General features: G+C 41.5%; 1 protein-coding gene across 1 annotated transcript; it reads left to right on the top strand.

The window, feature by feature from the left end:
- Positions 1–2,052: 2,052 nt before the first annotated feature.
- TDRD15 (tudor domain containing 15) lies at positions 2,053–14,880 on the top strand. The gene is made up of 4 exons (XM_082217069.1): positions 2,053–2,158; positions 4,558–4,629; positions 5,776–12,008; positions 13,180–14,880. The coding sequence occupies exons 2-4, from the start codon at positions 4,623–4,625 to the stop codon at positions 13,189–13,191; spliced, it is 6,252 nt and encodes a 2,083-aa protein (XP_082073195.1). The 5' UTR covers positions 2,053–2,158; positions 4,558–4,622; the 3' UTR covers positions 13,192–14,880.
- Positions 14,881–60,948: the final 46,068 nt, after the last annotated feature.

The raw sequence follows: 60,948 nt of genomic DNA, 5'->3' as shown, positions 1-60,948 counted from the left end.
GGTCATGTGGCCAGCATGACTAAGCCGCTTCTGGCGAACCAGAGCAGCGCACGGAAACGCCGTTTACCTTCTCGCCAGAGCGGTACCTATTTATCTACTTGCACTTTGACGTGCTTTCGAACTGCTAGGTTGGCAGGAGCAGGGTCCGAGCAACGGGAGCTCACCCCATCGCGGGGATTCAAACTGCCAACCTTCTGATCAGCAAGCCCTAGGCTCTGTGGTTTAACCCACAGCACCACCCACGTCCCATTTTAGCATAATAAGACATTTTTATCATAGCCATTCCGGATGAGGCTAAACTGATGCAGGATTGGGAAAAAAAAAAACATTTTAAAAATAGCAAATTTAGTACATGAAAGAAAAACAGTGCAAGTAAAACACAAACAGAGCCCGTTTATTTTACAAACAAGAGGCTCACTTTGTGCACAGTGCTTCTCACTTACACAAAAAGGCAGTGGGGGAAAAAAAAGAAGCAAACAGCAAGGCTCTCCAGGGAACAAACACAATCCTAAAGCCTGGCTGGCTAGGTGTGGCCATCAGCTCAGAGAATGCTCAAAACCAATATGATTCTGATACAGGCTAACACTGGGCTAGCATATGGGGCTGTTCTTGAAGCAGTACATGCCTCCTCCCCAGTGCTTTTTTTCTGGGGGTACGTGGGGGTATGCATACCCCTAAACCTTTTGTGAATCTAAGTTTGGCCTCATTGAAGGGTAGTATTTCAATATGAGTAGGAAAACTCCTAAACTTTTTTTTAAAAAGGAAAAAAGCACTGCTCCTCCCTATCTGCTATAGTGGTTGTGCTGGATAGGCTTCAAAACGTGGTATGGAGTGTAGTAGGGCTAAATTTCAGGCAGTACAACCAGTCTCACGGTTTTCCAGTTTAGATACATGGGAAGGAACTCTTTGCCATAGCTATACTTTTCAGTTGGATGGTACGGTAGGCCGTCAGTTGGATGGTATGGTATTTTTATTGGGGAAATGTTGGAGGCTATAGTAGGAGGCTATCCTTATTTCCATTGGGTAAATGTTAGAGTCTGTAGTAGGATGCCCATATATTCATTGGGGAATTGTTGGAGGCTATATTAAGACATCCCTATTTTCATTGGATAAAGGTTGGAAGTTATAGTAGGACGGCCCTATTTTCATTGGGGAAATGTTGGAGGCTATAGTAGGATGTCTCTATTTTCAGTGGGGAAATGTTGGAGGCTATAGTAGGACATCCTTTTTTTCAAAGGATAAAGGTTAGAAGGTATAGCAGAGCGTCCCTATTTTCACTGGATAAAAGTTGGAAGGTATGGTAGGGCGTCCCTATTTTTAATGGGGGGAAATTGGAGGGTATCATAGGACGTCCATTTTTTCATTGGAGAAACGTCGGAATATAGGACGCTCTCCGACCCCCTAGCCATCTGAAGGCAATCATGCATTTTAAAAAATGTTTCACGTTTTACTATGTTTCAACATATGTCGGGGGCCGCCCAGACTGACCCACCAGTCAGACGGGTGGGAATATAAATCGTAAAAAAACCCCAACACCCCATGACGGAAGGGGACGTCCCTATTTCCATGGGAGAAAACGTGGAAACGCCTCCCACTTCAGCAGGAGGTGAAAACATTGAAGCCGCCCCCCAAACAAAGGCGCCAACCCTGGGGGCGCCCACCTTAACCCCCCCCCCCAAAGCCAACCGTTCCGGAAAGAGCAGAGCCAACGGCTCCCTCGGGCCTAACCGTTGACGGCGCGCCTCTTAACCTTCCTTCGGAGTCAAGGCGGCGGCGGCGGCGGCGCTTGGTCCCTCAGGCCCGCTTCCTCCGGCGCCGTTTAACGACTCCCCGCCTCGCGCCCGGCTGCCTCCTCGCGAGGCGCACGCGGCCCTCGGGCGGCCTGGCGCGCTTTCCCCCCCTCAGGCCTCCTCGCGGGGGGGGGGGCCTTCCTTCCCACTCAGTGTAAGGCGCCTTTGGTTCCTTCTCCCGAGGGGGGCCGCGTTTCCCCCTCGAAAAAACGCCGCCGAGACGCTTCCTCCTCCCTCAGGGCCGCTTTTCGCCTGGGCTGCTGCTGCTGCTGCCCTCGCCTCGAAGCTGGAGTTTGGAAAGGCCGCCGCTTCTTCGTGCCTCGCCTCAAAGGGGGGAAGACCACTCCCCTCCTCGGATTCAGGCCCAGGTAAATGGGATTGTGGGGTTGCACCCCGAAACCTGTGGGGAGGGGAGGGGGAGGGGGAGAAATTGCGAAATTAAAAAAGGGTTTCGTCCCGTTTCCCATCCTGCTTTCGAAGAGCTTCGGGGAGTCCAGGCTTGAAATTAGCTTTTTCTCGCTCCCCCCGCCCCCCTTAACAAAAATACACGGTATTTTCATGCTTCCTCGTCTTTTATTATGTCCCTTTTGACTTTCCAAGAAAGTCGGTATTTTAGCTACCCGGAAGTGAAAGAAGCTTTTCTGCAGCCCCCCGAATATGTTCTGCAGCCGTGCCAATAAAAACCATCGTGTGTGTGCGCGCACACACACTATATATATATATATATATATATATATATATATATGCATACTGAGGGGTCTTTGGGAACCCCAATAAAATATTTGAGAAGGCCAGGCCTCCCCACAGTTGATGGGCATTTTAAAGAAGGTTGGAAAACGTTTATGGACTATATGGGAAATAATTGTGTATAGCTGAAAACGCAGGCAGCATTAAGATAAATTCAGCAGTGTAAATAGATTTTGGTGGATGCAATAATCATGGAATACTGAATGGTATAGCTTTTGTAAAATATGCAGGGATTTATGACATGTAAAATGAACCATGGAAAGAGAAAAAAGGGAAGTCATTGATATCTTAAGGATATAAAATTAGTATTTTAAATGGTGACAGAAAATTTAATAAAAAAGTAAATACACACACACACACATAAACAAAGTTGATGGGCATTGCCAATCAAATGGTGCGTGTTGCACACCACATCATGTGACTGATTATGCAGAGTGGGGATTACCCCCCCCCCATATTTTATTCCAAGTTGACACAACTGTATCTATCTATCTATGAAATACCAGAGTGGTAGCCCCGTTTGTCTGTTGCAGCAAAATAACCTCCACGCGGCACCTTAAAGAGTAAACAAATAAGCTTTCTCTGGTCTACCCAGTACATGTGTGCATATATGCGGTTTAGTATTCATAAGCAGGGTAGATGGGTTTAAAATGTGGCCATTTGTATCCTGATTTAGGCTTGGCTTATCTCAATCCGATTTCCCAGTGGTGCTGCTTTGCACATTTCCTGGAAGCAGTCATGCGAATGTGATCCCAGAATCACAACATAGTAGAGTTGGAAGGGAACAGAAGGTTCATCTTGTCCAACAATGCAGGAATCTTTTGCCTAACATGGGACTTGAACCCGCGACCCTGAGGTTAAGAGTCTCAGGCTTTGCCGCATGTTAGTATGATTGTTGTTTACATTTCCTCATTTTTACAAGGAAGCTTTGTATCTCTACAAGGAAGCTTTGTATCTCTATGTTTTGCTTGCTATCCTTTTATCTATAGATGGAATGTATTTAAAAGAGCCTTTCTTAGGACCAGCATATTTACCGTTTGTGAGGCTAATAGTCCAGTCCTGTACAGGTCTACTCAGAAGTAAGCAGAATTAAATTCAAGTGGGACTTTGGCAAGTGAGTGGAGGACACACTGGACAGTTCTCCTCTTCCTTCCTGTGTTGTTCATTTCTGCTTCACCTTCGCCCAGCTGCACCCTCACAAAAACAAAATATTAAACAAAATTGCTATGCCCATTATTGTCCAGGTTGGTCAGATTTAAAAAAGAAAAGAGGATAGTATTCCTGCATCTTTAATAATTGTTCAGTAGGGGGATTTTGAGCAAAAGATTCCTATATTGCAGGGGGTTGGACTAGATGATTCTCATGATCCCTACCAACTACAATTCTATGATTCTGTTAAATATATGGAAGCACTGCCCTCTTTTTCAAAAACCTGGCCACTTTACAAGAGGTTGAAACAAGGTTTGATAGTTCCTGGGCAGACTATAGCACAGGCCTAGGCAAACTCGACCCTCCATTGCTGGTCCTGTTAGCTGGGGATGATGGGAGTTGTAGTAGCAAAACATCTGGAAGGCCGAGTTTGCCTATGCCTGCTATAGCAGTTTTATAAAGTGAAAATGAAAAACCTGCTTTCAGTGCAAGTATTCATATCTGAGACGTATTAAAATGTTCTTCAGGTACACAGAAAAACCTTTTACTTGATGTATCTGGTAAAAGCATTGATTCAGTTTAGAGATGCACCGTAGGGATATCTAGATTATTTAATATTTGCCTAGATGTTGTTTAGTCATTATTTAAAATAAACTTTGTGTTTGAATTTAAAACAATAGAAACAATGCAGTTTCTATTTTTAATTCTTTTTCTCCACCCTGATAAATGAGTGCAAGGGAAGAGAGGGAAAAGACGGTTTGGTCAAGTGTTAATGGGATGCAAAAAATAAAAATCGATTAAAGCACAAAAACACACACACTTAAGATTTTAAACTACATGACTTTTCCATGTTTTCTTCAATGCTTTACAGATTTTTTTGACTCCTCCTCCCCCAGCTGTTTCTGGACAGATGAAAAGCTGTGAATATTTTGAGATATGGCAGGTGAGATAAGATTTTTGAAAAATGTTTTGGAGAGAAGATGAAGCAAGCACAGCAGTTTACTGGTCTTTCTGCACTTTGCATACATCTTTTCCCTTTAGTTTGTTTACATATTAGTCTACTTTTGGGTGGTGTTTAAAAACCCTGCTGTTATACAGCACTGTCTCATGGTTTGCATGTCGCTGAGATCTTCCTTTTTAATGCTAACTGTAAAATATAGAGATGATTTTGCAAAACATTGTGAACATCTCTCATTTCTTATTACTTCTTGTTAATTTCATAAATTGCATCTTTCATCTCAGTCCATTCTTTCCCCTAAATTGCTTAACTTTTTACTCTCCTTCCAGTTTTCTCTAGTTTCCTTACCTGTATTATTGCCAACTGTACTAGAACTGAAGAATGCATTTCCCCACTATGTGATAAAAGAAATCATTTGATTATTTAGATGACTCAGAATATTGGACTGTTAGTTATGTGTAGAAATAGGCACTGTCTGACTGATCTTTTGAGGCTCAGTAATTTAGGCTTAGGGTATCACTTAAACTTACCGTATAGATTTGGTTATATTTATATATTAGAAAGATTTAGGTAAAGGTAAAGGGACCCCTAACAATTAGGTCCAGTCACGGACGGCTCTGGGGTTGCGGCGCTCATCTTGCTTTATTGGCCGAGGGAGCTGGCGTACAGCTTCTGGGTCATTTGGCCAGCATGACTAAGCTGCTTCTAGCAAACCAGAACAGCGCACGGAAACACAGTTTACCTTCACGCCGGAGCTGTACCTATTTATCTACTTGCACTTTGGCATGCTTTCGAACTACTAGGTTGGCAGGAGCAGGGACTGAGCAATGGAGCTCACCCTGATGCGGGGATTCGAACCGCTGATCTTCTGATCGGCAAGCCCTAGGCTCTGTGTACATAAAAATAAACGGTTACATAATTTCCAGTAATATATAAAGAGAAGCATGGTATTCAAATATGATATTTCTTTTGATGTAGTAGAAGATAAATATAATATACTTGAGACTTTGAGTTGGTGTGCCCTATTGGCAGGGAAATCTGAAAACTGGAATGGCATCAAACCTGATGACAGAACTGTCAGTTAAAGTCATATATTACCTGATTATGTCAAACTTTATTTTGGTTTTCCAGGTAGGAAAGTTTCATCTTTGTCAACAAAATTTCTAGATGTAGACCTGAAGATTACTGATGTAAACTACCATCCAAAAGAAGTTCTTGTGAAATTTCAAGGCAGATATAACACAGATTGTGAGTTTGATTACCATATATTGCAAAATGAAATACAGCAGGTATCCAAAGTGAAAGACAGTGTTGGTATTGGCGAATTTTGTTTAGTAGAAGACTCTGCTTGTGGAGAATGGTACAGAGGAAGAGTAGTACAAAAGAAGAACTACATCTATGAAGTATTTCTTATGGATAGTGGGAAAATCCTGGCAGTTGATGAGACACATATTGCTTCTGCTATTGATGAGTTGTTTCAACTTCCTCCCAAGATGGTTTGTGGAATTTTTGGAAATATACTTCCAATTGAAGAAAAATGGACTCCAAAAGCTCTGAATTACTTTTCGTCATTAATAGATTTGCAGATTAAAGGCCAAATACAAGCTATTCTACCACACCAAACATTTCTGCTTGACGTGCCAAAAATCACTAGTGATGTGGTTGAATTAAAATTAGGCAAACTTGTTGATGGAGATACATTCTGTCTTATTGTAGAAATGTTAACTGAATTGCCACAAGAGCTGCTTTGTAAACAGATGCCAGATTTACTGCAACAAAAATATACAAGGCCGGATTCTGTATTATGTAATGATCGAATTCAATCAGAAGTTCAACCAATTATGAATAACCTTCAGCCGCTTTTATCTATTGGTGGGATAGAGAAAGTAAAAATATCAGTGGCAGTCAGTCCAAGTAAATTTTATTGTCAACTGCTGCAATACCAGGTGGAGATGGATGAGTTGACAGCAAACATGTCTTCCTGTTACGAAACTAGTACAGAAAATGTTCCATCTTGTGAGAATCTAGGAGTCCTCTGTGCAGCAAGACGGAGAAATGGCCAGTGGCATAGAGGAGTGATACAACAGCTGCTTTCTGATAACAAAGTGAATATTTGGTTTATGGATTTTGGCAGCTATGAAGCTGTGCCTTCCAGTTGTGTTTTAAAGCTTCAACCAGAATTCATGTCAGTACCTAGGTTTTCAGTTCCTTGTGCACTTTCCTGTCTTAGTTCTCAGGATGAAACTGTAAGAAACGATCAACTAAAAGAATTCAAGGAGGCCTTGCTAAGACAAAGTGTTGTTCATGCCCACATTGATTTATTCAATGCTGATGAACATTTGTATTACGTTACACTTCTTAAACAAGAGTCTGCAATGCATTATGAACATCTACCACAGGGGAGTGAAGTGATTCCAAAACTTGACCCATCCTTTAAGACCAAAAAATCCTGTACAGGTGAGGATATAAAAATCTCTGATACAGATCCTGTTTATGCCGACTCTGTTCATAGGAATACTGTACAATCAGGAGATGATTCAGATTCAAAAGGCACTCATTTAATGTGTTCTCCTTTAAGAATTCCTTGCAAGAGAGCAGAAATGCAAATCGGTTCTGTCTGTGTTGCTTTTGTAGTATATGTCTTGAATCCGTCAAATTTTTGGGTTCAAACTATTGATTGTCGAGATGAGTTTGAAGCCTTGATGAAGAAAATTGCAGCTGTGTATGATACAAGTGAAACTGTTGACAAGATTCTAGAAAATCCAGAACCTGGAAAACTATGCTGTGCCCGGTATAGCAAGGATATGCATTACTACAGAGCTGTTATCAGGGAAGTGATGGACAAGAGTATTGATGTTTATTTTTTAGATTTTGGCAATACTGAAACTGTACCACTCTTCAATGTGAGAGTTTTGCTTCCAGAGTTTCTAGAATTACCAGCTTTGGCCGTTTGTTGTTCACTTGCTAATGCATTTCCAATCGAGGACATATGGATTAAAAAAGAAACTGACTTCTTTAAAAGCATTGTGTTCGACAAACCGCTCACACTGCATGTAATTGCACAAAAAAACAATAAGTATATTGTCAGTGTGCAGTATATGAATGACTCAGAACAAACTGATGTTGTTTTGTCCATGGTTCAGGCTGGATATGCGGAATATTGGGAAGTAAAGCAAGATCCCTTCCAGAACGTTGTGGGAGATTCTAAAATGCAATGCTCAAAACAAAAGATACATAAAAAGAGTTGGCAGAAAAAGAATAAATTGCGGAGTCCTCTGACAAAAGAGCATGCTGTTACCTTCCCGCGGTGGGAAAACACTCTTTCAGATAAATTGGGAAACACATCTGGGAAAGGTGATACCCCGAAGCCTTATAAGGAGTATCGGTTTAAACCAGGAACTGTATTTGATGTCGTATGTTGTCATAGTACTTCACCAGGTAACTTTTTCTGTCAGATGCGATCTAAACTGCCAGAGCTATTTAACTTGATGCAACAAATTCAGTATTATTACAACACTCAAAAAAGCCCATATGAACTTGGACAACATGCCTGTGTTGTGAAACATTCTAAGGATGGGAAGTGGTACAGAGCTGCTGTACAGCAACATGTGTCTGAGACAGAAGTTGATGTAGTATTTGTAGACTATGGTAACCAGGAAAGAGTTTTGTCAAAAGACCTCCAAGGTATTCTTCCAGAATATCTGGTCTTGGAATGCCAAACATTCAGATGTTGTCTTAATACGGTCACTGAATCCTTAATGTTTGACCCGTACAACTGGACTGCAGAGGCATGTAGAGATTTTGAGCGCTTTGTTTCCTCTTCTAATGATCTGCTGACCTGTACGATTTCTGCCCTAATTCTTCGGAGCCCCAACTATTTATATAATATTGTTGACTTACAGACTCCATTCACTACTTCGCAGCAGTTTCTCTTAGAATGTGGTCATGCCCAGTCTCGCTCTTTTGAATTCGCAAGGTCCCTTGTGCCGCCATTTTCTCTGTACACATTTTATTATTCATCTTTTAACATGAAAATTGGAAATGAAGAAGGGGTGTGTATAACACATATACACAGCCCTACAAAATTCTATTGCCAACTAAATAGAAATGCAGGTGCTATAGACAAACTGTTTGAAACGATTGCAGAGGTTAGTCAAATGACAGGCTATACAGACCAGCTAAACACTTGCAATTTATACTTAGCAAAATATTTTGAAGATGGCCTCTTCTACAGAGCTTTAGCATCTCCTATGGGCTCATCAGATTACTTGCAAGTATACTTTGTAGACTTTGGGAATAAACAATCAGTAGCAAAAAGAGAAATGATTCCTATTCCAAATCATGCTTCAGAATTATTATTTACTCCTATGCAAGCTATCGAGTGTTACCTTTCAGATCTAAAAGATGTTGAAATTACAACTGAAATAAATACATGGTTTGAGAAGAATTACTTGGGGAAAGAAATGAAGGCGGTAATCGTATCTAAGGAATCTGATGGGCAGCTTGGTGTGGAGTTGTATGATGGAGATCTACAGATAAATAGGAAGATTAAAGAATTATTGAAGCACACACAAAAATATGGTGTTGACCCAAAAATTATAAACACACCTGCAGAAAAGACTGTTGGAGACAAAAATGTGTTGCATAAAGTCAAGTCAGAAGCAGTTAAAAGAAAAATTAAAAGTGAAGTAGTTGGTTGGAAGAGAGAAGCAGAAAATGAAGCAAATCCTGGCAATCAGAGTGCTGGAAAAGAAATTGCAATTGATCTGCAGAAACAGAGTACAAGGTCTGTAAAGCTCCCAGCAGCCTCAGATAATACAGAATTGGCCTTGCAAAGCAATCCGAGACAGAGATGCAGAGATACATATTGTGAATCTTGGACTGAGTGTGATAGCCCTCCTCCCGGTTTGAAGAAGATGCCTCCAGATAAAGAGTTGCAGATCTTGAAACAAAAATATTTTGGAGAAGAAAGGTGTAGTGGTACCAGGGAAAAGTACACAAAGCTTCCACAGCATCATATCCAGGCAAATTCCAAAATGTTAGTTTATATTTCTTTTATAACTAGCATGTCAAGTTTCTATATTCATCGTGCTGAGGATGAGAATGAAATTGTGCAGCTTGCTGAGAAGCTGAATGGAGAATCACTGGTTCTAGAGCCAGAAACACATGCTGAACTCGAGGAAGGCGACATGGTTTTAGCAGAGTATGAAGCCGATTGCTGCACATATAGAGCTGTCATTAGAGGTATTAAATCAGAAAAATCTTTTGAAGTAGAGTTCATTGACTATGGTAACTCATCAACTGTGAATGCATCAAAAATATACAAGATGGAAAAGGTTTTCTTAAATTTTCCAAGATTCAGCATACACTGTTTTCTTAGCAAAGCAAGATACGCATTTCCAGATAAAAGTTGCAGTAGTGATATGGCTGCCTGCATTGCCAGTAAAGTAAATAATCAACTATTAGCGTTAGAGTTTTTACAACAGCATGGTGAACAGTGGGAGGTTGATGTATTCTGCCATGAAATGTCAATGATCAATGAGTTAGGTTTACAGAATATGAGTCTGCTAAATCTTAATGAAGTCGTAAAACATCTTCCAATAACAGATGTAGATACTGATGGTAATGACCAAAGTAACAAATCAGAAAGCCAAAACGTGTCTGAAGTATTAATAAAAGCTGGACATCCTTGGGAGAGCCACCCTAAGATTCCCTGTCAAAAAATAAAGCCTGGACAGCTAGAATTGGCTGAAATAGGTCACATTTCAAGAGATGGACGTTTCTATATAAAATTGAAGAAGGATGCACAAATATTTTTTGATTTAAACGTGATGATTACCCAAGAAGCTGAGAAGAACTCCTTGCTTGCAGTGGAAAATATTCAAGAAGGGTTAGAATGTTTGACAAAATCAAAAGAGACCTTGAAATGGTATCGATCTGAAGTTATTAAAAAGTATGTGAATGAGGGTCACATGTTAGTTTTTTTCATGGACTTGGGAGAATATGAAATGGTGTCATTTCATGACACACAGATACTTAGTGACAAGTTCAGGAGTATTCCCCGGAATGCAATGCCTTGTAAATGGGCTTGGGCTGAAAACCTAGTGGACATGTCTCTTGAGAGCGTGTTGAAGATTATAAAATGCCATGAGATCAAGATCTTGTTTCTGAGATACCTAGAATCTACTTTTATGTGGGAAGTGGATATTTTAATAGATGGGATTCTGCTTTTGGAATACTGGAATCAAAGATCTTGCCAAAGGGTGCTGGAGAAATGTAACTTACCAGAAAATATAAAAATGGGCAAAACAATGCCTAAATTGTCATTCAGACCAAATTCTGTTTCCTGGGCACCATTCCAGAATGATCAGTATTATACTGGGTTTGTGACGTCTGTCACTGATCCTTCAAACTTCTGTATCCAGTTAGAAGACTCATTTAAGTCTCTAAACGCTTTGTTCAAGTTACTCTCTGACCTTCCAGAAAACCTGCCTACAATTCCACAGGAGCTTGTCGTTCCTGGTACCAGTTGCTTGATAAAGATTGGATCTAATGAAAAGTGGAACAGAGTTGAAGTTTCTGAAGTCTCCAAACTCTCTAATCTCTTAATAGTTACTTTTATTGATGATGGGTTATCAGTTCCCATCCCCATTTCTGATAGTCACAAGCTGAAAGTTATCCCGGAAGAGCTTGCTAAATTACCTCGATTAACTTATCCTTGCTCTTTGTTTGGAGTGTCACCTGCTGATGGGGAACACTGGAGTGATGAGGCAAAGCTTAAAATTCAAGAATTTCTTAGTAGACAAGGTCTCGCATTTAAGCTGAAACAGTGCCACAGTGGGCAGAAGCTAGAGGCTGTTGTGTTATGTGATAAGAACAATGCAGCAGATATATTGGTTGCTTCCAGATGTGCTGTGTATTCAAAAACTCCAAATTCTTTTGGTTCAATTAATAGTGCAGAGCTTCATCCATTGAATTCACAGATATGTGATTCATCACAAATATGTGGTCAGAAGAATTTGGATGCACAGATTGCTCTGCTGTCATTTGAGGGGGGAAAGCCACAAAATTCAAGTTTGCAACTCAGTTGTGCTTGTGTTAATGTTTTGAGAGGGAACAGCTCAAAAGGACTGTGTTCAAAGAGAAAAGAGTGGCACAAAGCTTGCTTACACATTAATGGAAGAATGACTGAAACTCGGCTTAAGTATGACAAGAGATTTTGTGAGAGAGAAAGGCGACTCTATAGTACAGGCATACTGTCAGAATCAATCCACGAAATGCATGATCTTATGGGACTGAGCACCAAGATTGATGGGATGCAAATTTATGAAGAGAGCCAATCACATGAATGCTTCACTAGAAAGGTCAGTTTCAAATATCTTTTAAAACTACCCTTGTTCTTTCCTATGTATTTAATAAGAAAAATATTAAACCCAGATGTAAATGCAATGAAGCCTGGGATCCAAAGAATCATGTACTTAATTTTCCATGCTCAAGTAGGGGGCACTGTGAGCTTCCATGAACACTGAGATCAGTTGCCCTATGTTGTTGTTGTAGTAGTAGTAGTAGCAGCAGCAATAATAATAATGTTTATTATTTATACCTTTGCTATCTGGCTGGGTTTCACTAGCCACTCTGGGCGGCTTCCAGCACATAGAAAAATAAGATAAAATGTCAAACATTAAAAACTTCCCAATACAGAGCTGCCTTCAGATGTCTTCTAGTCTTCTAAAAGTTGTGTAGTTCTTTATCTCGACATCTGATGGGAGAGCATTCCACAGGGAGGGCACCACTGCTAAGAAGCCCTCTGCCTGGTTCCCTGTAACATTTCAGTGAGGGAACCACCAAAAGACCCTCAAAGGTGGACCTCAGTGTCCAGGCTGAACAATGAGGGTGGAGACACTCCTTCACATATATTGGACTGATGCCGTTTAATCCAATGTGGCTTTCACCAAACCTCTTTAAGGTGTTTGTGTGTAAATTTAAAGCAGAACATGGATTTAGGAGGGGACATGAATCCTTCCTCCACAGTTGCTTTTCTTCAAATTTCCTTTTAAAGCTGTTTCCCCCCCTATAGGGCTTACTTGCAATCTACTAGGTCCACTAGAAGGAAAAATGTTTTTTTTAGGGAAGGAAATAGGGGCATGTTTGTTCCGGAAAAGTCTTAGTCATTGTCATATTCATAATAAATCCTTCTCTTTCACACTCGCAAATTCCTCTTCGTAGGAATTTAAAAGTGATCTAGTCTTGACACTTAAGTTTGGTTTGGCCCCAATATTCTATCCACATGAATGTGACTCTGTACAGTTCCAGTTTGGCAACAGTGGAAACTTCATGTATTTCTGGAAGTGATTATGCGAAGTCCCCACATATGTAAGGCATGTCTTTGAAGTCATGCCCAAAGAATTTCAGGTCAGTTGTTTTTGAAAATGTTTCATTTGCTGTCTACATAGAGCATCACTTTACATTAAACCTAGGCAGTTTATTGTGTTTGTTTTGTCCCTAATCATGTATTGAAAATTACTTGCTTTCCAGGTTAAAATCTGATAAGAAGAATTTCAACAGTTGGAAACAAGTAATGGATCTGGATGCCAGTCAGCGCATCAACTTTCACGAGAGAAATTTTAAAAGGAATTATTTAAAAGGAATTACACTTCCGTAATCACAAAAATAACAACAGTCCATGAACCCGAAACGTTTGTAACAGGTCTACAAGGTTGACCTTAAGCTTGCAGCTTTTTGTTAATTTTCTCTTGATTTAATATTTGCTCTTGTAATGATCAAAAGGGAGTGGTATCCTTGCACAATGGTCCTCTTACATAGTGTAACGTTTCACCACCATTTTATTATTGAAATTTATACTAATACATAACAGTCATTTGTAAGTTTTGTCTGGTTTTCAAAAATAACCAGCGTCAACCAACCAGATTCTGAGACATTGCAATAAATGTTCTACATGGTTTGATTGATGTACTCAAGTTGGAATTGCTCATGTATTGGTTTTCATAAGGGAAAGTAGTGTGAGAAGCAACAGCTTTTTGTTCTGACATTTGCTGAGTTTTGTGGGTGTTTTCTTTAAACACATTGTTATGGGAACTGCGCCTACCAAGGACTGCCAGTCTAATGTTTACCAACCAAAAAAGCTTGATCTGACCTAAACTTCATAGGAAGTTGGTCTTTTGATTTCAGTGGAACTTATTTGCAAGTAAGTGCATTTGCTGAATGCAAATATAGTTGCGAACTACCACACGTTTTGGCATTTTCAGTGTTTCTTTTTACAATCCGCTGCTTAACTCACACATTAATTAGGACCCAACACACACACACACATGTTTACATGCAAAACAGTGTGAGCAAACTCTGCAATACATTTTATTGTATGTGTGTCATGTTGTAATAGGAAAAGCTGTAATACATGAATATTTAGTTATTAGGTCACAATGAAAAGTAGTGCTGAATATTGATTTGTGTTTTAGCTGTCTTTCCTATTTTAATTTTCTTTGTGTATGTTATCTGATTAGTCATAATGCTGATGCTTACATCACACAGGTATAAATGTATGTGTATCAGGTGTCCAGGGAGCCTCATACGTGTACCAGGGCACGCTGAATCTCACTTTTCTACTGCTGAAAGTCATGCTGCACTGGATCCCAATTGTGAAGGTTCCCCAACTTAGTGGAGTTCCACTGAGAAGTGGAAGTTCTGCCTGTAGCTCAGTTTATTCTGAGACACATGTACACCTCTCCAGTCTGCTAATATACTTGATCTGCAGCATGTCTTATAATCTGCTGGTTAATTTCCACAAATGGATGGTATATTTTAACCAATGAATCTGTCTTGTTTGTGCCTATGTGATTTGTTTAAAACAATTGGCTTTAAAAGTGTTCCCACATTAGTCTTTTGACGGGACAAACAGGAGATTGGTTGCTTCTGCATCTTCATCTATAGGAACTAGAATTGTGTGTTGATGTACTATTGTATACGTCAGAATTTTCAAAGTAATCCAGTTGCTAGATTTTATTCAGCTACCAATTTAGCTTGTATGCTAGGAAATATGCATGTAGCATAAAAAATATTCACATTCTTATTGAACCTACTAAAAAAAAGCAGGCCTTTAAAATTTGTATTTTAAGTTTTGCAGGATATATGTAAACTCTGTACATACTTTGTTTACTGAAATGAGAGTGCTCTTTTATTTAAACTGATGGTAACAACAATAAATCTGTGGTAAAGGTTTAGGTTGTCTATTGCTTTCTAGTACAACACTGTCCTAGCACTTGCTGAAAGCTTACTTAGTAGAAACAAATATAAAATTAAGTCCTGCTGCAATCAAATAAATGCTACTTTTACATAAGGTATCAGCGGTGTTTTCATGCCAAGCAAAGCAATCATAATATACAGTAAATTATATAGCTGCTGCTGCTGTTTGGAATCATTTGGTGCTGTTTCAGTATTAAAAGCAGGAAGCAGTTGGCATTGGGGTTTTTTCCAGGGTTTGTTGTGAAGACATTGCTGGTATTTAAGTACTGCTGTACCTTTTTCTGGGGGAGTATAAGGACCAGCAACCAGTGTAAATCTGCAGTAAACAAGAAACACTGCAAGGTACGCTTAGATTTTAAATACACATTTTCTCTTTATTAATGAGAAGCCTAGAATGACTCTCACAATTGAATGTCAAGTACAACAGTATATCATTATACGAAATTGACTGCAAAAAAAAGCATCCCCAAAAGGAGGAAATTGCTTTACAAAAAGATGTTGAAAAGCCAAGTCAGGAGGGTCGTATTTCTCCCAAACGCTTGGGAAATGTTGAAGACCACAGCATTAGAAGTTCAACCCGAGTGTATACCAGAGATTGTGAAAGGTACCGCCAGGGCCAAGAGGATGCCAGCAAACAAAGAGTCAAAGAAGCTGTTGGTTTTCGCCTTGGGTGGCTTTAAAAGAAGGTAAGATAAATTCATGGTGGATAAGTTTATCATTGGCTATTGAACCTGAGGATGTAGTCTTTCTACAGTCAGAAATGACTCTGAATACCAGTTGCTGGAAACCTCAGCGGTGGAGAGTGGGCTTACCAGAGGCATCTGATTGGCCTTTATCGACTAACTGACCACCTAATGGGTTCTGAGCATCCTTAGATTTTGAGCATAAAGCCTGATACCTCCCCAAACATAGCCATCCACTAGGCTGCAGCGGCAGCCTGCTATTCTTCCTTTGACACACTATATCCCTCTAGCTCTTGGCAGGAAGACGAGTCCCTTTTGAGTATGCCCTCTTGTTTGAAATGATAAAACATTCTTAGAATAACCTTTGCCACATAAGGGACGTGTTTTCTCTGCAAGCAGTAAGCAATGGTCTAAATATTTTCTTTAAAAATCCACAGCAATGCAGTGGGGTTAGCTAAAGTTTTTCTTAGAGTCATTTTGGCCCAAGAAACTTCTTGGAGGACGTTCCATATCTGCATCCTCTTCTCAACATCTGCTGCTGAATGAAATTCCAGAGGACCTCTTGATGTGGCAGTCGCAGGATGTGTGCCCCACCCCTAGCAGCGGTGGAAATCAGTCTAAACACATTTTGGGGTGGAAATGGGCTGCAGCTTTCTAGGAGTACGACAAGGAAGCAGGGTTGGCATGGCAGCTGGGCAGGGATCTGGTTTCCTATTCTGACAACTTGCCCATTGGAATGCATGTCCTAACTTGCCAACTCCCTTGGGAGCAGGCCAGTGTTGGACACCAGTTTTGCACAGGCAGTGCTTTGGGGAGGTGAAGCTTTGCTTTGGAAACTCCTGTTTCTACATTGTAGAAACCAGTCCAGTTGTTGCCCATAGAAGCGCACTCCACTACCCGACTTGCTTAACTCCACTCACTGTTGAGTTGTTCTTTCACAAGAGCTTCCTCCCAGCTTGCTTTTCTAGAAATTGAGACTTTAAATGGGAAGCAAGGTAGCGGCAGCCATAGAGGAACTAATTCGAACTGCCCGGTGCTAATGTAACCTTTTCTTCTACTTGGCAAGTAATTTTTTTAACTCCTGTGATATTTCCCTCTCTACTATCGAGGGCACAGCAAGAGCTTTTGCATTTGAGGGTATAGTGTGACTGATTCAACTTATTCCCCACAGCAGCAGCCTTTATCGTTCGGGCTGGAGGGAGCATATCTGAAGGAAGACACGAAGGATGTTCACTCTTTGACAGAACGTTTTGGTCCTAAAACAGCACAAAAAAATCTCTTGCTTAGTGCTAAATTTGTTTTAGCGATCACAGTGATTGATAGGGTAATGCTTTTCAGTAGGTTATTCCTCTAACATCATTATTTATCAACCCAATTAATGTTAATAATATTAGTTATGTCATAGAATGATACATATAATGAGAATATCATGTGATCATAACCAAAGCCCTGCTCAGGTATTCTTCCTACTACATGATTTCCATTGTATTTGTGATGTGTGTGTGTGGGGGGGGGGGAGTTATAGCCCTTGTAAAATATATGCTTAATGTGCATTAAACATTGTATGTATAAAATATTATATGGAGGTGTGCATTTGTAGAATGTTTGCAGAGAACTAGCAAGCACAGAAGGTACTTGTGCAGCTGTAGCTGCAAAATGAGGGTGGAGTCTTTGCTTTAGTGTTTATGACAAATCTCTGGGAATCTGAGTCTCTCTCGGAAGCTGACAGCATACTGAGGAAGCAACTTGCTGATCTGAATCTCTGTCTAGGACCAGAGAAACAAATGAGAACTAAGAGAAAGCTGGACTACATTGCTAATTGTTTAAGAGCAATGCAATTTGTTGATTTGTATTTACAATGACTTTTTTTGGTAACAAGCTTAAAGACAGTTGGCTGTAAAAATTGCTAGTTGTTTAAGAGCAATGTGTTGTTTTCTATTTACAATGGATTTATTTTGTAACAAGTTTAAAGACAGTTTGCCGTAAAACTTTGGAACACTTCTCTTGATGTGCAAAGCTTATTGATTCATAACTCGGCACAAGGTCCAGGTCAGGGAATTCGGCTCACATCACTCTAATAGTCCTTGCTCCCCACTCCACTATTTTTTGTGCCTGCAGCCCTCAGCATTGGGGTTGAGCTTATGCAGCAGGGAACCTGATCATTTAGACTCCCCGTACAATTAGGACCCAGCATTCCAACTTGCATAAGCAGAGCAGGCTCAGGCAGTAACTGTCCCTGGAAAATAGGGACACTTGGAGTGTCTGGGGTTCAAGAGATGGGTATGATTCCTATAGCTCAGTCAGCAGATAGACTCATGTCATGCAAAGCGAGATATGTCAAGCCTTTATTTGTTATAATTGTGATGATCATGGCGCACAGCTGATGAAAACCCCAAATTAACAATCTCAGAAAATTAGAATATTAAATGAAATCAGCAAAACAGGGATTGCAAATAGAGCAATATTGGACCTCTGAGAAGTAGACGCATGCATATGTACTCAGTACTTGGTTTGGGCCCCTTTTGCATCAATTATTGCCTCAATGCGGCGTGGCATGGATGCTATCAGCCCGTGGCACTGCTGAGGTGTTATGGAAGACCAGGATGCTTCATTGGCAGCCTTCAGCTCTTCTGTATTGCTCGGTCTCATGTCTCTTATCTTTCTCTTGGCAATGCCCCATAGATTCTCTATGGGGTTCAGGTCAGGTGAGTTTGCTGGCCAATCAAGCACAGTAATCCCATGGGCATTGAACCAGGTTTTGGTACTTTTGGCAGTGTGGGCAGGTGCCAAAGTCCTGCTGGAAAATGAAGTCAGCATCACCATAAAGCTCGTCTGCGGAAGGAAGCATGAAGTGCTCCAAAATCTGGTAGACGGCTGCGTTGACCCTGGACTTAATGAAGCACAGTGGACCAACACCAGCTGATGACATGGCTCCCCAAATCAACACAGACTGTGGAAACTTCACACTGGACTTCAAGCATCTGGCATTGTGTGCCTCCCCATTCTTCCTCCAGACTCTGGGTCCTTGGTTTCCAAATGAGATGCAAAAGCTGCTCTCATCAGAAAAGAGATTTGTGGTTTTCATCAGCTATACGCCATGATCACCACAATTATAACAAATAAAGGCTTGACATATCTCACTTTGCATGTCATGAGTCTATCTTATATATTAGTTTCACTTTTTAAGTTGAATTACTGAAATAAATGAACTTTTCCACGATATTCTAATTTTCCGAGTTTCACCTGTATATCAAGAGAAGGAGCCTGTTGGTTCTGGCCGCTCTTACCTCCTGCCTCCCCCTTCGAGGCAGCAGAGGTCCCTGCTTCTCAATGTAAGCTCCTTGTCATGCTCCTACGAGTCTTCAGATGCACCTTGGCATGTTAAAATGACAACTGTGGCATCAAAGATCATGGTTGGCTATAGCTGTGGTAGGCTAATGTGTCGGATTTTCAAGCCTCAGTCAGAGGTAACTGGCCACTCTCCAGGCACTCGGCTTGAGATCCTGTTGACCTCCCCGTCTGCGTCTCCCGGCAGGATACAGGCAAGGTCACTATCGGCGATCCTCCTCGCGTGAGAAGAACACACCACTCTCCCCTCCTCCCTGCCTCCCCAGGGAGGGGGAAAGCGACAGACAGAAATCTATTTACATGTCTTTATTTCTGTCATTGCAGCAGTACAGAGAAACGCGTCTGCACTCTCCAGTCTCCAACAGTAGAGAGACAAACTCCACCCCTGTACTTCCAGTACAGGTCAGATGACACTCTGAGCTAACATCCGGTGCTCAGTACAGTGAATAGACTGCCCCTTTGTTTCCCCGGTACAGTCCCAAACATCAACATCCTGTTTTGCATTCCAGCCAGCTGCAGCTCGCTTTTGCATTGCTGCTTTTTCCTGACATAATGTTGACCTAGTCCTACAGAACTGCCTCTGTGATGTAATGGGTAGAGTTGGACTTGGACCTGAGAGACCAGAGTTCCCCCTCAGGTGTAAAATACATTGGGTGACCTTGGGCCACTCACTGACTCTCAGCCTAACCTACCTCACAGGGTGGTTGTGAGGGTGAAATGTGGGAGAACCATGTACACCACCACAAGGTTCTTGGTGGGGAAAGTGGTATATTAACGCAATAAAATAAATGAAAATATTTACACTGTCATTCAGCACCCAAGACTAGATTTTGCCCGGTGAATTTGCCCAATTCCCACACGAAATGTCCTGATGCTCGTGTCTTGATGCCTAGGCTGAACTGTAGACATCCTCTGTGTTTCATACTTTTCTGAATGTTGCAGTGAAGTTCTTTTGACAGTTTAAAAGTATCAAACTTTCCTTTAAAACGTTCGCAGAGGCATTCAGCGGCTGGGAGATACTGTTCCTGGCAACCCTGGAATTATTAGGTGTCAAAGTATGTGGCTGATTTACATTTTAAGATACCCTTTAATTTTATGTCGATAGTATTGCTTTCTGACTATGTCTGGAATCCTTTGGAAGTTTGAGCAGGATAGAAAATAAATAAATAAATAAATAAATAAATGCCTATTTTAAGAGAAAATGAGGTTTTATTACAGAAGAAATGAGAACAGTGGATGTGAAAAAGCCACATCGCCATTCGGAAGCTGGTGAAATGTATACATGGCCACTAGGTGGAGACTTTGTATTAGTTTTCATAAACTGAGTGAACTAGGTGGGGAAAAGGCAAGCTTAAAAATATTTGACAGTCCCTGTAAGAGAGAATTATGCAGAATATTTAATTTCTTTGTGTTACTTGTATATGTGTGCTGCTTTATACAAAAGTGAGCACTAAACGTAGGACAACTTGTTTTTGGTTTTTTTTTTTTAAAAAAAATGCCACCAAATTTTCCTAACTAGGTGGTTACAGTAAATACAGTAAATGAGAAGTTTTTACATTTCTGTTGCATGAAGATCTATGCCTCTTCCCTCAATATATTTCTCCTGTATGGGGATATTGTGTAGTCTCAGCAGAGAAACGCCAGCTTTGTTTTCAGTCAAATGATAACTCACTCCTGAGATTCTACCTAGCTGTGGATAGATCAGGATTGCCTTCACAGGGTTAATTCATTCATTGTGGCAAATCCAGGAGACAATGTACAGTGTAATCCTATGATTTTTTAATTTTATTTTTAATTTATGGTATGTTTTGTTGTTGCAGCCTTAGTCTGTCCTGTACGGACAGGCAAAGCGCAGTTGAAACTTTTTAGTACTGCCATCCCTTTAATTACATATTTTTTCTTGCCCTTATTTGTTATACAGATAGTAGATTTATTCTTGTTCAGTCATCATGGCTGCAGCATTCCTAAATTGTCTTTAGTCAGTTGCGGAGGCAAGTATGTGTGCTAATTACTGATTTTCTCTTTGCCACTAGAACAATTATTTTTAATAATAACAACAATAATAATAAGCTCAAGTTCACAACTGGGAGAAGATTGATCTGCTTGTTGAGTTCACAATGACACTCAAGCCTGCCTATTCAGGTTTTCTGTGTGTTTCCCCATTGGTAGCTCCTAGGCAAATAAGCATTTTCTCTATATAAGGTTATATGTTCTGCAGAGAAAGTCTATGACCTACTCTTCCCTCTTAGTTTTATGCTGTTGATGTTACTCTTTTACTCCTTTCCTGATTAAGTTGGCAGACTCGATGCGTGAGCTCAGATCCCTGCAACGTTATACATGCCAATGATGTTATGTTGAGTGTGCTGTAGATGACTTATTTTGTAAAGTGTTACACAGCAGTGAATATGTAGCATGTAAAATTAGGGCAGCAATCTTAGGACTCATCCACAACCAATATTTTGATTGTATTGTGTACCTGATAAATCAGATCTTATCAGATGCATGGAAAATCAGAAGAGAGATTTTACTGAACCAGACTTCAGTTCAGCAGGTAAAATCGGGTTTTTGCAATGTACAGCCACGGAACAACAGAAAAAGTTCTTGAACCCAGGGGAATTAATAGGTACACAGTACAATCAAAATACAGGTGAAGTGAAAGTTGGGTGAGCCCTTACTCTTGATAGGGGTGTCTTATTTCTGAGTGAGCAAATATAGGATTTCACTGCCCAAAATGCTGGAAATGCCTGATTTGGTTTTCTCTTTCATTTTTATCACTCTGCAAACTATGCTGTTTTCTAAAGATGCCTTTGGCGTCCTTTCCTGTCGCATAAACTATCTGTAATTTGAGAATTCATTATCTCCTCCCTCTGTGGAAGCATTTCATTACAAACGGCAGTTTATTTTGGGCCCTCTTCCTCTCCCGCCACCTAAACAAATATGGAGATGTTGCTTCTGTTAGCTTGGCTAGGTTATTCTAATGGAACTGCCCGCTCATTCATAAAATGACAATTTCCAGAGTTTCTTGGAAACCAGCACAGTTAAATCAGTTTTAGTACAGATGCGCCTTTTGATCCCTTTTTTAGAACTGCCCACCTGATGTTGCTTCTGTGTGCCAAATAAATGACCTTCAGCATTAATCTTCATGAAAATTACAATGTTTTCAGCTGTATTTAGCTGTCAGGGTAAGCCTGATGTGGCCACAATCCTCTAACAAGGCTACTGATACCAATATAAAGAAGGGGATATAATGGATGATGCAGAGTAGTTTGTTTATATCATCATCATCATCATCATCATCATTATTTTAAGTAACTAGAAATGTTTCCAAGAACCTCTCCTTGATCAATCAATCTAGCTGAGAAATCATTAATCAACTTGTAGAATTTACTGTTTTGAAGTAAATTAATCTACAGTTTATAAGATTATGCTTAAATCGTGCTCCAGTTTCTGTGGCATATAATGATCTCATCTTCTCTAAAATTTTGGTCTGTTCTAGAACAGGGGTGGCAACAGGTGATTTATGGCCTGCCAGCCCCTGAAATGACCAAGAGATAGGACATCCTGCTTGCTCTTTACAGAGTGATCTTAAAAAAGGAGATAGAGTGCTTTATCTCCTGATCAGGAGGAGCCCTAAAGAGCAGACAGAGGGGTTTTAGCTCCCATCTTAGCACTAGGCACCATAGTGCTGAAGTTGGAGATAAAATCCTCTGCCTACTTTCTAAGAGTGAAAGGCAACATTTCTTCCTCCCACCACCACTCCAGTGATAGAGTGTGCCCATAATGATCTGTTTTGGGGTGTTGCAGGACCCCCTCCAATCATTCAGTTCGTACAAACACGACACACTCACACACGGCATACATGATGTTTCTGTTATAAATTCGTAGTAAATCAACCATACATCGGATTTACACTGGTCCACTTTTATTTTACTCCATGAAGGAAGGACTACAAAATGGGGAAGGTTTGATACAGGGCAGCCATAATCCCTTGAGCATACCAGCACATATACAGGAGCCCTGCCCAGTTGCTATGCCAACCCTGATGGTCCTAGACAGAAGACCATCAAGGTCACAAAGAACTTGCATATAGAAGTGGATTCAGCACAGACTGGAACAAAGGACAATGATCAGCTCTTCCCTCTGGGGGCAGGAAACTGCCAGCTCCCCTTTGCCTCCTGGAAGTGACTCATGGGGAGGGGGAAAGGAGGAACCAGCCAGGTGACAAGATACTCAGGTTACCTCCACAACTCCTCCCTCAACCCCTCCTTTTTGTGATGTGTCAATGATGTAGCCATGATGTAGTTGTGATGTAGTTCTAGGGGTGTAGTTTGGGGGATTAGTAACTAATAAAAGTTGGGGTCTTCTTTTGTTCTGTGCTTCCATTTTGCTTCATCTTGTTGCGGGTGGTAGTCCTGTCGCGACAGTATTCAATAAAGGCCAAGCCTACAGGCTGCTGTTTTGCTCCAAGTTATCCTGGTTGGTGTCTTTGCTTTTGCCCAAGGTAGCCCTCGGATTTTTCCGTTAACAGGGGTATGCAGTGTTCCAGCTACTGCACCCCAGCACAGGAGTGGAGAGAGCTGGAAATGCTAGTTGCACTTGTTTGCATATGTCTCTCTGTGTTGGGAGTATATATATGAGTGTAGGCCTGCATGTTTGTGAGAGCGAGAAAGTGCTGCTTGTGCTGTATGTGCACACCCTCAAACATCTCTTGAGATGTAGCTGCGAGAATATTGCTAGCGAAGAATTGGAAGAAACAAGATTTACCAACTATCGAAGAATGGCAGAGGAAGATGATGGACTATATGGAACTTGCCGAACTGACTGGGAGACTCCGAGACCAGAGAGAAGAGACGGTGGAAGAAGACTGGAAGAAGTTTAAGGAATATTTGAAAAAAATATGTTAATATTTAAATCTTAGAATAGCCTAGGAAGTGGATATAGGCTGTGGGGTTAGAAGTAGAAGATAGTGTATTTTAAAATAGTATTATTTGTAAGTGATAAAATGTGAAGTTATTTTAAGTGTGATAAAAAAATGGTTAGAAACTATGATATATGTAAACTGCTAAAGATGAAGTAAATTGAAAATCAGATAGGTGGAACTTGGGGAAGCCCACTTCACAATGTTTAGAAAAATAATGATATGACAAGAATTAGTTTGTATTGTTTGTTTTTCTGTTTGTGTTCTTTGTGTTATAAAATGAATAAAATTTTTTTTGGGAAAAATCTCTTGAGATGAAAACAGGGACATTCTAGTCTACATCAGTGTCCCTACCACCACCACGTCATCTGTGTATGCACACTGCCAATGGAATCATAGCTGTCAACTTACAGATTTGAAAATAAGGGATCAGCAGCCAAAATAAGGGATTTTCAGAGCACAGGTATGTTCAACTTCTGAGCCCCTCCGAGCCAAAGGCAGAAAGCCCAGCCAGCAGCCAAACAAAGCCTCAAGCGGTGGTTCCCACAGCGCAGCAACCCGGCAAAGGGGATGCAGCAAGGAAAACCACCGTCACCTCTCTGCTGGGAAGTGCTGAGCAAAGGCGAGTCCCCAGGCAATGCGGCCGATTTGATTGGCACAAGGCATGCAAACTCCACCCCCCAGTCGTTCTTAGACTCCTTATTGGGTGAGCAACGCAGCCAAGCAACACAGTTGGAGCCTCCCTCCTCCCTGGCCGGGAGGGAGGGAGAGCAGCTGCTTCCTTTGAAACCCTGGAAATTTAAGGGACATCATCAATAAAGGACAGCAGCGGGACACGGCACTAGGATAAGGGACTTTCCCACCAAATAAGGGACGGTTGACAGCTATGAATGGAATACGGGAAAAGGGTGGGGCTGGCTGAGCTGACCCAATGGCTGTTACCAAGAGGGGTATGTAACAATAACATACCAGCAAATGTCTTGGTTATATATGATAAAACCACAAGGCTTCCATCAGCCCACTTCGGACATCAGAGGAGGCATCTGCAGCAACATAGTCTGAGTGGTCAGTGGCTACGGTCTTACTTCTGTCTTGATTGCCACACCCTCAATTGACTAAATTCCAATTTCAGGCTAATCCCCTTGAGTTTAGTTGGACCATTCTAGAATGGCTTGTGTAAATCTGGTCTGGAAGCAACGATATCTTATATGGAAACATTTAACATACCCAAGAAGAAAGTTTCCCCCTCAACAGACTTAGAGGGCATTGTAACTTTATGTAATGGTTGGACAATGACGTTAAGCCAGAAGACATTAGGTGCACAATAATAATAAGTAATCCCACTATTATTGAAAACCCAATCTGAGATGTTAAAATTGGAATCATGCATCCAGTTGTTATTTCTATGTGATGAATGTCTGGTTTGCCCTAAGCTGCTGAACTATTAATTCTGAGTGCTTCCACCATTGTTCTTATGCCTGTAGATACTGCTGCAAAGAAGATTAGAAGCTTTATTGCTTAAACAGAAAACTCTGAAATGGTACAATAGGTGAAAGATAAGTCTGTGTACAACAAAAGGCAAATTTGCATGGACTTATTTTAACCGAACATTTGACCTACAGCTTAAACAATTAAAAAAACCACCAAAAAACCCAAACCAGAACACCACTGAAAACAGTAATCTAAAAGTTAATATATTGAAAACTACTTTCCCCCCTTGAATCTTAACTCTCAATTATATTTTTAATTAAAAGTTGATACTTTTAAGACTGTGTTTGGCACTTGTCCACACTACTGGAAAGTAATAACCTTTTCCCATCAAAAAAATCTGAAGATCTCAGTATGTTTTTACTCTGTGGTTATCACCACTTTCTTCCACAAACTATATAAACCTGTCCCATCTCTTCAAGTACTTTCAACACATCCATCTCTATTTTCACCCAAGCTTTATTTTATATAGAGTTGCTGTTGAATTTCACCTACAGCTGGAATCTGTAGGCCTTTCTAGGACAACCCAACCCCCACCCCCCAAAAATGTTGAGAAGTTGAAAGCTATCACATATCAAAAATATTACTATCATGCATGTATGATAGGGGATATTCCTCTGCATGGGTTATTCTATGTGTGTCATCTTTGTATACATCCATAGTAAAGTATTCATGGACCAGTTTAGGAATTGGCTCCAGAAACATCGCCAACTGTATCACTAGATCTCTAAAGGGTGTTGCTGAGCTTTGTTTTCCTGAAGTAAAGAAGAAATCCAGTACAATATGGAACATCAAAGAAATCCACTCCTGAGGAAACACTGTACATGGCACATGTATCTAGAGTACCAATGAAGCAGGTGCTTTTCCCTAAGTCCAGGGGCCACCAACCATTTGCAAAGCAGAGAAATTGTCATGGCCACCACTGGCAACCTACAGGCATTTTTGTGTATGCATAGACCCCTTGGAACCAAACACCCGTGTAAGATGCAGTTGTGCTGTACGTATTCATAGATCAGTTGGTAGAGCATGCAACTCTTAATCTCAGGGTTGTGTGTTTGAGCCCCACATTGGGCAAAATATTCCTGCATTGCAGGGGGTTGGGCTAAATGACCCTTGTGTTCGTTTCCAACTCCACAGTTCTATGATAATATCCTATTTTCCTCCCACCACTGAACTGTGTACTTCTTGATAGACTTGAAGGCAGTGGAGTAATGCAATTTTGAGGGGGGCATGCCACCATAAGCCTGCCAAAGCAGTCAATGTAAGGCTTGACTTAAGATTTATCTTAATTGTACATGACTTTTTCCAGCTGCTTTCTCCCAGTTTTCCTGTTAGATCTTTAAGGAGGCAGTGAAAGATCATAGAACCTCGATGAGTAAAGCATAGGGAAATTCTTCAAACAACCTCCTAGGGTGTGGAGTAGCCCAGGGATAGCCAATATGATGTCCTCCAGCTATTTTGAACTCTCACCAGTCCCAGCCAGCATGGTAATAGTAGCTTTAATCCACCAGGATCTGGTAGATCCATAGGCTCAGGGCCATATCTTATGAAACAATAATTCTGGTAGATAATTCTGGGTGATTAATTACTCTTCTGTTTTTTCCTGTTTTCAGTGCCTCTGTACTCATTTGCATTGAGGTCCAAATATAGAATTAAAAAATTCTGCTCCCCTCACGCCTCCCAAATTCTCATTAACCTCAGCAGGTCACTTGATTCCGTGGCATTTGGCTCTCCAAGAAGGCATGCACTTTTGTACCGCTTGTCAGTGGATTTCTATAAAATGGCAGAGCTTTGTGTCAGAACTGTCTTGTTCTTGAACAGCAGATGCCCAGAGACAATTACATTTCCACGCTGACAGCTTGATATCTCAGATTCTTTCTCTCTTCGTCCCCGGAAGGAAATGAGAAGATTTCACAAAGTTGAAATCAGTTTCCAGGAAAGCTGTGTTGTGTGAGCTTCATATTAAATCGGCCCAATGTCACAATGTGCAGGCTTGTGGCTCCTTCGTTGATAGTCAAGGGGAATAGCTACAGGACTGACTGCACAGTGACCTCAGGCTAAGAGCTGCAGAACAATGCCTCAGGGAAGCTCCAAAGATTTATCATAATACTCTTTGTTTATAGGAACTTTCAGGTATAACGGAGACTGACAGATACCCTACCACAAAGGTGATGGAGTTAAAAAAAAGAAGAGGATGGCGATCTAGAGAGACAGGAAGTCCAGTATGTACACTCACACGGTATACAAAAATCTCTTTTAACTGGATAATGTTTACTGCTCCCTAGAGCTATTTCTCTTGATAGGCTGGCAAAAAAGATTAACATGCTGTGTTGACTCTTCACAGCCTCTTGCGTTTGTTATTTCATTCGTCTAGTCAGATACTGCGGAGGTGCCATGCTGCTTGGTTCATGTTTGTGCATCTGTTGCTACTGCCAACAAAGCTCATATTATAATGTGATAAAGATGGCAGGGAGTATATGGGATATTGTCTTCCTGTAGGAAGTTGTTGTCATTGAGTGAGTTCCTAGGAAGCATCTCTGAGGTTGTGCCATAAACTTTGGACCCTCCTTCCAACGCTCCAGATTTTGCTTTGGATGACACCCAGACGCTGCTAGATGACCCTCAAACCTTTTTTCACTTATCTTACCTGTTCCACTTCCCTGTTCTACCCCAAACTTCATTTTAATTAAATAAGTCTGAGTCTCCTAACTTAGACTCTAAACGATATAAGGTAAAGGACCCCCATGCAGTCAAAGGCGACTGGGGTTACGGCACTCATCTCAATTTTCAGGACAAGGGAGCTGGCGTTTGTCCACAGACAGCTTTCCGGGTCATGTGTTCAGCATGACTAAACCACTTCTGGTGCAATGGGACACCATGACAGAAGCCAGAGCACATGGAAACGCTGTTTACCTTCCCACTGCAGTTGTACCTATTTATCTACTTACACTGGCATTCTTTCGAACTGCTAGGTTGGCAGGAGCTGGGACAGAGCAACGGGAGTTCACCCCGTTGCGGGGATTCGAACTACCGACCTTCTGATCGGCAAGCCTAAGAGGCTCAGTGGCTTAGATAAGCCTTATAATGACAGAAACTGTGATTTAGGAAGATTGTTTCACTTTACCAGCTAAGCAAAAAAAGAAAAACAGAGCTTCATTCTTAAAATATCCAGATTGCCTTTGCATCAGCCCTGCCTCCCCTCCCCACCCCTCAAATGGTAAAATACATATCGAATAAACATATATAAACCAATAGCAATGCCGAGAGCTGCTTACCTTTGTATCCCCACATTTCTTCCAGACTTTCTGCTTTCAGCTTCCTAAGAACGGCAGAATTTGCCTCTTAGTGTGAGGTGTGTTATGTTGCTTGGTGTGGAAATAGGTTTGAGATGAGCATGGAAATGGGTGATGACTCCTGATGTCACAAAGGCAGTACTATATCTTTACGCTGATCCTTGAGGAACATATATTCCCAAAGCATAGTTTGTTACACTACCTTCCTACTGAAACATTTCAGGAGGAGAAGGTAGAGGACAGACACTTGCAAATGTAGGAAAGTTATTGTGTGCATCACATGTTAGAAATATTTCTACACTGATCTTCAATAACGATTCCTAGAGCAGTTTTCATATGAAGAAATTACAAATGTTCCTGTTACTCTGGTTATCCGAGAAGCTGTTAATCTGCACATTTTAACCCCATGTTGTACACTAGAGTTCACTGCCAGATAGAAGACATGCTAAAATAGGGATTTCAGCAGTTAGTTCATTTTCAAAAGGTCACAATGATCTACTTTGTGATATTCTTCAAAGAGCGAACCCTCCAATACTTCTTCATGAGCAGTAGACCTTGCAGTGAGAAAACAACAACAACAGGAGACTGGACTTGGTGTCTGTACTGTAGATTTTAAGACCTTCCACACTTGTGTGTGGTCAGGAGTAGCTGCCTATCTGAAAAAAAGGTGGTAGTTCTGGTATAGAATCTGTTGGGTATATGTCCAGGTTTCATGAAAATGACCAATAAACTGATCATTTTATGATTAATTCACAGTTGAAGAAGTTAATTTTTGCAGATGAGGTTTGAAAAAATTGCAACTAGATGCTTATGTTATCTTTGAATGTGTCCTTTGTGGTTATATTACGTATGCAATTTGCAAAATTATGAATTTTCCTAGAAACGATTATTCTTCATTTTATTTTTATTTTTAACTCCCCCCCTTTAGTTTCTTGAATCATCAGATTTTATTCAATTGGGCTGTAATCCAAAATTACTTTTTTCTATTTTTGCAATTTGAAAAATTATGAATTTACCTAGAAACGATTACTTTTCATTTCATTTTTATTTTTTACTCCCTCTTCAGTTTATTGAATTATCAGATTTCCTTCAGCTGGGCTGTAATCCAAAATTACTTTTTTTCTATTTTAGCTTGGTTTAAAAGGTGTAGGGATGAAAATAAAAGGACATGGATCAATCTAGAGTAGAATGAAAAGTCTAGCATTTGCTTCTCCCATGAGCAGAATAGTTTTGATTGTTGTGAGTCAAGAAAGGAGATTCTGACTAAACAAGAGGAAGAACTTTCTGACAGTAAGAGCTGTTTGACAGTGGAACATTCTCCCTCAGGAGGTTGTGGACTCTCCTTCTTTGGAAGTTTTTAAGAGAGATTGGATAGCCATCTGTCATGGATGCTTTAGCTGAGACTTCTGCATTGCAGAGGGTTGGGCTATATGAACTTTGGGGTCCTTTCCAAATCTACAATTCTATGATTCTATGAAGTGGGACTGCGGAGTAAAATACTTAGAAGAGAAACAAGATGATGTGCAAGGGTTCAAAAAAGAAAAGAAAAGCCAACAGGCAATCCTAAAAATCAGCCATCCTGAAAATAACTATAGAATAACAGGACAGGAGAATGACACTGATACAATACTTTCCCAGGGCAAAGAATAACTATAAGCGTCACACAAATTGGTGGTTACTGGAAGTCTAGACAGAAAATGGTGGTCAGTTGTAAATATCTCAATTGTTGCAAGGAGACGAACTTACGTATCTACTATGGCAGATGTTGACAGAAATATATATACACACACACACACACACACACAAGCAATAAACACAGCTAACAAGCATAGGGGGTGTTAATGTTCAGGAGTCAGCAAACCGTTATGTCGGTTATTTTAAGTGGCTGTTGCCCTGGCTGTCTGGCTGGTTTAGAAAAGAGAAAAGAATGTTTCCCACTAAAGAAGTAGAAGTCTGACGGGTATTCTTCGTTGTAAAAAATAAAATAAACATACATGCACTTGACAGATTGTATCCTTTGGAGGAAAACACCGAAGATAATATAATACAGTGCAAAGTTCACCCTGCAACTTCTGAAAAATGAATGAGGGGTTTAAGCATTGCAGTGAAAGGTGGGTGGGGGGAAACATAGGTGAATGTTTTGTGTGAGGCAACAAACAAAAGAACTGAATGGTGAAAGGAATGTGATGTACTTCTGTAGTCACCCAGATGGAGCATTTGCTACCTTGGTCCTAAGCCATTCAAGCTTGTTTATTGAGTACTTGGTTACTTATAAAGCGTTATTAGTACAAGTATGGGTGTTTTTTGCCTCTGATACATTTTCAACCAAAAAGTTAAGAAATGTGCCTCAAGTTTTTAATTTAATTGACTCAGTTTTTAAGCACATTATTAGTAACATAAATTTTAAAATCCAACTTTTAGCTTCTTCAGCAATGTCAGCTTTATGTTCCGATTCCTATATTCCTGTCTTCTCTGTATGCCAATAAAGGTTGATTGATTGATTGATTCTTAGGCAAGGACTATCAGACATGCGACACCACAGTAAAAAGTATCTCACCATTCAAAATATGATTAAAGCAAGCTAATAGCGTGATCAGTAGAAATTAAAAAAATGGACGGAGAGTATTAATTTAGAGTTTTAAGAAGTGATCTTTCAGTACACCAATAACAGTAGCATAAAGGTTAATGGGTGATAGGAAACTTGTTGACAGCAGTGAATGTTTAAGCATTTTAATTTGAAGAGAACAATAATATTATTCAATAAAATGACTAGAAAAACCCAAAATTAAGAATATGGTTAAGATTACTGAATGATATGAGAGGAGTTAGTAGAAATAAATTTGGAAGTAGCATTTCTGTAACTGGAATTTGGTATCCAATTTAAAATACAAGTGTGTGTATATATATATATATATATGCTTTCGTAGATTTTCACGGGTACAGGAATGCAGGTTTTGGTGTCTTCGGGTGTCTTCCCGTGTAAGAGTCGGGGTGTCTGTGCGATGTTTCGACGAGGTCTCACTCGTCATCTTCAGGCTGGTGCTTTCGGCTTCTTGTTACTGGAACAGAGCAGAATCTGGTGTTTGAGTTCCTATAAATACTGTTGAGGGGTGTGGTGTATAGCCTCCAACGTTCTGGGCAGAGAGGAAGTTCCTAGATTAGTGTGCCTCTTCTTCTTTTGTTCCTTAATTACTTGAGGGATATCTTGAGTGATTTCATGAGTGATATTCTGAATACCACTGGGTGGGTCATTAAGTGTAGATTAGTTGCTAAAGCTTTTGTGTCTTGACCTCTTGAGCTTGTGAAGAGTTTTTCTGAGAAGATGGCTGTGCTGCATTTAGTTGTGCTCTGGCTTGGCTTCGTGTATAGGGGCGAGCTGTGGTTTTGTGCCTTGTGCCAGCCAGATCTGTGTAGGGATTGCAGGGGGGTGCAGCATCCGGAGGTGCCACTATAGTTTGGCTACTGGATGGAGTCTGTAATATGTCTGTGGAGAGGGTCTGGGTTTGGGTCTGGTGTGGTTGATTGGTGACGGCGTTCTGTGTGCCTCTGGTTCTGGTGTCGGTTTTTGTGGGGAGGGCTAATTTCCAGATGTCTGGCAGGCGGGACGTGTCGTCACTCTTGTTCATGTTGTGAGGGTGTTTCTCTATCTCGATGGCTTCCATGATTATTCTCTTGTGGTGATGTTCCATGTTAAAGAGCAATTTGGAATCTGCAAAATTAATTTCGTGTCCTGTTTCTTTCATGTGTTGGAAAAGAGAGGAAGTTTTTTCTTCTTTTTTGACGGCATTCTTGTGTTCTGCGATACGTGCATTTATTCGTCTGTTTGTTTGTCCAATGTACGTGGCTGGGCAGACTTTGCAGGGTATTTCATAGACCCCTTGGTTTTCCAGCTGGATTTTGTCTTTTGGGTTTCTGAGGATATTGGCTATTTTTTGGTTGGTGCAGAAGGCTGTTTTGATATTGTGTTTATGGAGGATTTTGCTGATTTTGTCTGTAGTGCCCTTGATATAAGGAAGGAGGGCCATGCCATTGTTTTCTTCTGTGTCTTGGTTTTTGGGGGTGTTTCTTTTTGGATTAGCTTCGTAACCCTGTTTTTCTGGTATCCATTGGCGATTAACACATTTGAGAGATTCTGTAACTCAGTTGTCAAGTGGTCTTTGTCAGCCAGGCGTTTGGTTCTGGAGATGAGAGTCTTGGCTACGGAGTTTATTTGTGCAGGGTGGTGGTGTGATTGTGCATGTAAGTAGCGGTTGGTGTGTGTTTTTTTCCGGTAGATAGTGTGTCCTAGGGAGCCATCAGGTTTTTTGTAGATTAGGACGTCAAGAAAGGGGAGTTGGTTGTTGTCTTCTATTTCCATAGTGAATTGTATTTTGGGGTGTAGGCTGTTGAGATGTGTGAGGAAGCTATCTAGTTTTTCTTTCCCGTGTGGCCAAATTACAAAGGTGTCGTCAACATATCTGAGCCAAAGTTTGGGTTTGTGTTCTGACTTGTCTAAAGCATTGGTTTCAAAGTGTTCCATGTACAAATTTGCGATGACCGGTGAGAGGGGTGATCCCATAGGTGCTCCTTCTATCTGTTTGTATCTTTGTCCATTGTGGATGAAGTACGTGTTGGTTAGGCAGTGGTTGGTCAGGTCCAGGATGTATTTGGGGGGGTTGTATTTGTTTTGAATGGCTGTCAAGGCTTCATTAATGGGCACTTGAGTGAAGAGAGATATAACATCGAAGCTCACAAGTAGGTCATCGGGATGTAGGTATTGTTTCTTTATTGTTTCTATGAACTGGAAGGAGTTAGTAACGTGTGAAGCAATGGATTCTGCATAGGGCTGAAGTTGCTTAGCGAGAAATTTAGCGAGATTTTGTAGAGGTGAGCCTATGGAGCTGACTATTGGTCTGAGTGGTGTTCCTTCTTTGTGTATCTTGGGGAGACCGTAGAGTTTGGGGCATCTGGATGATTTTTCTCTGGGGATGATTCTTAGCTGGATTTCTTCACTGATAGGAGAGGCTTTTATTTTGGATTTGGTGGTTTTTTCCAGATAGGTGGTGGGATCTGTTTTTATAGGTTGGTAGGTAGGGTCTTGGAGTAGATTTGATAGTTTTGCTTGGTAGTCCGATGTGTTCATCACAACCACCTATCTGGAAAAAACCACCAAATCCAAAATAAAAGCCTCTCCTATCAGTGAAGAAATCCAGCTAAGAATCATCCCCAGAGAAAAATCATCCAGATGCCCCAAACTCTACGGTCTCCCCAAGATACACAAAGAAGGAACACCACTCAGACCAATAGTCAGCTCCATAGGCTCACCTCTACAAAATCTCGCTAAATTTCTCGCTAAGCAACTTCAGCCCTATGCAGAATCCATCGCTTCACACGTTACTAACTCCTTCCAGTTCATAGAAACAATAAAGAAGCAATACCTACATCCCGATGACCTACTTGTGAGCTTCGATGTTGCACAGACACCCCGACTCTTACACGGGAAGACACCCGAAGACACCAAAACCTGCATTCCTGTACCCGTGAAAATCTACGAAAGCAAATATCTCACCTCTACGGGGAGGAAACCTTCCAGCTGACAAGAACCTACAAGAAACTAGAAATCCGAAGAGCCACCATCTTATGTGATCTCCTGTTCCTACGCAACTGCCGAGACAACAACTTAACTCCCACATGCTTCCAACTTAAATTCCACTCTAAAACCCCAGCTACCGAAAGGATCCTGAAACGAACTGAACTATCCCTAATCAGAAACGAAATACATAAGAAAAGATACCTACTAAACCAAACCAACAAAGATCTGCTCACTCTTCACCTCAAATTATGTAACAAAATCCACCCTGCACTCTGGGACAAATGCAAACAACTAGCCGTCTGGAGAGCTGAAACTGAGACCTCACATAAGACAGACAGACACACCAACAAACTCTACAAACTAGAGAAACGCCAGAAGCCCAGCCACCCTCCACAACAACCCATGAAACAAACAGTACATAACATATCAGACAGGATCCTCACCCCAACTGAAACCAAAGTACTCTCCAAAGGTTTCAACTTTGCAGTCGCCCCGAGACGCATCCCCACGGAAAACATCATATGCGGAGTCGAAGCTAGCCTGACCAAAATCGACCCAGATGAAGCCAATAAAATCAGACTTGAAGTCACCAACATCCTCTGCTCCAGCAAACCACCCAAAAGCAATTTACACAAAGAAGAACAGAAAGCACTCACCAACCTGAGGAAAGACAACAACATAATCATTCTCCCAGCAGACAAAGGCAACGCCACTGTTGTGATGAACACATCGGACTACCAAGCAAAACTATCAAATCTACTCCAAGACCCTACCTACCAACCTATAAAAACAGATCCCACCACCTATCTGGAAAAAACCACCAAATCCAAAATAAAAGCCTCTCCTATCAGTGAAGAAATCCAGCTAAGAATCATCCCCAGAGAAAAATCATCCAGATGCCCCAAACTCTACGGTCTCCCCAAGATACACAAAGAAGGAACACCACTCAGACCAATAGTCAGCTCCATAGGCTCACCTCTACAAAATCTCGCTAAATTTCTCGCTAAGCAACTTCAGCCCTATGCAGAATCCATCGCTTCACACGTTACTAACTCCTTCCAGTTCATAGAAACAATAAAGAAACAATACCTACATCCCGATGACCTACTTGTGAGCTTCGATGTTATATCTCTCTTCACTCAAGTGCCCATTAATGAAGCCTTGACAGCCATTCAAAACAAATACAACCCCCCCAAATACATCCTGGACCTGACCAACCACTGCCTAACCAACACGTACTTCATCCACAATGGACAAAGATACAAACAGATAGAAGGAGCACCTATGGGATCACCCCTCTCACCGGTCATCGCAAATTTGTACATGGAACACTTTGAAACCAATGCTTTAGACAAGTCAGAACACAAACCCAAACTTTGGCTCAGATATGTTGACGACACCTTTGTAATTTGGCCACACGGGAAAGAAAAACTAGATAGCTTCCTCACACATCTCAACAGCCTACACCCCAAAATACAATTCACTATGGAAATAGAAGACAACAACCAACTCCCCTTTCTTGACGTCCTAATCTACAAAAAACCTGATGGCTCCCTAGGACACACTATCTACCGGAAAAAAACACACACCAACCGCTACTTACATGCACAATCACACCACCACCCTGCACAAATAAACTCCGTAGCCAAGACTCTCATCTCCAGAACCAAACGCCTGGCTGACAAAGACCACTTGACAACTGAGTTACAGAATCTCTCAAATGTGTTAATCGCCAATGGATACCAGAAAAACAGGGTTACGAAGCTAATCCAAAAAGAAACACCCCCAAAAACCAAGACACAGAAGAAAACAATGGCATGGCCCTCCTTCCTTATATCAAGGGCACTACAGACAAAATCAGCAAAATCCTCCATAAACACAATATCAAAACAGCCTTCTGCACCAACCAAAAAATAGCCAATATCCTCAGAAACCCAAAAGACAAAATCCAGCTGGAAAACCAAGGGGTCTATGAAATACCCTGCAAAGTCTGCCCAGCCACGTACATTGGACAAACAAACAGACGAATAAATGCACGTATCGCAGAACACAAGAATGCCGTCAAAAAAGAAGAAAAAACTTCCTCTCTTTTCCAACACATGAAAGAAACAGGACACGAAATTAATTTTGCAGATTCCAAATTGCTCTTTAACATGGAACATCACCACAAGAGAATAATCATGGAAGCCATCGAGATAGAGAAACACCCTCACAACATGAACAAGCGTGACGACACGTCCCGCCTGCCAGACATCTGGAAATTAGCCCTCCCCACAAAAACCGACACCAGAACCAGAGGCACACAGAACGCCGTCACCAATCAACCACACCAGACCCAAACCCAGACCCTCTCCACAGACATATTACAGACTCCATCCAGTAGCCAAACTATAGTGGCACCTCCGGATGCTGCACCCCCCTGCAATCCCTACACAGATCTGGCTGGCACAAGGCACAAAACCACAGCTCGCCCCTATACACGAAGCCAAGCCAGAGCACAACTAAATGCAGCACAGCCATCTTCTCAGAAAAACTCTTCACAAGCTCAAGAGGTCAAGACACAAAAGCTTTAGCAACTAATCTACACTTAATGACCCACCCAGTGGTATTCAGAATATCACTCATGAAATCACTCAAGATATCCCTCAAGTAATTAAGGAACAAAAGAAGAAGAGGCACACTAATCTAGGAACTTCCTCTCTGCCCAGAACGTTGGAGGCTATACACCACACCCCTCAACAGTATTTATAGGAACTCAAACACCAGATTCTGCTCTGTTCCAGTAACAAGAAGCCGAAAGCACCAGCCTGAAGATGACGAGTGAGACCTCGTCGAAACGTCGCACAGACACCCCGACTCTTACACGGGAAGACACCCGAAGACACCAAAACCTGCATATATATATATATATATATATATATATATATATATATATATATATATATATATTGTGTTTTATGTTGGCCAGAACCACAGCAAATAGAAGGGGTTCCTCATAGCAATGAATCAGCTAGGTGTTTCCCCCTTCATTATATTGGAATAATTGGAATAATTAGATTGACAGTGCAATCCTATACCTGTCTGCTTGAGTTCAGTTGAACTTTATTTCCAGTTAAGTCTGTATAGGATTGCAAAGTAGATTACCAAAGCTGCACATTTCAGCTAAACGGGTACAGATTTTGCAAGAGTTAGAACTCTTGTTTTTGTGTTCTTCAAAATTCCTCAGGTGTTTTGCTCAAGAAGGAGCCTCAAAACCACCCCCGGTTTTTCTTTAGGTGGAATTAATTCGTTGGTACCTGTTGAACATATCTTGCTGCTGCCTCCATAGAAAAGCTTGCAGAGGGACCCAAGATGTTCTGATACTGTCTGTCTATTCAACCCCGAATCTTCAAAGCTGATTGGCAGGCAGCAGCATAATTCCTCAGTCAGCTTTCAGGGAGGTCTGACAAGGTGTGCCAGTGGGAAGAAGCTTTTTTTTTTTCAGGTGGGGGCAAAGGACTTTTACAATTTTGGAACATGGTGTCTTATAGTTACTTTGAGGTAAGTTGAAATCCAGGACAGAAATAGTTTCTCTCCAAAAGGGGAATGTGATGGCCTGGGATTCAGACTCGGAGGTTGAACCTGAGGAATTCCAGCCTGCACAGGAGTCCCCGCCTCCAGAACCTGATGAGCTGGGGCTGGGGCCTGAGCCTGAAGGGTCCTCACCTGTGCTGGATCCTCAGGTGTGGGCATCAGCTGAGTCTGCTCTGGCTCCTGAGGTGATGGAGGACCCATTGCCTGCAGGTGCTCCACTCTCAACCCCGTAAGGGGAAGCTGAGGTTGCCTCCGGGTCCGGTAACCGGGGTCCGGTAATTCTTATCCTTGGAATGCCTACTTTAATAACTCGGCCAAACCAACTGAATATCTAATTTAGGGCTGCCATGCATCCGTAATTTCCTGGACATATCTTGGATTCACCCATCAGAAATAGCGTCTGGGTGGAATTTTCAAAAATTGGTGAAAACCCGGGCGTATGGCAACCCATGTCAGAAGTGGTGATTTTGGGGTGAACCCCCTAAAAAATAACTTGAAAACTTCATTTTTCACTGGCAACCAATGGCAACCCTATCTGTCAGATGGCTGTTGCGGTTGCTCGAGAGTAACCTGGCAGGACTCCAAACCTGTGTTTTACAGGTTTTATTTTGGTGCAAACTATTTACAGTGAAGAGCGCCAAAGCTGATGTCTGGCTCAATCGCTAGCAGAATCCGGGAGTGGTCTATTTTTGGACCTCCCCCAACATAAGAGTTTCGTTACCCCAACGTTATTCTTCCCTCTTTGTGCCTTAGGTTACTGCGCAGGATGGGCAAAGGCAAGGGCGTGTTTCCCTCCTGTCCGCCTTGCCCAGGAGCGGTGTTAAGGCTCCCACAAGCACCATCTGGTCCTTGCAGCTCTTCCCCACTAGAGGTGGGGCCTTCCTCCTCCCCGGAAGAGGAACGGCTTCGCAAGATTTTCAGAGGCTCCCTGTAACACAACTGCCCTTCTGTTCCTCGCCTTTGAGCCGATGGCATTTCCCAGACACTATCTTTTTTATTATTATTCAAAATTATAGCAAGACATATTATCCAAAAACATATCATCCTTGTTCCCCCCATTTTTCCTCCCTCCCCCCTCCCACACAAAACCCACCCACCCCCACCCCCCAACTTCCCTCAGTTCCAGTCTTTGGTTTTTCTAAGAATGCTGTTTTCTGCATGTTACAAAGTTGTATAGATCCTCAAACTATTTAGCTGATTATTATCAATAAAAGGTTTGTGAATGTTTATTCACAGGGAGTCCAGTTCGCTTTGTTGCATCTTCAGATACTTTGTAAAGGGTTCCCATTCATCCTTAAAGTCACAGTTATCCTTGTCCCTTAGCTTATATGTCAGTTTTGCCAGTTCTGCATAGTCCATCAATTTTTCTTTAGTTGGGGTTTCTTCAGTCTTCCATCCTTGTGCTACCAGAACTCTTGCGGCCGTTGTCGCATACATGAAGATGTTTTTCAACTTTTTTGGCAGGTCTTTCCCTACAATCCCCAACAAAAATGCCTCGGGTTTTTTAAACAAATGTTAAATGGAACATTTTCTTCAATTCGTTGTATATCATTTCCCAATTTTTTTTAATTACCTTACAATCCCACCACATATGATAAAATGTCCCCTCCTTTTCCTTACACTTCCAACATATATTTGAACTAGTGTTGTACATTTTTCCTAACTGCACTGGTGTTGTGTACCATCTGTACATCATCTTCATGTAATTCTCCTTCAATAGGGAACAATCTGTAAATTCCCTGACACTATCTAATTCAAATTAGGTTTAGATGAGTTTTGGGATCGAATTTATCATGTGGTGTGCCATTGAGTTCTGAATCAAGTTGCTCACGGTGGCTGCAGTTTGCAAGCTCCACTTCACCATGCCTTATTCCCCGTGTAAACAACAGATGCAATGTGGCCCAGTCTCATTTAAAATAACATACAGTTTTGTCTTTCATTTCGGCATCTATGAGTGGGTGCAACTATTGCTGCCCCCGCGGGCAACTATTTTCTTACAGAAATTTCTCATCTGAGAAGTTAAATCATCAGGAAGAAATATGACTGCTCGTGAAACCTATTGGAGTTAAGTTTTCATAAGCAAAAGTGAGGAAGAAACTTTTTGTGCTTCCTTACAGCCAAATACCAGCTACACACACACTGCATATTTTTGTGTCTACCCAGAACTAAAGTGTTCTAAATGTGGCAGCCACTTCTTATTGCTCGTTTCTGTCACAAATTGCTTCATTTCAAGCTTAAAATTCTGCAATCTAAATAAATATATTAACACATGAAAGTTCCAAATGAAGCCTTGCAGTCGCTCCAGAGAGATTGCAGGCTGTTACAGGGGAGGGGGGAAGAGAGAGAAGGCCTGTGCCATTTTAAAGGCAGGTGCCTCAGAGGTAATCATCATCATCATCATCTCCCTTGGATTATTCCAGAACTCATCAGGATGATTGCGTTCTTCCATTTGCCCAGACAGCTGGTCCTATTGATGCCAAGATGACATACGAAAATGCTAAAATGGATGCATTTCATGTGGCTGACAAAAAAAATAAAATGCTTCCCATTGATACAGGTATTTTGATCCTGGAGTTGCCTTGACTTTCTTCATACAGGATGAGATGATCACATATTATTAAACTTGAAGAGCAAAACCAGTACCTGACCCATTACATTTTGATTCACACCTTCTAGGTGCTGTTATATATCATGTTGTCTGTCATCACAAAATAGGATCTACTGGGTTTTACGAACATCTCTATCTGTAGACAGAGCCAAAATAGTTAATGCACACACAAGCACACACGTGCATTTTACATATGAACATAGGAAATAGCCAGCAATACATGGTTCCCCTGAAACAGTTGCTACAAATATTGGATGTCACCATCCACTTATTTTTGCTTATTCTGATGAAGTGACCCACCTCTTAAACATCCTGCTTCTAGTAGCTGGTGCCAACAGCATTGGTAAAATTGAGTAGGGCTGGGTCTTATTATTCAACTTTCATGACATGCAACATTTTCAATTTCCCTCTATCCCTGTCTCATCATAGAATCATAGTTGGAAGAGACCACAAGGGCCATCGAGTCCAACCCCCTGCCAAGCAGGAAACACCATCAGAACACCCCTGACATATGGTTGTCAAGCCTCTGCTTAAAGACCTCCAAAGTAGGAGACTCCACCACACTCCTTGGCAGCAAATTCCACTGTCAAACAGCTCTTACTGTCAGGAAGTTCTTCCTAATGTTTAGGTGGAATCTTCTTTCTTGTAGTTTGGATCCATTGCTCCGTGTCCACTTCTCTGGAGCAGCAGAAAACAACCTTTCTCCCTCCTCTATGTAACATCCTTTTATATATTTGAACATGGCTATCATATCACCCCTTAACCTCCTCTTCTCCAGGCTAAACATGCCCAGCTCCCTTAGCTGTTCCTCATAAGGCATCGTTTCCAGGCCTTTGACCATTTTGGTTGCCCTCCTCTGGACACGTTCCAGAGGACACGTTCCTCTCTATCACCCAGTAAGGGCATTAAGATCAGCAACTGGAACCCAGTTAGTTTTGTCATGGCCTGATGATGATTGGCTTGTGGTAACATGCAGGCAGGCTATTTCATTGGTGGCACCAGTGTTCTGGAATACCCTCCCTGCTGAAATACGAGATGCTCCCATCAGTATTGGCATTCCACCACCTCTCAAAAGCACACCCATTTAGCCAAGTGTTCCACTGAACCTTACCTTATAATCTTACAGATGTAAATGTTTTTATTTTATTTTACGGCTTGATTGCAGAAAAAACCCCTCAAAGCGGCTTACAAAAAAAAAAGATAAAACAATAAAATTATAACTAACAAAATTGCAACCATTATTTAAAGCACTTAACCCATTATAACATTTAATTTAAAGTTTAACCCACAACAGAACTCATACAAATTTGTTATGGCTTTTAACTTTTATTGTAAATTCCAGCTAAGGATGTTATAATACTCTGATGAGTTTATAATTGAGTTTATTATTGTAAACCTCTTAGAAGACATTTTGGCACATAAGCTGTATATACATTAAAAACAGATGCAAGCTTTGGTCATTTAGGAAGCTAACCGTTCTGATCTGTATTCCTCTTTCCCTCTGCCTGACCCCGGTCTCTCCCTGCTGTATTGTTTCTGGGTATCTTAGGTACATCTGTTGCTCGTGTGCTGCTACCCTTCCTTGTAGGCTTGCTGCAGTTGTGACTCCCTACTGATGTTTTCCTGCCAACCTAGCATTTCGAAAGTACGTCACGTGCAAGTAGATAACTAGGTACCGCTCTGGCGGGAAGCTAAACGCCGTTTCCGTGCACTGCTCTGGTTCACCAGAAGCAGCTTAGTCATGCTGGCCACATGTGCTGGAAAAACTGCGGACAAACGTCAGCTCCCTCAGCCAGTAAAGCAAGATGAGCACCACAACCCCAGAGTCGTCTGCGACTAGACTTAACGGTCAGGGGTCCCTTTATCTTTACTGATGTTTCAGAAGATTACTAAAAACTTTTCGTTATTATTTCAGTCATCTATCATTAGATTAGGTATATTTGTTTCTTTTAAACCATTTGTGGGATTTTAGCTGTGTATTATTGATATTTTTATTACGTACTCCCCACAGAGTGTTTAGTGAGAAAGCTACCTGTAAATCTTTCTAAATAAATCTATTACTCCTCTCACATTTAGTTCCTTGTAAGAGGCAATAGTACACACTCTCTTTTGGTGGGGGATCAAAGTTATTGGGAGAAGAAGTTTCAAAATAATTTGCCAAATAAGCGTTCAGCTATCCTGATTTCTGGGTCTCATATCTGTATGTCGGTGCTTATCCAGTTTGTGTATGACAATTGCTAGCTGTAAGTAGTTCCTTGGAATGAACGTTACACATTTATACATGCTAAATAGGAGTCAGTTTCGCCATAGCAACCATCGCTGTGGATCAGCTGCTACAAAGGCATGCTTTTCTAGTTCTTAGCATTAAAGAGCACAGTGGTTCTGACCAATCACTGCTATTGAAAGTTAGCTTTGGGGCTGTATGTAATTATTTGTACTTACGGAGGCCTTGGGATGCATTTTGGCTCCACTCCGTTGACAGGCCTGTAGTGAATGTAAACAACCACTCTTGGCTCCACTGCTATCCATTTTAGAATTGTTGCAAAATTATATATAATTTCACGCAGGGATGTTAGTCACTAGAAAAGTTGGACGATTTCCCCCTTTCACACAAGTGCTAGCCATCAATTGTGATATACAGGCCTTGCGCCTTTTGTGTACCTGGAAATCTCTCACGCTGTATGATGCCAAACGGGCCCGGAGGTGGATATGAGATGAATCTTTAATTCCCTGTCTTGCATGCAGCTTTGGTGCAGCCTGCTGAAGACTGGATTTGCATCTGATCAAAAGCTATTTAGGATGGTGTGTGAGAAAGCCCAAAGGCCTCTGGTGCTCCCAGTGACACTTTTAGAGAGTGGCTCCTGGCGATTGATGAACTCACCCAGGCTTGCCTTGGATTATTTTGAAAATTATCTTTGCTCTGGGGGAAAACACACACACATGGTAATCCAAGTGTTGAAGGAAGGATATAACACCGGCTCTGCCAGTGTTCCCCATCAGCCCAAAACCCCACTGCTGCCAAGTGAGGGTCGGAAACAGAAGTGGCAGCATGGGGGGGGGAGTAGAGTTAGAAGGGGTCCCTCTTATCTTGCTAGTGTGCTGGTTAGCTCTGTGGCAGGGTGCAAAGCCTGGGGACCCATAGGAGATACAGGCCAATATTTCCCATTGGTCTGTGAGCTTTGTGTTCTGGCATGTTCATTGTTTGAATTTGTTTTAAGATTAATATCCCACTTTTCACCATGTAGGTCTCAAAGTGGCTTACAACAACAAAATGTAAGATACAGTAGTACCTTGGGTCTCAAACTTAATCTGTTCCGGGAGTCCATTCGATTCCTGAAACCGTTCGAAAACCAAGGTGCGGCTTCCAATTGGCTGCAGGAGCTTCCTGCACTGAAGTGGAAGCCGTGTCAGACATTCGGCTTCTGAAAAACATTCTCAAACCAGAACACTTACTTCCGGGTTTGTGGCGTTTGGGAGCCAATTTGTTTGACAACGAAGCCATTTGAGAAACAAGGTACATAAAATGAAAACACATGAAGCTCCAAAATTTTATAGGAAGGAAGGAAGGAAGGAAGGAAGGAAGGAAGGAAGGAAGGAAGGAAGAAAGACCTCCCGGAATAAAAGCAGGGCTTTTTTTCAGCCAGAACTCATCGGAACTCAGTTCTGGCACCTTTCAGATGGGTGCCATTGCAATTATAAAAGAACAAGGGAGGTGTTCATGGTGAGTCGCGGCACCTCTTTTTTCTAGAAAAATAGCACTGAATAAAAGTGTTTACCAGGTGTCTGAAATTCAGTAGGGATGGTGCCAGTCTAACTTCTTGTGAGACAACCCACCAGGGAAGAATGGCAGATGAAGCTGATGGACTATATGGAACTGGCGGAAATGACTGGCAGAATCCGAGACCAGGGAGAAGAGTCGGTGGAAGAAGATTGGAAAAAATGTAAAGTATATTTACAAAAACATTTTAAAATCAATGAATGTTAGAAGGATGTTGGAATGAAGTTATATGGTTTTAGCAGAAATGTCATAAAGAATTAAGTAAAAGCTGATTGATAGTGGGTCAAAATGAAAAAAAATTAAAGGTTAGACCGTTAAGATATATTACAGGAAAAAATTGAGAAAGATGGAAAGAATTTGCTGAAATAGTTAATTGAACTAGAATACAAAAAGGGAGGTGTGAGGAGGTCAATGAAACAAGCAAATGAAAGGTAAAGTTATGAAATATTGGATGTGTTTTAATGTTTTTTCTCTTTTTTGCTGCTTTGTTGTTTATGTTTTTTCTTTATCTTAGATGTATTGTAATGTATGTTTGTTAATTTTTTATTGTGTTTCCTTTCTATGTTTTTTTGCATTTTTTTGAAATTCTTAATAAATTTTTTTAAAAAAAACTTCTTGTGAGACAAAGTTCCATAGAGTTGGGCCCACAACATTGACAGCACAACACCTTGTTCTCAAGAATCGTGCTTCTGGTCGATACAGAACCACTAATAGTGGTTCCCTTTATGATTGCATGACAGACTTTCTGTGTATAGGCTAAGGTGGGCCTAAGCTATCCAGGGCTTTGTATGCGACTACAAGAACCTTGAACTCTGTCCAGAAGCCAGTGCATGTCTTTTAACACCAGTGTCATGTGTTTGTGTGTGTGTGTGGGGGGGGTAATCCGGTCCCATCACCACTCTAACTGCACTAGCTGAAACTTCTATACTTCTCTTTACTACAGAGAACAAGTTGAGCCTCTGTGTCTCTTACCAGCTCAGTGTTAGATAAGACTAGCCCCAGACCTATTCTACTTTTACTTTTACTGATGTGTAAAAGTAGAACAGGTCTGGGGCTAGCGATCTCCAGGGAAGTGTGGAAGGCCTGCCCACGTCAGCCCTCCTTTTGAAGGCATCTCCAGCCCTTCTTTTGAAGGCATTTTGTGACAACCAGTCACCTGTACCGCTCAGGCATGCACACAGTTACTTAACAGACTTGGCTGGAGCCATTAGCTTAAAAAGAGTTTAGCAGGCCCATTTTTCTAAAGAATTGCATCTTTAAGATGTGAACAGTACAGTCTTGCGGAAGATGCTAAAAGATGACATCCAGACTAAGCGCCCAGTGCTATAACACCTCAAGATGTTATCCAAGGAAGCTGATACCTTCCTCTAATTTCTCAGTGATCTCACTTTGCCTCTGATCCCGTTAGCCCTCAGCCACCAAACTCCACTATTAGAAGAAATGAGGGTAGAAACATTCCAGGAAGAATTGAATCCTTGCTTTCACTGACACCAAAAACTATTTTGAATCTCGATGCATAGTTTACTAGAATAGTGCATCTTTCTAATAAGGACTGAACACGCGTTGCTGTCATTGTTAATTATCTAGTCCAAAATGTTGTACAACAGCATGGGCATGAATTAGCTGAAGTTAGTAGTGCTTAAAATCCTGTTGATTGTAATTGAAGAGAGTTGAGCATGTGATTTGCCCAACTCTTCTCATTGAAATCAATGGGGCTTACGGATGCAGGCATTTGGCTGGATGCTGCCCTGTGTTTGGCAAGCTGTATAACAAAATTTAATAATTCTTCTGCTTCTTTGCTCACTATCCTCAAAGCAGTGATGCGGATGAGGTACCAGTTATTTAGTAAAGTGTGACACTAATTGTGTGTGTTGATTTCTCCCAGCCATTTCAAAGCTAATTCTCATTATCTTCGAATAATTATTTGCTACTTAGTAAATGATGGAATGCAAACCGGGCTATATAATGTGTTTACTAAAAATGAATCTGTTAACATTACCAAATATTAAAGGCTTTGCTCATTAATAGCTTTCATGCCGGTTAATAGATTAGTACATACATTATGTTTCAGAGAGGTTTCTCCTGTCTTGGACTCTGTATACAATATTGAAATACACAAAGGAGGTGTTTGCATATTAATTTTCCTGCGGTTGCTCTGGAATCTGTGATATGCCCCCAAAGTATCTTCAAGTGGATAATTTTTTTTCCTGTAGTGTCAAAGGAATAAATTTCAAAAGCAGTCCAGTATTTTACAGTGGTGCCTCGCAAGACGAAATTAATTCGTTCCGCAAGTTTTTTCTTCTTGCGAGTTTTTCGTTTTGCGAAGCACGGTTTCCCATAGGAGTGCATTGAAAATCAATCAATGCGTTCCTATGGAGACCGTCCGGGGACAGAGGGGAAGCGCCGCGGGCCTTCCCCTCTGTCCCCGGACCTGTTTTAAAGCAAGGGAAGGGGCAGCGGGGAGAATCACTTCTCCCCGTTGCCGCCCCTTGGTTAAACGGGGTCCGGGGAGAGAGGGGAAGGCGCGCGTGCGCCTTCCCCTCTGTCCCCGGAGATTGCAGGGCTGGCAACGGGGAGAAGCGATCTTCTCCCCGCCGCCCCTTGCTTCAAAAGAGGTCTGGGGTGCGGGGGCAAGCTTCGTTTTGCGAAGCAAGCCCATAGGGAAATTCGTCTTGCGAAGCAACTCGAAAATGAAAAAACCTTTCGTCTTGCGAGTTTTTCGTCTCGCGAGGCGTTCGTCTTGCGGGGCACCACTGTATTGTGTTCAGCCAGGGACTGGTTGAGGCACATCTAGACTGCAGCATTCAGAATACAGAAAAAGCAGAAGTGTGGAACCTTTGGTTCTCAAGATGTTAAACTAAAAAAAACCTAAACTAAACTAAACTAAACTAAAAACTAAACCAAATACAGTGGTACCTTGGGTTAAGTACTTAATTCGTTCCGGAGGTCTGTTCTTAACCTGAAACTGTTCTTAACCTGAAGCACCATTTTAGCTAATGGGCCTCCCGCTGCTGCCACACCACTGGAGCACAATTTCTGTTTTCATCTTGTTAGTAATAAATGTTGGAAATGTCAGGAGAAAGAAGGAACATTTTATCACATGTGGTGGGAATGTAAAAAAAATGAAAGGTTTCTGGGAAATGATTTATAATGAGTTGAAAAAAATGTTGAAATATACTTTTGTTAAGAAGCCAGAAGCTTTTCTGTTAGGAATATTAAGAAATGATATAAAAAAGAAGGATGAGAAGTTGTTTTTATATGCAGTAACAGCGGCAAGAATTTTGGTGGCACAAAAATGGAAACAGGAAGAAATCCCGACGAAAGAAGAATGGAGAATGAAGCTGATGGAATACGCAGAATTAGATAAATTAACAGGGAGAATTCAGAACCGACGAGACCAGAGATTTACCGAGGACTGGAATAAATTTACAGAGTATATTAAAAATATATGTGAAGGACAATTAACGTTTGTAGGTTTTCAAGAAGCTCTGTGATAATAATGGAGAGAAATATTGTTTTATAATATTTGTTAAGACTAATATAGATGGAAGAAATGTGAATAATTGTGATAATATGGAAAATTTCCAGACAGGCTGAGGAAAGTCTAAAAGTATAAAGACTAGAACTGGATGTAAATTTTGGATGGAATGTTTTTCCTTTATTGTTATTTTTGAAAATTTTGATAAATAAAAAATCAAAATACAAAAAGCAAAGTTCTTAACCCGAGGTACTATTTCTGGGTTAGCAGAGTCTGTAACCTGAAGAGTATGTAACCTGAAGCGTCTGTGACCCGAGGTACCACTGTACTAAACTAAACTAAACTAAACTTCTATCACCATTGGCAGTCCTTGTTGGGGTTTGTAGTTCAGCAACATTTAGAAGGCCAAAGGTTTCCCACAACTATGATAAGCGTTCAAATGTTTCAATGCAACTTTTTCAGGGCCCTTTTTTCAAGTATTGCAAACATTTATTTTGAATAGTTTCCAAAGGGTGTGTGTGTTGGTCTGTTGCAGCAGACATGATGAAGAGTCTTACAGCACCTTAATAACTAGAAGACTTATGATGGTGTAAACTCTCCATCTAATCACATGTATGAACTGTTATCCCAGATTGTAAGTACGCACTGTTGGTGTTGAGGAATTGTAAACTGGGGGGCTCATTCTTTATTTTAAAGCACCTTTTGATTCAACAGTTCAATTCAAAATACTCATCATGAGCTGAAATGTTTAAAATGTCGCTGTGAGAGGTGAAAATACTTTTCTGTGACCTGAGATGGCAAATGTCATTCTCCTTGGATTCAAAACAAAAAAAAATGCTAATATGGAGCACAGCAGGGATTGAGAATCTGTGGGCCCACCAGACATTGTATAACTTCAGTTCCCATCATCCCTGCCCATTGGCCATGCTGACAGGGGCTGATGGGAACTGGAGTCCAACAACATTTGAAGACCTATGATTTCCCCATCTCTGAAGCACAGAATGGTGGGAGTGATGCTACACTAATCTTTCCCAAACTTGGGTTTCCAGTTTTTGGACTACAGTTCCTATCATCCCTGGCCGCTGGTCTTGCTAGCTAGGGATGATGGGAGCTGTAGTCCAAAAACAGCTGGAGACCCAAGTTTGGGAAACGTAGTGCTACAGCAATCTTGTCAAATCATTATGGATCTGTTCTCAGCGAGGTGACATCTAAGGATTTAGCATGTACCGAGTAAGAAACAGTAAGCTTGTCTGATCACAGCACTGGCATAACCTTTTCAACCCTCGTTCAAGAAGTGAAGAGTGTCTGAGACAGCAGGGGGTCTTCCTTGCTAGGAAATAATGGCAAGTAGATGGCAAGGCATGTTCTTAAAACAAAGTACAATTAAATAGGACGTGGGGAGCGGGGCGGAATCTAAAATCAAAGCATGAGGTTTGGAGCTTGTCAGAATGTTCAATTCTTTCCCCTCAAACTGCAGATGGTTTGAGTCATCTTATGCCAAAATTAACTTGGTGACAGAGTAACCTTTCAGAAATGTGCTTGCCATATATTATTTATTATTGCACTTTAGATGAACCTTTCCTTTGCATGAATGAGGTCTTTCCAATACAATACTCTCTTTGTCCTGGCGTGGAGAATATTGGGATTGGAATTGCGATTTAGGGCATTGCTGTTAATCGGCATGTTACAAGTGAATGATAGCAAACCAAACTTTTCTATACTTCTTAAACTTCTATTATTTCATCTACAAACACACACACACACACACACACACACACACACACACACACACCTCAATAAGGCTTACATGGAGCTTCTCCATGAAGTCAGAAACACAACATCATGTCCTCTCAGACCATTCAATGGGCACAACGAGGACTACCAAAACAGTCTTTATAGCCATGACATATTGAAAATGTATCCTTGATTTTAACCTTTGAAGGTTAAAGTGAAATATTGATTTCACTTTGTTAGACTGTTTTTAAAAAACCTAGAACTTTTAATAGCAGAACTAAAGCTCTAGCAACTACAAATTACACTTCCCAAAGTCAAACCAATTTCTTGTCTCTTTGAGATGTGAAACTAATAAGCTCTAACTTGTAGCTCATTATAGTGTACACACATACGGCCATTAGGCTATTAACCTTGTTGCGTTGTAGCTGATGGCCATCGTTCGAGGCTAAGGATAAGGAAATTCGATTCAGTTCACATTTAAAGGCAAACCTACCTAATCCTCACTTTCTGAAACTATATATATATATATATGTATAATATGAATATTTTATAAATGTTTAAATTTCCAAAACAATTTTTTTGGGGATTATTAAAGCATCCCCATTGCCTAGAGAGCATGTCCTATGCCTGAACCCTTTTAATTAGGACTGAGACATGCAAATATAAATTATGTTCCACTGGTTGACCACTGGCCAATTTCCAGACCCTCCAAATGTCCCTATTTTCCAGTCGCAGTCCTGGATTTACAGAAGCTGTCCCAGTTTCTGATTTGACCCCGGAATGTCCCACATTTTGTTAGGATGTCCCTATTTTCATTGGAGAAATGTGGGAGGGTATGAGTTTTTGGTGTTGCCATCTTCTATCAACTGGCTGCTGGGATTCTTGCCGAGTACGCTGGGTCAAATAGGCCATATTCTGTTTGAGCAAGGCATTTTGGATATTTTGATATACTATTCTGTGGTTGTAATGAGAATACCTGTCTGCTTATCCATTTCGGGGGAGCTGGCCGAGAAAAAAATGTGTGTCTCTTTGAATGTGAGAATGAAGTGGGCCTCCAAGAAAACTAAAAACAAAAAACTGCCTCAGATATCAAAGGTTCTGGAAACATCTGTTTTCATAAATGAGAAAATCAGGCAAAATTTTTGTACGTCCCTAAAGTGAATCAGAGGCACCTGCATGACCTTATTATTCTATGCAGGGCATTAGCAGATGGACGCTGTCACTGGCAGAATATGGGTTTAAGAAGAATGGTCATGCAATAGGTGTTGCTTAAAGTTTTTACGTACATCCTTTATTCTTTGAAATAGTGGTTTTTACGTCTCTTTTCCTGTCAACCTTTACGGATGGGGGAGAATTGTCTTTGGTCTGCATGCTTAATTTTTACCTCCTGGAGCAGGATGGAGTTTTCCACTGGATTTTGCACTTCTGTGAATTCTCTGATACCAAAATGCATAATATTATTGCATATTTTAATGATGGATGTTTATATTTTAATGTTTTAATTGGATTTTTAATTATCGGTGTTCATATTTTAATGCTTGGGTAACTGGCTTTTATACTTTATAATAGATTAACAGCCTAGTTGGAATTAAGCCGTTTATACTAATGCATACTTTAGGATAAAATATTAGAAATGTGTACATTGAAACAAATTAAACAAAACTGCCAGGCAATTAAGATTATATTCTTTAAGGCGATAGTGGAAGTGTTGATTATTCTATAAAGCTAGGGCCACCAACCTTTTTGGGCTAGTGGACACATGTGGAATTTTCACCAGTCACCAAATGTGGGGGGCATGGTATTTTACAAAATGGCTGCCATGAGGGTGTAGTGTAAGCATCCCCAACCTTCGGACCTCCAGGTATTTTGGACTACAATTCCCATCATCCCTGACCACTGGTCCTGTTCACTAGGGATCATGGGAGTTGTAGGCCAAAACATCTGGAAGGCCACAGGTTGGGGATGCCTGGTGTAGTGTAACAAAATGGCAGCCGGGGGGGGCATGGCAAAACACAAAATGGCTGTCACATCTAAAGAGATAGGACCTCAAAAAAGGATGACCACGCCCCTCTCCCAATCAGCTATGCCATTAATGGGTGAAAAAGACCTACATCAGTTGCCAACATGCTTACTCAAAGAGAGAAGTATTTTATATCTCTCCTGTGTTGAGAATGAATGGGAGGGTGGTTGTCCTATCTTTGCGTCCAATGAAAGGTGGGCATTTTTAAGGTGATCCATGGAGGAGAGACTGAGCTGTGCAAACAGGCCCAGAGTAGGAAGAGCAAAATGGCTTTTGTGCATTGTGAATTTTTGAGGAGATATTTACTGAGATCTTTTGCAAGCTGCCATAGGAGGTCTCACACTATGAGCCTCACACTACTGGCCCCTGTAGCATTTGAAAAGACTCTTAAAAGCAAAAATCAACACATAATCAGGAATGCAATTGCATAAATGTAAATAATTATTGATTTTGTGTCCAGCCTATGTCAAAGAATGTGAATAGACTGGGGAGCAGGGAGGCAGTTGAATTTTCCTCTTCATGTTGCTCAAAGGCTGAAAGATAAAGGATGCCTCTGTATAAGCACAGTGGTCTGAAAATAACTATTTGAAAGACGTGCATTTACAATGCCAGCACCCTTAATATCAGCAGCCATCTTCAATATTCTTGTTATGAGGAGCTTTTATATATGGGGGTGCTTGTGGCAGAGAAGGAAACAAAAGTGTTTGTTTGCTTCTTGCTAATGTTCCTGAAGGTTTGCTGAATTACAAAAAAAAAAACCCTTGTTATTTTTTCCTTTGTTTATCACAAATCAATACAATCTACGAACACAGAACAAGGTTGCTTTTGGCTGTCCGTATTTGCCCAGTTTATGGGTTGCTGAGTTGTCCCAATGTTGCAGCGATCTGGAGCCATTTGGGTGTGGGGTCACACATAGGAAAGCCTTGCACTGTAGTGAGAGATTTCGCCAGTTAAAAAAACAACGAGGAATTTTCTTTTTATGGAAGCTTATGAGCGGAGTCAAGCAATTATGACATATAAGCACAGAATCATCCAGCCTTAACAAAGAATACCTTAATGATTTCATTACTTTTCTCATCTGAGTGGTTATTGTAATTCTGATTAGGGAGGTTGAGGATGAGCATGGTTACAACTAATAAAAGCAAAGTCTGCTCATATGCCATGAACATCATCAGACTCTCACAGTAAAATTTCATTTCTGAGCATTTAAAAAAAATAATGAATTGTAACAGCGAAGATGGCCTATTTCCCATTTAGTCTGCAAAGTGCCTTTTTGTTCTGTTTAGCACATGGTGATAAATGTCTTAAGACATTATTAGAGGAGTAAATAGAAATGGGTGTTCTGTAAAATAGCACAGCAGATGAATGACAGACTTTAAAAATAAAACAATAAGTTTCAACACAATATGTTAAAAAATTTCCCTGGTGTGTTTTTAATCTGCCCGCAACAATACTCTGCACTTACCTTTTTAGTAGACATAGTGCAAAACTGTAAATCTCTTTGTTTGAAGCACCTCAAAAATAGAGTGGAGAGCTTGGTTTTTCGCATTTTTGCTGGATTCACCAATAGATGGGGGATGATATAAACACCTTTTAGAAAATGTTTTAGCTTTGCATTGCATTGCAATTGTGTGGTTTATATTCCCCCCCCCCCGGCAAGTACAGTGGTACCCCAGGTTAAGTACTTAATTCGTTCTGGAGGTCTGTTCTTAACCTGAAACTGTTCTTAACCTGAAGCACCACTTTAGCTAATGGGGCCTCCTTCTGCTGCCGCGCCGCCAGAGCATGATTTCTGTTCTCATCCTGAAGGAAAGTTCTTAACCTGAAGCACTATTTCTGGGTTAGTGGAGTCTGTAACCTGAAGCATATGTAACCTGAAGCATATGTAACCCTAGGTACCACTGTATCTGGTGTAGCTAAGAGCTGGTTTAAGCAAGTTGCAGAATAAGGTGGAAGAGTCCTGAGGTGGTTGAATAGACTGTATCATTTCAGACTGCTGACAGGAGGAAATCATATTTGTTGAATGCTTCTTCTTGTTAAAAATACTCTCCAGTCAGAAAGCTGGCACAGCAGGGGGTGAGCTTGAATAGGACTTGTCTACATGTGTTAGCTTTGTTTTTTGTTTTTTAACTTGAATCATGGCAGATGGGGAAGCATTATAAAATCCCCCTGCAATTAGATGTGTCACAGTCCATCTCAATATTGTATTGTCTCATTCTGTGGCAAGTGTAGTCCAGACCAGACCTGAGATCTGTCAGTCTAAGGCAAAAGTACAGGACACAACTAGGGCTGCTGTGACTTCTAAGAAGGTGTAGGTCTTCTTGGCACTGAGCCTAGTACAGTGGTACCTCGGGTTACAGACGCTTCAGGTTACAGACACTTCAGGTTACAGACTCTGCTAACCCAGAAAGAGTACCTTGGGTTAAGAACTTTGCTTCAGGATGAGAACAGAAATCGTGCTGTGGTGGCGCAGCAGCAGTGGAAGGCCCCATTAGCTAAAGTGGTACCTCAGGTTAAGAACAGTTTCAGGTTAAGAACAGACCTCCAGAACGAATTAAGTTCTTAACCCGATGTACCACGGTACCACAGTCTGTGTCATCAAGACACAGGAAGCTGTATTCTACCAAGTCAGACAATTGGTTCCTCCAGTTCAGTTTTGTCAACAGTGACTGCCAGCAGCTTTCCCAAGTTACACACAGACAGTCCCTTTTGGGTGTTGTGTATGCATCACGGAAGTTCAGTCAAGCGGATAGGGGCTTCATAGGAAACAACTGTGTAGCAGAAGTGGCTTTTACTTGGCAAACACACACACTGTACACACTATATACAGTTGCTACAAGGACACTGCACTCGCTGAGCCCAGAGAGGGTTCCAGTTTACAAAGTCCCTGCCAAGATAGCGTCCACACAGCAAGTGCAAATTCCAGTTGCTAACAAAGTCTGGCAACTGCAAGAATTCTCCAAGTCCTGAAGTCTTGCAAGTTGTCCAACTTCCCTCAGAGGAGCTTTTCACCAAATCTTCCATGTGTTTGTAGGAGCATCCCAATAGTCTCCACACCTCCAACAGATTCTCCTGTGCTCCTCAATAATGAATGCTATAACATGAGCCTTTATCTACCCAGTGCTACATACAGTGGTGCCCCGCAAGACGAATGCCTCGCAAGACGGAAAACTCGCTAGACGAAAGGGTTTTCCTTTTTTTGAGCTGCTCCGCAAGACGAATTTCCCTATGGGCTTGCTTCGCAAGACGAAAAACTAAAACGTCTTGCAAGTTTGTTTCCTTTTTCTTAACACTGTTAATACAGTTGTGACTTGACTTCGAGGAGCAACTCATAGAATGCGGTGTGGTAGCCTTTTTTGAGGTTTTTGAAGACTTTGGTGATTTTTGAAGCTTTTCCAAAACTTCTTTTAAACTTTTAAAACTTTTTTGGGGGGGTTTGGATTTTGGGTTGGGGTGTTTGGAATTCAAGAACTTGGTGTTGGGGAGGGGTTTGCAAGAATCTGGAAGCTTGTGTGGTTTTTTTCTGCATTTTTATGATTTTCTGTGACCATTGGGCCACTCGGCTGTTTTTTTAAAAAAAATTCTGGATTTGAATTTCTGTGTGGTGGATGGCTGGGGGAACAGTTGAGGAGGGGGTTCTTCAGCAAGAAGCAAACAGTGGAAGAGGAACCTTCTTCGAGTTGTCCCCCAGAGTCTTAGAAAATGTACTGTACACTTTGTTGATTTTTAAATGTTTTTCTGTCATGTTTAGAAACTTAATTTATTGTTCCTTCAATTTTTGAAATGCTCTTTACAGTATGTGTGACTTTAAAGAGCACTTAGTAAACTCTCGTTGTACCAAATCTGGCTTTGTTTGGACTTTTTTTGACCATAGGAACGCATTTCGTGCTTTGCAAGACGAAAAATTCGCTAGATGAAAAAACTCGTGGAACGAATTAATTTTGTCTTGCGAGGCACCACTGTACTAATTTGCCCAGCAACTCAGACAAGACAGTCCCAAGATGTCTTCAGCTGTAGGGGGAAGAATTAACCCTTTCCCACTTTTCTTAACAGTCCCTCCCAGCCCTACCTAGATTGAACCTGGAACCTTCTAGCATGCAAGGCAGATTCTCTAACCCTCACCTACACCCCTTCCCAACGTTAGCTCATCATCACTTTGTCATCATTCAGAAACCTTAGTTCCTGGATTTTAAAAATGTGTGTTGGTGTTTTCTGGTGTTAGTTTTCAATTGCATGTTTGTAAAGATGTTACCTCTGCAAGGTTACAGAGGAAATAAATGATTCCCGCCACTCAGCTAGGTCATGCTAGTTCAACAGCATAGAGGACCCTTCTGTAAATTAGGACTTGTTTTTCTGGAGCTGAAATGTATTTCACATGACCCTAGGCACCTTCTGCCACTCTCTCTCTCTCTCTCTCTCTCTCTCTCTCTCTCTCTTCCCCTCCCCTGCAACATCAAAATGATTTGTGGCCTTCTTCCATTTCAAGGGCGTAATTAAGAATGCTAATTTAATTCTTGATGATAAAGAGCAGCGGTAGAAGTACGCAATGCGTTTTAAATAACTTTTGTCTCATCTATAAATAAAAGCAATTTACAATTTTGGCAAATACTTAAAGGATGAAGTCTCTCTCTTAGCAGGATGTATAATTATACATGGATAATCCTTCAGGTTCAGTGAGGGAAAAGAGCCTAAAAACACTTTTCTCCACAGAAGGCAATAACAAATGGTTTTGACAAAGGATTGAACTGGACGTTGTCCCAGGGCTATTATTCTCCCCCCAAAATCATACATTAATATCCTCTAAAAGTAAGTCATAGTCCTCGTTAATGCCTCCTATGAATTATTAGGACTTTCATCCTTTAGTTTGGTTACAAGGTTCTTGATTAATGGCTAGCCTGCCTTTAAACAGATAACATATTTTATTTTGATTGCTAGCTGATAACCTAATACAATTGCTGATCCATAATTTTGCTTTTAATGACTGTGCAACCTCTGGTACTGTATAAAAGGTAATTGGCATCCGCAAAGTGAATTTAAAAGTTTCCAAGTGCCTCTTGCATCAACTTAAATTCACTCAAAAACCCTGAATGACCCCATTCAGTGGTTTCATGTTAGATGTTAAAGAGCATCGGGGATAAAATAAATTCCTGTGGCATCCCATACTGAAGGCTCCACAGGGCCAAATAATCCTCCCCCAGCACACCCATGGGGGACAGTCATCCAAATAGGATCAAAACCACTGCAAAGTGCTGCCACCCACCCTTAACTCAGACGGTTGCTCCAGAAGAATACCATGGTTGGTGGCATCGAAAGTCACTGAGAGATCAAGGCGAATTAACAGAGGCACATTCCCCTTGTCTTCTGACCGAAGGTGTACAGGGTGATCAAACCAGCTTCCGTGCCAAAACTAGATCGTGATTTTAAGAGGTGTTATGGAAACAGCAATATTGTCCACATTGACTGGTAGCTTTCCAGTGTTTCAGGTGTAACGATATACAATGGTACCTCAGGTCACAGATGCTTCAGGTTACAGACTCTGCTAACCTAGAAATAGTACCTCAGGTTAAGAACTTTGCTTCAAGATGAGAACAGAAATCGTTAACTGTTCTTAAACTGAAGTACCACTTTAGCTAATGGGGCCTCCCGCTGCCACCGCACGATTTCTGTTCTCATCCTGAAGCAAAGTTCTTAACCCGAGGTACTATTTCTGGGTTAGCGGAGTCTGTAACCTGAAGCGTCTGCAACCTGAAGCATCTGTAACCTGAGGTACGACTATTAATATACTTCTTCTTAATTGTATTTCAGTTCAACAATTACGTTGATAAAATACATACAGTGGTACCTCGGGTTAAGTACTTAATTCGTTCTGGAGGTCCGTTCTTAACCTGAAACTGTTCTTAACCTGAAGCACCACTTTAGCTAATATGGTCCTCCTGCTGCTGCCACACCACCGAAGCACGATTTCTGCACTCATCCTGAAGCAAAGTTCTTAACCTGAGGTACTATTTTGGGTTAGCGGAGTCTGTAACCTGAAGCGTATGTAACCTGAGGTACCACTGTATTTTGTTATGTGCAAATGGTTTTAGATACCTATTAGGCCCATAAATTATCATATACCATATATTCAACACACACACAAAACAGCTGGAGTGACAGCTCACCCTGGGATAGTTCTCTCTTTGGTATGGCTCAGAGTTGGTGGCCATCACTTCAGGCAGCAGCAGTAAAATCCACAACTTGCATATGTGTTGCTGAATGAAGAAGAATGTCCTCTTGTTCATTCTGAATGTACTGTGCATGATTTTTTACTTAGAGGCCATGAATTCTAGTTTTATATGAGAAGCAGAAACTTTTCTAACACTCTCTCAACACTATTCATAATTTCATGTCCCCCTTTGCACCCCCCCTTTTAAGCAGAAAGCTCTAAACGGAGAATGATTATGCAAGAGGACGGAGAAATGTTGAAGTTTTCCTGAATCACTTCCATTTTTTATCACCATTATTTTCTCCGCTAAGAAAAACGTTTGAAACATGCCATATATAATCACTTGGAGATGCTTCAGCTGAAAAAGCTCATTAAGGAAGGACACATAATTCTGGTTTTAATAACCTCACAGTAGCATGAGCAGATGCAAGTTTAAATTGATTTTTAAAAATTGTTGGAGAAAGCGTGTTCACATCAAAAGAGAGCACGTGTTGCGGTTGGGGCCGAACAAAACCCCATGTTAGTGACCAGGCCATAGATGGCTAGAGGCCTGGGAGCAGACTGGAGGATGTTGTTACTGGGGCAATTTGGATGTTGCCAATTTAGGGGTGGGATCAATGGCTTTATAAGCAGGGTCCACAGCTTTCTCTTTCTCTTTTGCTGTGGACACCGGATCTCATGGAGCACTTGGACTGTCTGGAGGACAGTGATGCAAACTTCTCATTGTCTGGTTACATTTCTTTATTTCCCCCTTCTTTTAATCCTCTTTAGTCCCTTAAATAATTTAATTCCCCTTTTTCCTGTTCAATTTCCCACCCCACCCCTTACCCTGCCCTGTGGGAAGATTCTCCCTGTATCTGTGGCTTGCCTTTCTTTCGCAAAAAGGTTTCCCCCATTTCTCCTGTTGTAAATTGTGGGGCTAGTCAGGGCTGTTCCCAGCTTAGCTGGAATCACTTTCGTTTATAGCACCCCCGAAGGTTGGCTTTATTTGAGTGTGTGCAGCGCTGTTGGCCAAATTTTAATCTAGCCTTGGGCGGGAGCACTATTTTGAGTTCCTTTAATATTGCTATGAGACTAAGATTCTCAAGAGCAGAGGCATGGAGCCCTATTCGGCCTGGGCATAACTTCCGAGCCTAAGTCTGCTACAGGTAGCAGTTAATTGTTAAGTCTCTGACCTCTCTATAAGAATGTACCTGCTTGCAGGCTCAGTTGCTGCTAATGTATATCTGAGGCAGACAGAGGGCGGCAGAGGCTTTCAGTGCCTACAATGACTATGAGCACTCTGTATATGCTCTTGAACTATGCTGTTTCTGAACAAGTTTATTTTCTTTAAGTTTGTTTTGCCCTGATAGTGGCGACTGCCATTTTTTAGGCGAGCCATTGTGGTTTAGTGGCTAAAGTGTAGGACTAGGACCTGGGAGACAGGGTTCATATCCCCCTCTTAGCCATTGTTATAACAAAACAAAACAAACTGCTCCTTTTGGGCTATTCTGTTGCCGGGTAGTTCGGCCCATTTGTGATAAAAGAACTTTGGGTTTCTTGAAGGGGTGCTTCCCTCAAAAAGGGCAAGCAGGGGTACCTGGACAAGCTGTGGGCTGCCTCAACTCTGCTATTTCACTGGAAACATTTATGCCTGGCCTAGCAGGTGATCCTAGGGCTTTGCCCTAGAATTCGATGGCCTGGAAGCGTTTCCGGCCTGAATAGTGTCCCCATGTGGTCCACGAAGCATTGGTTTCACCAGTTCCTTACATTGTTTAGTTTTTGCAGACTATGACTGGGCTTTTGCAAATGCCTCAAGAGCTTGCCTCTCCTGCAGGGGATGACTTGTGGACGCCCCAGGTGTCTTCTTCCAGAAGGAAGCATCTTCGAAGGCTGCAATCCAGGAGGAGGGCAAAGAGGAGCAGGGATCATGATTCAGACATCACCTTGGACCTCTACAGGGGTCAGGGTGAGGCTGTCCTGGGTCTTTAGGGATCATCCTGGATAGCTCAGCTGGTCAGCGCATAGTGCCGGTAACGCCTAGGTTGCAGGATTGGTCCCTATATGGGACAGCTGCATGCTCCCCCATTGCTCTACCTGGACACTTAGGTCCAGTGTCGAGGGCCTTTTGGTGGTTCCCTCACTGTGAGGGATGTAACAGGCGCCAAGTTTGCAATATGCAAGCGGGAGAAAGCACCTTTGTGTGCCCGCACTGCAGTTTGCTCTGTGCGTTGCAGGGCACAGCGCTGCACGGGCTGCATTTGCATTGCATTGCGTGAGAGATTTGCATTTGCATTGCACAGATGTTGTGTGCATTGCACAGAGGGTGCGAGTGCATTGCACAGAGGGTGTGAGTGCATTGCACAGAGTGTGTGTGCATTGCACGGAGAGTGTAGTGGCATTGCACAGAGGGTGTAGTGGCATTGCACAGAGTGTGTGGGGTTTTTTTTTTGTTGTTTTTTTTTGCATTGCACAGAGAGTGCATTGCACGGAGTGTGTAGTTGCATTGAACAGAGGGTGTGTGCAGTGCACGGAGTGTGTAGTTGCATTGCACGGAATGTGTAGTTGCATTGCATGGAGGGTAGTTGCATTGCACGGAGTGCGTTTTTGCATTGCACGGAGTGTGTAGTTGCATTGAACGGAGTGTGTAGTTGCATTGCTTGAAGTGTGTAGTTGCATTGAACGGAGTGTGTAGTTGCATTGCATGGAGGGTAGTTGCATTGCACGGGGTGCGTTTTTTTTGCATTGCACGGAGTGTGTAGTTGCATTGAACGGAGTGTGTAGTTGCATTGCATGAAGTGTGTAGTTGCATTGCATGAAGTGTGTAGTTGCATTGCATGGAGTGTGTAGTTGCATTGCACAGAGTGGGTAGTTGCATTGCATGGAGGGTAGTTGCATTGCACGGAGTGCGTTTTTGCATTGCACGGAGTGCGTTTTTGCATTGCACGGAGTGTGTAGTTGCATTGCACGGAATGTGTAGTTGCATTGCATGGAGGGTAGTTGCATTGCACGGAGTGCGTTTTTGCATTGCACGGAGTGTGTAGTTGCATTGAACGGAGTGTGTAGTTGCATTGCTTGAAGTGTGTAGTTGCATTGAACGGAGTGTGTAGTTGCATTGCATGGAGGGTAGTTGCATTGCACGGGGTGCGTTTTTTTGCATTGCACGGAGTGTGTAGTTGCATTGAACGGAGTGTGTAGTTGCATTGCATGAAGTGTGTAGTTGCATTGCATGAAGTGTGTAGTTGCATTGCATGGAGTGTGTAGTTGCATTGCACAGAGTGGGTAGTTGCATTGCATGGAGGGTAGTTGCATTGCATGGAGTGCGTTTTTGCATTGCACGGAGTGCGTTTTTGCATTGCACGGAGTG

The sequence above is a fragment of the Podarcis vaucheri genome (assembly GCF_965113315.1).
Source record: "Podarcis vaucheri genome assembly, chromosome: 3".
Taxonomy (NCBI): Eukaryota; Metazoa; Chordata; class Lepidosauria; order Squamata; family Lacertidae; genus Podarcis; species Podarcis vaucheri.
This window is presented reverse-complemented; position numbering and strand designations above follow the sequence as displayed.